The 57,315-nt window shown below is 44.9% G+C and overlaps 1 protein-coding gene across 5 annotated transcripts; it reads left to right on the forward strand.

The window, feature by feature from the left end:
- Positions 1-6,045: 6,045 nt before the first annotated feature.
- SLC4A11 (solute carrier family 4 member 11) lies at positions 6,046-52,998 on the forward strand. 5 transcript variants are annotated; one of them, XM_075261779.1, is made up of 20 exons: positions 6,046-6,092; positions 15,027-15,185; positions 19,299-19,345; positions 22,438-22,669; positions 25,014-25,095; positions 27,570-27,693; positions 27,862-28,065; positions 29,063-29,131; positions 32,360-32,444; positions 36,169-36,294; positions 38,118-38,231; positions 38,440-38,572; positions 41,638-41,711; positions 43,695-43,938; positions 44,137-44,243; positions 47,333-47,501; positions 48,677-48,850; positions 49,387-49,582; positions 49,978-50,147; positions 50,962-52,998. In XM_075261779.1, the coding sequence occupies exons 1-20, from the start codon at positions 6,059-6,061 to the stop codon at positions 51,023-51,025; spliced, it is 2,607 nt and encodes an 868-aa protein (XP_075117880.1). In that variant the 5' UTR covers positions 6,046-6,058; the 3' UTR covers positions 51,026-52,998. The 5 variants fall into 5 exon arrangements, with proteins under 5 accessions (XP_075117880.1, XP_075117888.1, XP_075117887.1 ...); XM_075261787.1 differs by having other exon boundaries at positions 29,063-29,101; XM_075261786.1 differs by having other exon boundaries at positions 19,302-19,345.
- Positions 52,999-57,315: the final 4,317 nt, after the last annotated feature.

The raw sequence follows: 57,315 nt of genomic DNA on the forward strand, positions 1-57,315 counted from the left end.
TGGAGCCTTCCGCCCCTCGTTGTCCTAGGAATATGACCACGTAGAACGAGTTCCTCAACGGTGACAGACTATTCCTTTTTTTTTGTGTTGGTCTTCACCATTGACTTGACCTCAACTGTGCCAAATTCACGTTCCTGATTATAGGGCCATTATATAAGCGAGTGTCCCCCGGGGCATGTACCTCTGTAGCCATGAGTCACGGTCTATAAGTAACCATGTTCCCGGAGCTTTAGGATGCCGGAGCATTAATTCTTCCTTCTGATTTTATAAATAGATTTCTATGATAAAACATGCGACTAATTAAAGCGGTGGGGTGGCTGACGAAATTCAGAAGGCGATGCTAAATAATAGCTTATGAGATGATCAGCTGGGAACGTTCCATAATCTGTCATTAGGAATAACAGCTTCATCTCTGCGTGTTGTAAATGCCGTAGATCACGTGGCGTGTTGTCGAGATCATGAACTGGGTGCTTGAGTTGTGTGTCAACTGGAAAAGCAGAACTTCCAAGTAACTTATCTACTTATGTAATCTGACAGAGGCGCCTGAGGGTGAGGGATCGTACTCGGATTGGAGAAATTCCAGATTGATACTTTACTGTTGCACTTTACACATCAGTGTGATTGAATTTGCGGTCGTATTTGTCTTTCGTTGTGTAGAACGCATCGAGAACTCCGTGAGGCTTGATCTAACATGGAGGCAAAGTCGTCTTTGCTGCTCATGATGATGATCTGCAACAAGGATCGCCTTGAAGATGGGCAGATGTTGTGTGCGACAATCCTGGTGTCCTCTTCTGACCTCGCCCACCGCACCTATCAGATGGTTAAGTGGTAAGGTGTTGGTACCCAGGACTCTCAAAAGATCTGGCTGGTTTTGGAAGGATCAGACAATGACCACTATATCACGGAGTACTATACATAGACCAGGCTGCACCAATGGATAGTCTTAGATGGTGTAATTGGTGGATACGTTTGAATCTAATGGGGAAATCCATTCTCTACTCTAGTAGAGTTTTGGAGAAGGAGAGGTCCAATGTTTAGGACCCTCCTCTATCAACCACAATGAGGAGCAACCTCAAAGAACATCTCTTGTTCTGGAGCTATGGATATGTCTATTCATTACACAGATGGTTCCTTGACCTCAGTGGGACCACTTCTCTTCCCCTGTGGTGCCCCTAGTACCCCCCCCCCCCACGCTAGCCAAGTGTTTTTAGTTTTCCATGGGCCAACTTTGTAGGTGGCCTGCTCTACTCATGTCTGTGCCAGCTTCCTTATCTGCTCTGTATTTGGACACCAGCTTGAGCAACTTCTTAAAGGTGACCCTAGCCACCAAGGAGCCCCTGATTTTCAGCCTTCCAGATACTACTGTTGGGGGTGATGAGTTTATCGTTGTGAACTTCTTTGCACAGTTTGATGCCCGTGGCTTTGTTGAACAGGACTGGACCAGACTTTCCCTTTGGACCATTTCTGCTTCTTGGCCTTACACCTGGACATGTTGACGAGATCCTTGGTGGACCTACCACCTTCTTCTTGTCGTCTTTAGGTGGCATGAACGTTCAAAGATGTTGGCTATAAAGTACTCGTGTAATATTCTATCATCCGATTTCTCTGGTGATCGAGGAATTGCACGACTGTAGCCTCCAGTGGCGCTGGCTTGTTGGGGACGTTGAGCAGCCATACGGAGACTGTCAGCATCTTGGTGTACACGAGTGAATATCCTCTGACTACATCTCCCTAATTAAACGCCTGCGGGACTTCATGTGTTTCCAGCTTGGAAGCATCCGGAGAATGTGCGTTTTGTTTTGTTTTTGGGGGGCACAGCCTCTGATCAGTAATCCAGGACTCAATGTGTGCTGGTGGCTTTATTACAAGCCTTCGAGCATATGAATTTAATAAATCTATCCCAGTCCAAGGTCCGCTTTGGCAGGAATGCCGCCAGCTCCTACAAATCATTCGCTCTTTCCTCTAGTCATTGCTTGGGCTGCATCTCCTTCAAGACAAGCCAGTGTTTTCTGGAGATGTGCTCCCGGACCATGACACTCTCTCACCAATGTTAAAAAGGGAAAAAAAATCCAAAAACATTTTTCTCCTTCGATTCCCAGTTTAAGATAAGTTTAATCTGCCATTTCTTGTTGTGGGGATATTATCACTCCTTAAAGGGATTCTACCACTAAACAACATTTTTTCATATCACGTCGGAATAACCTTAAGAAAGGCTATTTGTCTCCTACCTTGCTCAGTCGTCTCCGGCCGCTGTTCTGTGGAAATACTGTTTTTTACCAGTATGCAAATGAGTTCTCTCGCAGCAATGGGGGTGGATCCCAGCGCTCAGAGAACTGTCTCCATCTTTAGCTGCATCCTCCCCTTCTCTTGTCGTCTTCCGTCTGGGTCAACTCAGACACCTGCACAGTTGGCTCTACCAGTGAGACACAAGTAGAGCCATCTGCGCATGCCGGCCGACATGGGAGGCCGCTCTTGCTCTTGTACTTCAATACAGGAGCTCTGCTGGTGTCTCACTGGCAGAGCCAACTGCGCAGGCGTTGCAGTTTGACCCAGACGGAAGACAGAAGAGGCGGTTGCAGCTGAAGATGGAGGCGTCGCTGGAGACAGTTCTCTGGCAGCAATGGGGACGCCCCCATTGCCATTTGAGCGCTGGGGCCCGCCCCCATTTCTGCGAGAGAACTCATTTACATACCGGTAAAAACGGTATTGCTACGGAACGGCGGGCCGGAGGCGACTGAGCAAGGTAGGAGACGAATAGCCTTTCTTAAGGCTATTCCAACGTGTTAAATAGAAAAAAATGTTGGTTTAGTGGTAGAATCCCTTTAAGGAGCGATCACCCTCACAGGCATATGGAGACTTACAAAAGCCTTTTTCGCTCCACTGGGGATTTTCGCTCATCTTGGGAAACAGATTTGTATATTCCTTGTTGTTGGTGATAACCGGTATAATGGATTGCCACATTGAATTTTCTTATTGGCCCCCGTGTACAGGCCTCACTTTATGTCCCTAGTAGACGATCACGGAGGGAGGGGGCTTTTTTTTTTTTTTTGTCAGATTTGTTGAGTCAGAGAACTGGCTCCTCATCAGAACTGCCATTAACGGAGACTCGGATCTTCTTGGGTTTCTGATATTTAGCTGTAATTGTGCCCGGACTTTTGCTGATGTTTGAGGATTTGCGATTTCATTTCCATTCATTAGATATCTCATCTAATAACCCCGCCATATACCATCTCGTGTATATAGCATATTCATTCTCCTCGTCGTTGTCTGCAGTTGTAGTCTTTATGGCATTATAGAGTCGGAGTATGATGTCATAGCGTTCTACTGAATGTTAGGTGATGTCATCCCATGTGAAGGAGTAATTGTCTGTGATGTCATAGCTTACTAGTTATTGGCTAGAAGTTCAATGATGTAACTTTCTAGTTGTACCAATGATGCTGGTCTCTGATGATGTCATCACCTCCTTGTGAATGAGCACAGAGCACACAGAGTACACATCATTATGGCGTGTAATCCACGTCATAATCCGCCCCCTCACAATGGTGGTCTATGGAGACCGCCAGGCTACTTTTTTCCGTGAGCGGCATGAAAAAAGAAGCGAGGTTCCCTTTCTTCAGGCGTCTGCCTCGCGGCAGCAACCTCCGGTGTCAGCCCATTCATTTCAGCCTACTCCGGAGGGAGAAGCCGCGACAGTCGTGGCAGGCGGGTTTTGACCAGAGAGTGACGCAGCTCCCGCGTGACTCTTGGTGCCAAAATCCGCCATACCCAAATGAATGGGCCTAGTTCGAGGGTGGTGTCGCAAGGCGCACGCCGTGGCTGAATCAGTCGTGGAATCCGCCTGAAGAAAGGGCAGCTCGCTTCTTTTTTCCGGGAGCAGTGACAAACCGCTTGCGGAAAAAAGAAATGACGGGTTTCCATTGATTTCAATGGGGGGCTGCTGGATTTTGATGCGGATTCCTTTTATTGACTGAACAGGAGGGTGTCTATTGTGAATGTACAGTTGCGTGCTTGTGATGTCATAGTTTTGTAGGATTATGATGTCACTATCATCTGCCTGCGACTTCGTCCGCGTTGACGTTGAGCCGTGCAGATGTAGGCAACTGATGCCAGCCCTAGGCCACCCCCCCTCCCGCCGAACCGAGCGGCAGCACCCGCACCCACCACCGGGCCCCCCTCCCGTGGCAACACCCGTCCCCCCTCGGTCTCAACACCCAACTCCAACTTCCCCCCTCTCCCTGCCGAGCTTCCTTTCCCGTGGCGGCACACATACCTTCCTCAGGGTTTTCCCCCAACCCCCGCGGTGGCCCCCGTTCCGAACCCACCATAGGATAACTGGTAAGTGAACCGTTACTCGTGATGTCATATTTTACTACTTAATGGACAGCTGAGCACAGGTGATGTCATAGCTTTCTAGTACATGGTCAGGAGTCTGTCGATGAGGTCACAACTTTTTTTTTTTTTTTGTAGAGCTTCTAGGAAATGAACAGAACTAGTCGGCAAGCCAAGGCACCGAGCCGCGAATCCTCGCTTTTTCCACAACCTGACTCAGACTCTACTCCTTCATAAATGGCCGACGGCCAGGGTTAGTCAGAAGCGATAAAGATCCTATAATTCATTAGAAATCTACAGATTGGTTCCTTTGAAAGTAAAATATGCAAAAAACCTGAGACCTAAGTAATTACATAATATTAATAATTCTATGATATCATTAAAAATAGTGAATCATTTTATTTAGAAGTGGAGTCAAAATCTCACGGAGAACGATCTCTTAGTCAAATATAGATTTTTCACAAAACTTGGCTGTGATGTCGTAACTTCCTTCTAAATGGATAGATGGGCACAGGTGATGTCATCGCTTCAGGTACAGGTCTATGATGTCACAGTTCTTGGTAAGGTCTAGTTACGACCTCCTCCAGTACCCGGCTGGTTATTTGTAGCTCGAGTGGTGGCCATATTTTTTCCTACGACGCCTTTGCTTAGGTTTCCTAAGAGCCATTAAAGGGTTACTTTCTATTTTCGCCTATAACTCCGTGGGTTTGCTTATTTTGGCTTCCCAGCGAGCGGCTTGTGGTGAGGTTGTTGGACGTGAAGAGCGCTTTTGTGAAATCTTGCCTGGTGTTTCTCGGGGCCGGTCATTGGAGTGAGGCACGTGTCAGAACTGGCCGGTCTCTTGTTGTTGTCAGACCTCGTCGCCGCACTGGCACTTGTGTAGGTTCTGGGTTGTACCTTGAGTCAGCCATGGAGCGGAGATGGGAACCGGTGGCCCAAAGGGTTGTAAATCAGTACTTTTGGATACTATCCTTACAGATGAGGGAATATTCTTGGAATGATACGTTTCTATACTTGTCTTGTGTCTTGGCCACCAAGGATGCCAGATGTGCCCATGTACATTGGCGACTCCAGGTCAGTGTTCTCGATATGACGCTTTAGAATACTACGCCATTGTGTACTTGGTGTTGGTCTCTCCATTACGAGATATGACAATGGGACACCCTATTACCACACCCGTAAGTTGTGTATACGTGCCTTATTACTACCACATTGTGAAATCGGGTGACTGGTATGTCGTATGAGTTGGTGCTGGTGGTAGTGACTAGTATAAGCTCTCATGGTCCATGAGTTGGTGATGGATGTGGCGTTGGATGTTCTCTTCTATGTAGACCGGTTCTTGACAACTTTCACGAGCTAGTTACCCAATGGACGTAGATATTTCCCACCTCCTTCTCGCTGTCCAGGAGCAAATAATGGCCCCTTAGTCTGTTACAACTCTCATGTACGTGTTACTATAGTCTCATGAATCTACGGAAATGTCAAACGTTATGTTCGGTAGAGGTCTGTTCCTGAAACCACACCGCCTCATATGTTGTATTTCTCTGCTCACCATGCTGGGGTCGGGGGTCTATCTGAAGACGGTTGTCAGCGTCCACCTGTTATATATATATATATATATATATATATATATATATATATATATATATATATATATATATATATCTAGAGCTGAACTCTTGTTAATGCTTCGTTTCTCCTTATTTCCGCAGAGAGTCCTCCGGCAGCGATGTCCAGGAATGGATACTTCTTTGAAGAGACTGGTGAGTCTTTAGTCCATTGCAAATTCTACTTTAATCCTGTATTACTCTAGTCACATCAAGAGCTGCTGCCGCTGTTCTTTACTGGCAGACCCTGATCTAGCAGGAGGATTTACTGCTTTTCAGCCTGAAATGTATCACCAAAAATTTTTTTTTAAATCAAGTTTTTGTCTTAAATATATTTTAAAGGGATTCTATCATTAAAATCACATTTTTATTTATTTATTTTTTTGTCAATCACACATTGTAATAGCCTTAAGAAAGGCTATTCTTCTCCTACCTTTAGATGTCTTCTCTGCGCCGCCGTTCGGTAGAAATTCCGGTTTTCATCGGTATGCAAATGAGTTCTCTCGCAGCACTGGGGGCGGTCCCAGCACTCAAACAGCACAGGAGGCATCCCCAATGCTGTGAAAGAACTCTCCAGCACTGCCTCCATCTTCTTCAGGAATGGCCTATCTGCGTGTCTTCTTCCAGAGCTGGGTTTAAACTTCTACGCATGCGCAGTCGGCTCTGCCGTCGGGCCTCGAGCAGAGCCGGCTGCGCATGCCTGCCTGGTGTAAGTAGCCGTTTTTCTTGTGGCCGCTTACACAGTAAGCTGGGGTAAGCGGCCACAAAAAAATGGTCGCGTACAAGTACAGTCAGCTCTGCCAGAGTCCCAATGGCAGAGCCGAATGCGCATGCGTAGAAGTTTGAATCCAGCTCCAGAAGAAGAAGCGCAGAGAGGCCGTTCCTGAAGATGGAGGCAGCGCTGGAGAGTTCTCTTGCAGCATTGGGGCCTCTCTTTAATAGGCCTCAATGAGTCGGCTTCAGTCTATCGCTGTCTATGGCCATGAGATTGCGCTAAAACATATTGCCAAATGCTATTAACAGTGCAGAGGAGAAGCTCGGGAAAGATGGCCGCCCCCGTAATCATGTACAGAAAATAAAATATAACAAGAAAAACGACAATCAGAAAATAACAGAAGTGACCGATTTCACCACGTGGTTTAGAGAAAGTAAAATCTAGCAATCCATTTAAGTGAAAAATTGTATTCTACAAGCAGCTTTGGATGTGACTAGAGTATAGGTTTCTGTGCCGTTGCCTGGTAGTGTGCCTAGTCTGGATAAAGACGACTCTGTGTTTTGTGATTTTGTTTCGTTTCCCAGTTTTGTTAGACCTTGTGTAACTTTGGGCATGGGGCGACAATGAAGTCCTCCAGAAAAGAAAGGCTTATGGGAAGTATCTGAATTGCTCTTAGTCTTTTTTACTATTGCACTAATCCTACTAATCCTACTACTATTATAAATGGGAAAGTTTGTGGGTTTGGATGTTTGTGCATCTGGATGTTTGTTCCTCAATCACGCAAAAACGGCTGAACGGATTTGCATGAAATTTGCCACATACATAGATAGGAACCCCGATTAAAACATAGGCTACTTTTTATCCCGGTAAATGACATCACTACACGACCGCAGTGAAGGAATTTAGGTTCACACAACTCTAAAGGACCTGTGATGACATCATCACAGGTCCTTGAGCCATTCTAGGATAGGAACATGCTAGGCAGTGGGCGGAGCTACACACTATTTTTTGGGCGGAGCTATATAGGATGAAGCTGAACATTGTGAAAGCTGATGAAAATGGAGTCTCATGGAAGATCAGGAGACTACAGAACATGCAGAATGTGTGTGGGCAAGAGGACTATATCGGGTGTAGAGTTTCAGTGAGTATGACGGGGAATGTGTTGTTCTGCCTCTGATGGGGGGAGAACTTTGGCACATTTCAGCAACATCCATTCAGCCCTTTGTAACACAGAAGCTGCTCACACAGTCACATAACAAAACCCGTGTAATCACAATTGCCTGATGTAGCAGAGCTTACGCAGCGCTGTAGCACACCTCTGTAGGCTCTCCATATGCAAACATGTACATACAGCTGGGTGTTCTATGCATATGCAGCGATTGTAGCAGAGCCGAGACGCGGGAGCAGGCTGATCGAATTCTGGCATATTTCAGCAACATCCATTCAGCCCTTTGTAACACAGAAGCTGCTCACACACTGACATAAGAACACCCCTATAATCCAAATGGCCCGATGTAGCAGAGCTTAGGCAGCGCTGTAGCACAGCTGAGTACGCTCTCCATATGTAAACGCGTACATACAACTGAGTATGCTGCGCATATGCTGCCATGTAGCAGAGCCGAGACACGGGAGTAGGCGGATCATCCACAACAGCAATTGGCTAAATATAAGCGCCAACACCAACCCGCAGATGAAGTCGCGGGCAGATGCTAGTTCTAAATAAATGCAGTGACTTTCACCAGATCCATCAAATGAGCGGAGATGAAAGCCCACGACCGCCCATCTCATGAGGCGCATTATACACAAGGAAATTGGATTTGTGCGGCTCCATTAGATGTGTTTTCTTAGATGTAAGTGACCCTTCTAGGATTAAGTCAAGGCGTCACTAATATAGTAATCTACTAACAGCGCTCCATGTACAGAACACACAGAATAGTTGTGGCTGCAGATCCCGTAGCGGGACTTGTGTATCAATGTGGACCACAAACTGAACACTGATCTCCCGATTTACTTTCATTAACCTGCCCCAAATTTCTACCTAGGCGTGACGCAGAAAATCAATTGTTCGTAATGATCGGATTAATATGGCGAAGATTATAATCTGACAGTGACGTCATCGCTACTCTGTGGCCTGATGCCAATGTCCTGTCGTTCAGTCTTATAAGACAGCATCTTCCTTTGCATTCTGGGTATTTCCCTATAAATTCTTGCACCAGCGTCTCATCGCTCGGGAAGCCTCAGGCTATGTGCATAGCTTTTAAGACGCCGTCTCGATTTGAAGATTATTAAATGGAGCAAAGGGCATTTCCGTAATTAATTGCTGTGTAAGACTATTTAAGCTTTGGGTTGCACGTGGGTGCGGTTGCCTTAAAACTTGGCTCATGCCCTGCTGCAGACAAAAACAACAACAGCAGCCCTGCGCTATGTAGTACATGTGCTTGTACAAACAGGTGCGGCCACCTTGGTGTCTCCTCTCTATTCTTAGTAATAGACTTCTCCTGATTTATCCCCTGTATCTTCTCATGGTATGGTGGTTGTTAAAGGGCCAGGATGGGAAATATTTCATATAACTTTTTTTTTACACTTTCCTGCTGGTGTTGGGTCATATCCAGAGTACAAATGGTAGGCCCAAGCCTTACCACAGTAATCGTCCAACCAGAAGGCACCTACATTTATAAGGTCTTATGGTCTTTTTTTCCTAGGGAGTATGGGCCACCAGAATCAATATATCTGGTGGTCCCAAGTAACTCCAGTCGAGTCCTGGTCTCCTCACACCTGCTCATCTTGGTATAGTTGAACCCAGAAATTTCTCACTGGCTTCCCATACCCATAGGGTTGATGAGGTTGGGTTACTTATGTAAAGAGTCCTTTGCTCTCAGTTTCTATAAGAGGATGGGCAAGCCGAGTCTTCCATGGCCATTTAGCCACTCTATTATATATGTACCGTTGTTGAGTTGCTTCAAGAACACAGTTCTGCTTCAAATTGGACCTCCATAAGACATCAGGACCTCATCGTATTTCTTGATGTCATCAGCCAAGTCCCAAGCGGAGTCTCAGGCTGGTCTTTCAATCTCAACATGGACCCAACACTATAGCTGGCCATACACCTTGAAAACTGTTGCCCAACATCTCCTCCATAGATGGACATTTTTGGTTTGGCTGACGGTACATCAGAGGGGATCATCATCTGTCATAAGATGGTTGGATAGCTCTTCGGAAATTGTTGGCTTTGGATGATTTTTCCTTTTAGTGGGGGCCAATTTCAATGACCAATGGAGTAGGTGTGGGTCATAACCTCAAGATCGCCTATGTACAATGTGGCCCTTGGTCAGATATAGATTTTTGCCACCTCATTGCAGCAGTTCAACACTGGTAGCCACCAAGGCATCTGGCTCACTCCATTGCCACTATGGAGGTATCAGAATCCTACAGGTTACGTGTTGGATTGATCTAGTTTTCTGGGTGTATGGTTTTGGATGGGTGTATACCATTGGTTTCGACAGGCTTTTGTGGTGCACATGACAACTGAGCCAAACCTGGAAGAAAGTCTATTAGATTGTGAGTTAGTGGAGTTTTGCCATGTTACGATAGCGGCTCTAAGTACCTGACGATCCCTCTAATTTTGGTTATCCTCTTCGGACTGAGCCGAGAGTGCATCTTTATGGGGTAGCGGTAGAGATGGCCGCTGACTGAGCTATGGCGGACTACTCTCGGGAGTGTATTAGTCGGCTGATACTTCTGTTTGTGTTGTGTCTTGGTTTTGCAGACGCGGTGCAGAGCAGCCCTTTAGTATCATACATCATAAGCCCTAACCGAGCAGACGGCCACGAGAACAAACCCGAAATGAGATGTTGTGCTTTATTAATGGTCCTGACAAGCCGCACGGTTCTGGAGGCATGTTATCAGCATTACAGCTGTTTGTGCTCTTTCTATTCTCATTCCATAAATTCCTCAATAGCTTTTCCCAAGTGCAGCAATGTCCAGAGCGGTCGGGAACAATGTCTTCTGCAGGTGACAGCGCCGCAACCTTACTGCCTGCCGCCAGCTGCGCCCTGGAGAAAGCACACAGTCTGCTTATTATTTCTTTGTTCCATGGTAAACATTACATAACAAGCCAATGTACTCTCTATGGAAGAAGTCTCAGCACGAGAAATAAGAGCGTTTCTATGGTCGAACAAAACTTGTGCACAATGCCAGGCATCTGCACAAGTAGCATAAAGCCACCACCAGTTGGCTCTGGAGCACTGCTCCCTATGGAACTAATCTCAGCATAAGCAACTAAACACAAGACTTGTGCACAATGCCTCCGGAGAACAAAAGCACCATCCGTTGCCTCCGGAGAACAAATCTTCACACAAGAAACATGAGTTTATATGGCCAAACCGTAAACACAAAAGTGGTGCCCAATGCCAGGAGGCGGCTACATATGTAGCGTAAAGCCACCACCAGTTGATTCAGGAGCACTGTTTCCAATGGAACAAATCTCAGCACCAGTAAACACAATACTTGTAGAGACGCCTCCTATTGTGCTCGGTTTTTTTTTTCTTTGGCCATTGAAACTCATTTTTTTAGGCTCAGATTTGTTCCATGGGGACTAGTGCTCTGGAGACAACTGGTGGTGGCTTTACAGTACTTGAGCAGCCTCCTGGATCACGGCCAAACAAGTAAGAATTTTTCACAATGCCAGGGTGTAGTGTAAAGCCACCGCCAGTCATCTCCAGAGATTTGGAAAGAAGTCTTTGTACGTAGCTATGACAGTGATCTGTTTGATACACGGTGTTCTAAGAATTTTGGGTGGATGTCTGGCTATAAGTCTCGCCCCTGGAGGACAACCTGTTCCTCTTGAGGTCTAGCAATAAGAAAAAATAACCCATAGTGTCAGTCCCCTGTAATTATATTATCCTATCATTTATACAATATTAGGTTAATGCTTATTGGTTTCTGATAGAGTCTACCAGCTTACATACCAGTGTGCAGCCGGAGCGTGGGAAGATACCAGTGTCCTCAGGAAACACACTTGGCCAGGGTGACAACGTGCAAACTCAATAAGGATATTTCCTTGGTCAGTAATTGAACCCGTGATGTTGGTGGTTCACGGCACCACCATGCCACTACCGTGTGCGAGCTTTCCAACATTGTAAAAGAGATGTCTGGTAATTGCTCCTTTGCTTTTTTTCCCCATTTATGCTTGGCCTAGTGTGCATGTGTATGGGGAGGTCAGGATGAACAGCTGTCGGCCAAACAAGCCCTAGACTGTCCAAACAAAACCGGTAGCTGCCAAACATGTCCAACAGCAAATTACCTCCCTTGGAATAGAAGGATTATGCAAACAGAGCAGTCTGCCCCATCCATTTGTATGATTACTGTTTTATGTATGTGTAATTCTGCCGGGAGTAACTGTAAAATAGAAAACAAATAGGTGAGACTGGCCCAAGGGACCATAATATAGGAGGGGACACTAAACTTCAAATCCTGGTTATGATGCAGCTAAAAAGACTACTGAGAAATCTGAGCACATTGAGCTGACTACTGACTGACCTCCCATCTAGCCAGAAGTAGGTGGACTCTCCTTATACTCACTGCAGTCTGCTCTCTGTGCAGTTTACGGTCAGTGAAAGTTGTGTGTAAATTTGTAGAAACTGTGAGGAGAGTCCTTACTGTATTCCCATTTTTAGCCTGCTAGTTTCTATATGCGGTCTTGCCCTAGTAACAGTGAGTGAACAGCAAGGAGGAATATCCGGTTTGCAGTACCACAGTTGCCCAGCAGTGGCCGCTGCAGGAGAAATGTACAGCTGGACACAGGTGGTGATCACAGCTGATCATGCCAGGCCTATTATTAATAAAATAATACAATATTAAATTGCCTTAAAAATATATTTAAATTTATGTATTTTTCCGAGCAGAATTTGCCAGTGCTTTCGTTCGCTGAACTTACAGCTGGGAATTCCTCCTACGCTGTGACTTTTATTTCCTGAGCACCTTCAAAGCGCCGGCATCTGCCGTTTTTTAACCATGTTTTAGGCCATATTTGGCCCACTTGCTGTGCTATTTACATTAATTGCGCCCCGGCAGCTCCTTTGATGGCTGCGTTCATTAGACGCCGTAGTTTGCAAATAAGGGTCTCGTCGCTGAATATGATTTACAGTGAAGATCTCTCTTTAATGAATGTAAGCGGCAAGGCCACAGGATGATCACAAAATTTCATTATGGGGTCATTAATGAGGATGAGATTGAATGGGAGATAATGGGGATTCTGGAGGGAGATGACGGCAGCCTGAAAGAGGGGGCGGGGGAGCGAGATTAGGGAGGATCTGTCCATAAATAGGACAGGACAGATTCCTAGCGTTATTAATGCTTTAAGATTATAAAACCTTATATGGTTAATATTAATGTTGGGCAGAAAAATCTGATTAAAGGGGCGGTCACAACAGTTCTAAACTTATTGTATATATCAAAGGTACTCTATCTACTTCTAGTAAAGGTCCACTGACCTATGTCTGCCGTCAGGTGAAAGGTAAGACACTCCCCTAATCTCATACAGTAATAGTGCCCCCTATGTGTAACATACACTGTTGAAGCCTCCTCAGTTACCCCACATAGTATAATGCCAACCACATGCCTCCTTTGTGGTCTTCACATGCTTTAATACCTCCTTGGTGCCTCCATAAAGTATAATGTACCCATAGTGCTCTTACACAGTATAAGGTCTCCTTGGGTTGTCTCCACGCGGTATAATTCACCCTTAGTTTTTCAAATACAATATATTGCCCCCTTGCACTATAATGTCCCCTTGGAGGCCTCCCCAATGGTCCTGTTGGTGCCTACACCCATGTCCCCTTTAGTGCCCCACCCACACACACATATAAACTACCAACTCCACAAAGAATAATGCTTTCATAGTGGTCCCCTCACAGTATAATATCCCTTAGTGGTCCCCACACAGTATAATATCCCTTAGTGGTCCCCATACAGTATAATATCCCTTAGTGGTCCCCATACAGTATAATATCCCTTAGTGGTCCCCATACAGTATAATATCCCTTAGTGGTCCCCACACAGTATAATATCCCTTAGTGGTCCCCATACAGTATAATATCCCTTAGTGGTCCCCTCACACAGTATAATATCCCTTAGTGGTCCCCACACAGTATAATATCCCTTAGTGGTCCCCCCACACAGTATAATATCCCTTAGTGGTCCCCCCACACAGTATAATATCCCTTAGTGGTCCCCACACAGTATAATATCCCTTAGTGGTCCCCACACAGTATAATATCCCTTAGTGGTCCCCACACAGTATAATATCCCTTAGTGGTCCCCATACAGTATAATATCCCTTAGTGGTCCCAACACAGTAGAATATCCCTTAGTGGTCCCCACACAGTCTGGAACTGGTTAACTAACCGTCGGGGGTTAGGCCACACACACACACACACACACACACACACACACACACACACACACACACACACACACACGGGTTAAAGTTTCCCGTACAGTTGGTATTTCTCTTTTGGCCGCCGTCCACATCTAGATATGATATGAAGTGAAGAAACAATTGATTTACTAAGTGTCTTTGTGTACAAGGCGGGCGTTGCGTCACACCAGGACACTGCGGGTTTTGTCTGTGGTTCCTCCGTATATACCAGGTGGGCAGCACCAGTGACGGATCGCGCGCACACACGTACCCTTACATACTCGCACTCTTGTACCCTTGGGGGCATTTCACAATGGCCGCAGTGTTCTGTGAGGTATACCTGTTTTGTTTCACCGTCTCTTTGTATGTTTTGGCCATTAATGGCAGAGAACGTGGATTATTACCCGCTTCATTAAATCCGGTTTCCTGCTACGAACTAAACCTTTCGGTCCTGTAATGTGCTGCACATCTAAAATATTTAGTGAATTTATTATATTTTAATAACCTGTATTTGAATGTAGGATATTTTCATTATGAAATGAAATTGTGTCTATAAAATTACACCACATAATGTATAGTAATGATCTAGGAATGTGTGCTATATATTGTATCGTAATGTGTAACATTGTAACTTGGACTGTATGGAACCTATACATGTAGAGGTGGTAATTCTACCCCTTGTCATTGGAAAAACTAGACCGCACCACAAAGACAAGTCCCCAGACCTCCAAAATTATGCAAACTGAAGACCAGCCTCCAAAAAATGAGACCCTCTGAAATGAATTCAGACCCCAGACCAGAGTCCAAAAATTAATTTCTACTCCAAACCTGACCCTAGAATTCATACAACCTTTACAATGTCATTTAGACCCCCAGATCAGACGTGTGCCACTCAGGACTGGAAATCCTCATCTACCTCCTCCAGGATTCCTCTCATACGTCTTATCTTTATTTGCAGGTTACCTTAAGTGCGACACCGATGATGGCTGCGATAACAAAGAGGAAGAAGGCGGAGGAGGAGAGGAGCTGTTTGATACAGTCCATTCCTCCATTGTGTCGGGGGAGAGTATCCGCTTCTTTGTGAATGTCAATCTAGAAGGACCACAGAATACGACAGGTGGGTGCTCCTGTGTGCAGAACTCCTATTCTCTGTTATCAGCCATCGCACAACATTCCCTTTAAGCTACCCTCATACCAAAACTTAAAATCAAACCAAAAACCCTTCTACTTTTATACACCGTCCAGCCGTGTGTTAGATGGATTTACCAATCAGATTCAGTCCCTGGTAATGTCCTCAGGTTGTACCCACTGTACAGCTAAGGAAGGAATAACAGGTCTAATAATGCAAAGAACATCTAGAGCCTCGGTACTGGGAGCGGAGGCAGTGTATCCTTATCTCACTTATAATTCTGAAGCTGAAGATGGAAAAGGTACGGATTATTCCTGTATAATGAAAGTCATCAAAAACCTTGATGTACAGCCATGGCCGGGAATGTACAGTCACTGCTTATACACATTACATTACTTATCCTGTATTATACTCCAGAGCTGCGCTCACTATTCTGCTGGTACAGTCACTGTGTACATACATTACATTACTTATCCTGTATTATACTCCAGAGCTGCACTCAGTATTCTGCTGGTACAGTCACTGTATACATACATTACATTACTTATCCTGTATTATACTCCAGAGCTGCGCTCACTATTCTGCTGGTACAGTCACTGTGTACATACATTACATTACTTATCCTGTATTATACTCCAGAGCTGCGCTCACTATTCTGCTGATACAGTCACTGTGTACATACATTACATTACTTATCCTGTATTATACTCCAGAGCTGCGCTCACTATTCTGCTGGTACAGTCACTGTGTACATACATTACATTACTTATCCTGTATTATACTCCAGAGCTGCGCTCACTATTCTGCTGGTACAGTCACTGTGTACATACATTACATTACTTATCCTGTATTATACTCCAGAGCTGCGCTCACTATTCTGCTGGCACAGTCACTGTGTACATACATTACATTACTTATCCTGTATTATACTCCAGAGCTGTGCTCACTATTCTGCTGGTGCAGTCACTGTGTACATACATTACTGATCCTGAGTTATATCCTGCATTGTGGTAAATATCAGAGCCATTTGTATAGTGCCCCCCCCCCCCCATAGTCCCTCCGGCTCACACAGCGCCCCCTATCTCTCCCTCCTCTTATTGCCTTCCTCAGTGATTCCTCCTTCCAGACGCAGCTTGTTGGTGTTTTCTTGTGTTTACCGCTGGCACTTCTCACCAGTATAAATAATGCAGTATTTTCTCTGTGATCCGGGGCAGTGCCAGATGGAAGGCGCGCGTGCAGGCACAGACTTAGATATTGTCTCCCTGCCTGCTCGTATCTCAAGTATTCAGCCCCTTCATCAAATCCTAGCTCCACCATGTGCCAGGGCAGCGGGCGAGCGCTGCAGAATGGCACGGTACAGCTCATTAATTTTATAGGAAAGTGTCTGAATGTGTGCCCGCAGACCCCCGCTCGTCTGCAACCAAGTGGTGCCAAGAAGACATCTTAAAGGGTCCCCAAGTGCTGGAAGAAGAGTGCCAAATGTAAATGTCCTTGGCCCATAACTAGTCGCTGGCGGTCTGTGGTTACTGCAGCACAAGAAGCTGCAGAATAGACCTGGACTACTAGTGACTACTGCTATAAGCTATGTGTGGTTATTCCTCTTCCTCTACACAGGAGGGCGCCCTCCTAAAGAGGGTGGAAGCATTCCCAGGCTAGCAGATGTTTGGCTGGTCCAGTTGGTTCCTGCGCACTACTGTGCTACCTCTGGGGCTGACAACATAACTGATTTAAAGGGTATATTCTCAAATGTGTGCCCAGCACCCCCACTGATCAGCTGAGATCCGCATAGTAGGGGTAGTTGGAAGCTAATGACTCTGTACACAGTTCATTTGAATGGAAGCTGAGCAGCAGTACCAGGCATGGCCACTACACAGTGCATGGGGCTGTTTGCTTCTGGCTCCATACACCCTGTGGATTTGTCAGCCACAGCAGCTGATCGGTGGGAGTTCTGGGTATTGGATCCCCAATAATCTGACTTGGATAGGTCAAAAGGATAGTCTGTCCATATTAATATATAGGGAGCCCTTTAAGGTAGCCATACACCTTGCATAGCTGTTGGATGAACACTAGCTAAGCAGACAACTATTCCTCCTTATATGCTCCCCCACTCCCCTTCCCAGTGACTCCTTCACTGTCCTAGACCACCAGATATAGTAAGAAACGGCTACTTTACTTCCTGCAACCAGCAGAGATAGCAAAAGTGACTACTTCACTGCCCCTGGCCACCAGGGATAGAAAAAGTGACCACTTCACTGCCCTAGGCCACCAGGGATAGAAAAAGTGACCACTTCACTGCCCTAGGCCACCTGGGATAGCAAAAGTGACTCCTTCACTGTCCTAGACCACCAGATATAGTAAGAAACGGCTACTTTACTTCCTGCAACCAGCAGAGATAGCAAAAGTGACCACTTCACTTCCCTAGGCCACCAGGGATAGCAATCACTGCTACTTCGATGCCCTTGACCACCAGGGATACTAATGTCTATTTCTCTACTGTAGACCACCAGGGATGGTGAAGTAACTACTTTTGCTACCATGGACCACCATGAAATAAATAAATAAAATTATCCCCATAACTGCCTTTGGCCACCAAGGAATTGACCTCTAACCCTTTCATTTTCCTAGACCACCAGAATGTAAATGAACTCAGTTTCTGTCCTAAACCACCAGGGAATTATAACTAACCCCTTTCTCTTCCCTATACCACTTGCGAATGTAATACTAACTCCATCCTCCCACCCCTAGACCACCAGGGAGTTTATCATGTGAGATTTGGTGGTTTATGTTACTCCTTGTCCTGTTGTATATCCCGTCCATGAGGCCTGCAGTATTAATGGAGATTGCCGGGGGTACTTATGTTGCCCTTCGCTGTTCTGTTCGTTCCCACTTTGAAACTGGGACATCTCGATGGTCCCCCATAGTTTGCCCTGTTGTAGTAGATTAGATATCCCCCCCCCCCTCATTACATCATGGCGGATACATGTCCCCTTATAGTCCATACAAGATACATGTCCCTTTATAGTCCATACACAATAGCGGCCTCCTGTCAGTATATACATGTATACGGCATGTTGAGTATATATTGGGGGTCAGTAGGTAGAGCTGCAGTGCTCTGGCTGTAGGTATATACTGTATATACATATACTGGGGACAGAGGAGTCTGATAAATCCCAGGGCGACCATTGAGTAGCGGCAGGAGGTCTGGAGCTGTCCGGAGCACACAATGGGGTCTCGCTTCCTCACATGAATGCCGCCTCTTGTTTGTGACAGATCTACACAATGCCCCGAGCGGCCTCACCTCTCATAACTTTGAAGCCCGCACGAGGGTCTCGCTCACTATGGCTTCCTGTCTGATAACACCAATTCTCTGGGCCCGGCGGTGGCGGCTGCGGCGGCACGCTGGCTGTCCTATAGCCTTCCTATTAATGGCTGCATGGAGGACGAGTACTGAAATAGAGATGAAAGGACACATGCAAGTCTCCAGATAAGAATGGAAGTCACTGAGGCATCGGGTATATCTGGTCCTGGGAAAGCTGGATCACAACCTGGCTGGAGTAAATCTCTCTATTTAGCACCCATACAGTATGGAGATATGACTTGATACTAGGCAGATTTTATCAGGAGTCTCTGAGAGACTGAGGGCAGCCATATTGGTCATCACCCTATCGTATGTATCCTGGTATATCTGGGGTTTACCTCTGTCGGGTACAGTCCCGGCCCCCTTTTACCCTATCTCATGGGATTCCATAATATTGTAGTAAGGGTGTGCAGTCTGTGCTGTCTCATAAGGTGCGACACCTGCTGTGGCCACTGGGGGCACTACACATGTATAGAAATACTCCCTGCCAATGGGAGACAGTCAGCAAGCTGCCATTGACAGATCTATGGGCCTGAAGGTCTCGCACATGTTGGGAAATCATGAATTAATATGTTTTTGAGACAAGGGGTTAATGCTATTTTGACCATAGTCAGGATCTATCAGTATCAGTTTGTCCTACTTGTTGACGGTTTCCCGGTAGCAGCCCATTCTATTTTCACATGTGAGATGGTTTTCAGGTGGATAGCAGTTCATCGTTCTAACTTACCTTTGTTTTGCTCCAGCAGAAAACGAGAGCCATGGCTGTGTATTGCTGCACACATCCAGGAAAGTAAGTGAACCCTCATGAAGTCTTATCATTTTTGTCATTGTCTGAATATGTGAATTATGTAGATAAGGCCACCACGTCTTCCAACTAGGTTTGAGCCAATCTTGGCTTTTCAGGATTGATTTTGAAATCCGATTTCCGATCATTTTTCATTCGAACCCGATCCCGATCCCAATGCAAGTCAATGGGATTTTTTTTACTAATCAGAGATCAGATTTTAAAAACAATCCTATTCACTATACAGCATGGAATCTAACAATTGAACGCTTTAATTGTTAGAATCCACGCTGTGTAGTGAATTTATTTAATCATTTAGTAGCCAGGGGATTTTTTTTTAATCCTCTGGCTACTTAGTTCCCCCTGGTGTCCACTTACCTGCAGAGATGGCTGCTCCGGTGCCCGGTGTTCTCGTTCTTCTTCACCTCGCTGCCCCAGGTTAGGAGAGTGTGGGCGGGTTTAAGAGAATGAGGGTGGATACTGGGAGGGGAGATGTCATGTCTCCCCGCCCTGTACCCGCCCACACTCTCCTAAGCCAACCTGGGAGGCAGGGGGCAGCGAGGCATAGAAGAACGAGAACACCGGACACCGGTGCAGCCATCTCTGCAGGTAAGTAGCTACTAGAGATGTTAGCTAGTCTCCCATTAGTATGAATGGACGCAGTCAGCGCGCATGGGGTTAAGGCTGTGTGCCGGCTGCTTCCGTTCATTCCTATGGAACCGCAGCGGAGCCTTCACACTGAGTATACATTCCGCTCGGAATGAGCGGAGCGTATACTCAGTGTGAAGGCTAACATTGTTACCTTCACTTCAGAAGCGGATAGCTATACAACAGGGCGATTTGGAACACTAGTCCCCTGGTCTATAAGGACCTGTGTATGGTGTGGTGTCCCAAATCGCCTTGACAGATTTGATATTGATGGCTTATCCATAGGGTAGGTCATCCCTATGTGATCTGTGTGGGTCAGACTCTTGCAGTATCCATCTGAGGTTCCTTGGGCCCATGGATGATTCTGCGGCCCACCCTCCAACAATCTCTATAAGATCGACCACATAACCCTTCCGTTGGATTTGCTACTCTGCTGGTTCAGGCCGACTCTGGACTTCCGACCCCCGCACCCAAGGGGTTTACCTGACAGAGTCCTTTTGTTGTCCTGGGCATCTACAGGAGGCCACATCAATCTCCTAGGGGCACGTTCCTGGCCCGGTATTAGACACATTCCTGGATGAAGCCGAGCCCCCCCATTGTTGACATGTTGATGTTACGGAGCCGGAGATTGGCGCACCACAATGACTGTAGCTGTTTAGTTCTGTCTTGTTACCGTCCCTGGTAGACATGATCTTCAGAATGTGGAATTCATCTTAATTAAACCCATCTCTTTATAGCCCCCGCGGCTTGACTCAATCCCTCGTATAAATATCGGAGCCCGCTAAAAGACGCTTCTCCTTTTATTAAATTACCCGGCGTTTCAGATGGAGCGGCACTTTATTTCACAGACCAGTCGGAGGCGAGAGGATGCCAGCCTTGTTATTCTTACTCCGAGCATCCAGCAAGATGAAGCCAAGACCACGTCCTTGAAATGCTGTGATGGATATTAGCCATAAGCAGCCTTCACCCCCATAATCCTTGTCTCTATGGTGACAGGACACATGTTCCTGTCCAATGCAATTCAGCTTATCTTATCAAAAATTTTAGTTTTTTTTTTTTATTTCTCCCCCCTTCTCCACGGGCTCATTACTATTATCGGCATTATACGATATTCCTACAATGGACACCACTTGTCCTGATGTCATTGTTGTTGACCTTTACTCTGCCCGTCATGGGGTGTATTTTTTATTTATTTTTTTGCCCTGGACCCCAAATATGTTGCAGTTTTTATGTCAAATTTACCGCCAGGGTGAACCTTACCCCATCGAGGGGCAATGAGGGTGAGGACAGCCCATCCTTTTATTCTCTGGGCGGCTTCCTCCTCTCTTCCCAGTCTGAGCACACTCATGCTCAGCCGAGTTGAGTGTTTGCCTTTGACGAAGGGGTTGTTGAGATTAGGCAAAGAGCATTTGGACCACAGATATGTTTGGTCAAGCTTAAAGGGATCCTATCATTATTATTATTATTATTATTTTCTGTCTGCCACATCAGAATAGCCTTAAAGGCTATTCTTCTCCTACCTTTAGTTGTCTTCTCCGCGCCGCCGTTCGGTATATAATCCGGTTTTCTTCGGTATGCAAATAAGATCTCTCGCAGCACTGGGGGCGGACCCCAGTGCTCAAACAGCACTAGGGGCGTCCCCAATGCTGTGTAAGAAATCTCCAGCGCTGCCTTCATCTTCTTCAGGAACGGGTCTTCTTCCGGCAGTGACTTCAAACTTCTAGGCCTCAGGCCTAGTGCAAAGCCGACTGCACATGCCCGTCGGCCACAAGAAAATGGCCGCTTACACAGTATTGTAAGTGGACATTCTCTTGTGGCCAGCAGGCATACACAGTCAGCTGCCCAAGGCCTAGAAGTTTGAAGCCTCCGCCGGAAGAAGATCCGTTCCTGAAGAAGATGAAGGCAGCGCTGGAGATTTCTTACACAGTATTGGGGGCGCCCCCAGTGCTGTTTGACTGCTGGGGACCGCCCCCAGTGCTGCGAGAGAACTACTTTGCATACTGACGAAAACCGGACTATATACCAAACGGCGGCGCGGAGAAGACCTCTAAACGTAGGAGAAGAATAGCCTTTTTTAAGGCTATTCCGATGTATTAGGGAGAAAAAAATGATTATTAATGATAGGATCCCTTTAAATGGTTGGCAGCTAAGCTTGTTTGGGTGACCACTATTCCTCCTGACTCTTCTCACCAGATGTCTTCAGTTATATGGCTGCCCTAATGCCTTGTGGTGAAGATGATGATGATGATGATGATGATGGTAGAGTTGGGTTGGGCGTATACTGTAGACCGATGACTGATGGCCAGGCAGGTTTCGAGGTCTCCAGTGTAGACAGTGACTACTTTACATCTCTTTGTACGTTACTACTCTTGTTTTCTGCCACTTTTCCCCTGTGTCAGCACGTTCCGCCCTACAGGTGACGATCTCTCCATTGTGTTTATTTTCCCCAGTACCTAAAATTAAAGAACTTTGAAGAAGAGGTGAGAGCTCATCGGGACCTGGACGGCTTCCTTGCCAAAGCCAGCATTATCCTGGACGAGACGGCGACCTCTCTGGACGACGTCCTGCGGGAAATGCTCAAGCACTTTGTGGAAGATCCAGAGAACGCTGAGCCCAGCTGCAACTTCGACAAAATCATGAGCACTTTATTCACGGACTCCGGCGCTCCCAGGGAAGGGAATGGTAAGGAGGAGTCTGACTATAGTCATCTCATATAGGTTCATGTAATACTGCCCCCAAGTCATGACAGCAGAGGAGAAACCTCTGTGTGTGCAAAATATATATGTGGGGCGCCGGCCGGCGAGCTATCTCCAAAGGGCATTGTGAGCTACCCCTATGGCGGTGCACTGGCACCCCGTGGGGCACACTGTGGCGATGCGCTGCCCCCCCCCCCGTGGGGCACCCTGTGGTGATTCGCTGCCCCTCGTGGGGCACACTGTGGCGATGCGCTGCCCCCTTTGGGACACCCTGTCGCTTCAGTTTTATCCATGAATTTATAAATATTTCTGCAAGCCGGATTCAGATGTAGCTGCATAATTTTTGCAGAAAATCTGCCCAATTTGAATACAGGTTTACGGTTGATGCAGACTGTGCTGACAGGTTGTAATACAGACTTGTAGACTATGTATAAAATCAGAGGCAGAGTACGGGCACAGCAGCGGAGATCTGTACTAGCAGAACATTCTAGAAAAGCGAAGTGTATTGCCCATCACCCATGTGTCCTGGCTTGCAGTGGCCCCCCCAGTGTCTGCTGTGTGTTGCAAAATATTACAGTATAGAATCCGCTTCTTGTGCAGTTTGCAATCTGATGGAGGGGATTCCTAGTGATAAGTGTGCCCGTTCCTGGTGCTTGCTCATTGTATGGGCACCACGAGGCGCTGTCACTGCGGCCGATGGGGCCATAGGATCAAATACCAATTAGCCTCTTGTTTTCCTCCTTCATGAATATTTGGGAGGTGACTCACGGCCTCTGGAGGCCCAGAATCTAATTCCTTCCAGCTCGGGCTGAGGTGAAGCAGCTGCTGCAGTTTGTCTGACTAGGCAAGAACCTTATTGACATAGGAAATGAAGCACGTGCCTGGGCGGTATGCATGCCGGGAGTGCGGGCCTGTGCCATGTGTACGGGGGCCGCGCACTACACCTGGGGCTTCCCCGCTGCTCAGTCTGCCCTCTCGTATTGGATTTGTTTTATTAGTTTTGTGTTATTTTTTTCATACTATTTCTTGTGGATTATTTCTCTCCCTGACCTATAGCAGGATATACTGTATATAGTTAGTTATATTCATTGATATTATTCTGGTATGGGGAGACTTCAGACACCACAGAGCTGTAGACATGTTCTAGTACTACACGGGGGGACTATATAATACACATGTCATCGGGATAGAGTATGTATATGTTCTATACTGTCTATCTCTTTATCCATCTCCTATATATAGTTATAGGTATATTCATTGATATTACTCTGGTATGGGTAGACCTCGGACACCACAGAGCTGTAGACATGTTCTAGTACTACACGGGGGGACTATATAATACACGTCATCGGGATAGAATATATATTTATGTATGTGTTCTGTACTGTCTATCTATTTATCCATCTCCTATATATAGTTATAGGTATATTCATTGATATTATTCTGGTGTGGGGAGACCTCGGACACCACAGAGCTGTAGACATGTTCTAGTACTACACGGGGGGACTACATAATACACGTCATCGGGATAGAATATATATATATATATATATATATATATATATATATATATATATATATATATATATATATGTATGTATGTGTTCTATACTGTCTATCTATTTATCCATCTCCTATATATAGTTATTGGTATATTCATTGATATTATTCTGGTATGGGGAGACCTCGGACACCACAGAACTGTAGACATGTTCTAGTACTACACGGGGGACTACATAATACACATGTCATTGGGATAGAATATACTGTCTATCTATTTATCCATCTCCTATATATCTAGCCTCTTGCACAATCCCCGCACCCCTATGGACATTCTGCAGAGATGTCTTTTCTTCTCCTGTTCCTTCCTCTTCTCCCTTCTGTCACCCCTGGTCGGGCGGTCTCGTATACCCCGGCTCGGTGTGAGATGATGACATGGTTACTTTCTGGCACGGTCTCGTATCATTATCATCTTATAAATACACACTGCCGAAATAAAAATATCCCCCGCACCGAGCCCAGAGCGGGAGGGCCGTGAAGGGGCTGCTGCTGTATATTTCAGTCCATCTTATTGCCCCCTGCAGTCACTTTGCTCGCAGCTGCGGAGACCCCTTCGTCTCTTCTGACACTTCTTCGCTCCACAGCTGAGAAGTTGTGTCCTGAGTGAGCAGTGCAAATACTTGCAGAAATCCCGGCCAAAAACCTTACATAATAAAGTCCTGTCGTGTGTACAATGTAGCATTCATCCTGCGGGCCTGTCGTATGGGGCCGGGAGGGCTGGTGCTTGTAGTTCTGGATCATGTATCTCTCTCTCTTTTTATTTCTTACAGTACATCTGCTCTCTGACACCATACAAGGGGTGACGGCCACGACCACAGGCGTTCAGTACCAGCAGTCCTGGCTCTGTATAATGTGAGTAGGATCCAGGACGTGTGTTCAGCGATCTACAGAAGAGGGGCCCAACGTGGCGGCACCTCCGACCATCGGCTCTGTTATGGATGAAGGCTGCAGCCATTTATAGTCGCACTTTACTTACCTGTCCACGCCCTCCATACATCTGAGACCCCATATATAACCCTCCAATTTACACTATACCACCAGGGAATACTATATCAACCCCGTCAAATAACTTGGACCCTCTATATAACCCTCCTGTTTACACTAGACCACCAGGCAATAATATAATAATCCCCTCCATAAATCTTAGACTCCATATATAACTCTCCAGTTTATACTAGTCCACCAGGGACAAATATTAACCCCTTCATCACCCATATACAACCCTCCTGTTTACACTAGGCCACCAGGGAATAATCTATTAATCCGCTCCATACATTTGAGACCCCATATATAACACTCTAAATTTTTCACTACACCATAAGAGAATACTATTTTAACCCTTTCATACATCCTAGACCCCATATCTAAAACTCCAGTTCATACTAGTCCACCAAGGATCTAAAATATTAACCCCTTAATATAGCTTAGATACTTATCCTTTATATAGTAGGCCACCAGGAGATGATGATGATGATACACAGCTTTAGTGTATCGTAAACCCCTCATTTACTCTAGGCCAGCAGGGAAAATGTATTAACCCCTAATATACCCTAAACTATTGGGAAAGAACCCTTAAATCCACTCTTAAATAAGATGTTATGCCTCTCAAATATCCTAGACCTTCACGTATGTCCTTTTTGTGTACACTAGACCACCAGGGAATAATAAATTAACACCCTGAATATAGTATAGAGCCTTTTCTATAAACCCCCTTATTACTAGGCCATGAGGGAATTGTATATTAACCCTAGACCCTTAAGTATAACCCCCTTATTTACACTAGGCCACCAGGGAACATATATAGACCCCATAATATAAAATAAAGCAAATAACATATTAAGTCTTCCCCTAGGCCACCAGGTAATAACCTCTTCTGCTACCTGAGACCACCAAGTAATAAAACATGAGCCCCCAAGAAGGGAGCCACTACCTTAGACCACCAAAATTAGTGGCCTTAACCCCTTCCCTCCTGTTAGTATAAAATATTTTATCCTCATTTTCTACCCCTAAGGGCATCCTATGGTCTAAACAATGACAGAGGATTTGTGTGCCGCAGGATTGTGGGAAGTAAAATCTTCCTGTTTATTATTGTACGTGTAAGATCTGATACAACCAGGGCCTAATATTTACTTACAAGATGGGGACACCAGGATATACCGTGACAGTGCACCGCGGCCAGGGGCGTTATACACTGACGTAGTGGTGAACCGTCATAGACATAGCAGATACTCCAGCGATCAGGTGTTCTCTCTGAGATAAGTGGTGCCCCAGGACTGTCCACGCTGCTCATCTCTCCCATCCTAAAGGAGTGAAATATACACATTCCACGGCCATGTTGTTTCCTTATCTGTCCGGATGTGAGCGATATTTCAGTCTATGTCAGGCAGTTGGATGTTTTTGGAGCACATGTGTATGTCCTGGTATCCCGGATCCTGCAGCGGCCTTCTGTACGCCAGCCAAATTGTTAACTGTACGAGCCGAGTCATTTAACTATCAGAGTCCATCAGAAAGCCATTCACAAGTGAGACGCCCCATGTGGATCTGCTTACACGCTAATTGTTTAAGTCTGCGGGGAACAATGCGCTCATTCAGACGTCCCGCACGCATCCGTCTGACACTCACACACACCGTGCATACACAGGACATGCATATAAACTGTATACATATACAGTATGTGCTAACCTATATACATACATAGCTGTATACTCCTAGACAGTATGTGCACACATCTGCGTATGGCTATGTATGCACATGTATTTTGTGCAAACATCTATACAAAGCTGCACGCACGTGTATACTGTATACACATCTATACATAGCTGCACGCACATGTATACTGTACACACATCTATACATAGCTGCATGCACGTGTATACTGTATACACATCTATACATAGCTGCACGCACATGTATACTGTACACACATCTATACATAGCTGCATGCACGTGTATACTGTATACACATCTATACATAGCTGCACGCACGTGTATACTGTACACACATCTATACATAGCTGCACGCACATGTATACTGTACACACATCTATACATAGCTGCATGCACGTGTATACTGTATACACATCTATACATAGCTGCACGCACATGTATACTGTATACACATCTATACATAGCTGCATGCACGTGTATACTGTATACACATCTATACATGGCTGCACACACGTGTATACTGTACACACATCTATACACTCCCATATATATATATATATATATATATATATATATATTATATATATGTATATTTCTCCATCTGTTCCATGATGCTTTGCAGTATTGTTAATGTGCGGTTCTTCTCTTTTCCCGGGCAGTTGCACTATAAAGTCACTTCAGAGACGACATGTTTGCATCAGCCGACTGGAGAGGCCGCAGAATTGGGGAGAGAACTCGTGCGAAGTGCGGTTCGTCATTCTTGTTCTGGCGCCCCCCAAAATGGTGAGTTCAATGTCCACACTAAGCAAGCGGGAGCAGATACCAGGGCCCTGTGAGCAGCGGTGACCCTGCACCAATCTACATAAGCTGAATTGACACTTCTCACGCAGTTCTAGTCTTGGCTTTACAACTCTCCCCTTCACTTGCTGTTGCTTTCTTTTCCCTCCTTAGAAAAGTACCAAAACTGCTACAGAAGTTGGAAGGACGTTTGCAACTATGTTTTCAGACATTGCCTTCAGACAGAAACTTCTAGAGACCAAAACAGAGGAGGAGTTTAAGGAGGCGTTGGTTCACCAGAGGCACCTCCTGACAGTAGTCAACAGGCATGCTTCAGTGAGCGATGGCCACAAAGTTCACAGCCACAAACCTCTAAAGGTAAGTGTCTACCTCTAGTGTTAGCTTCTTAGTTTTCTATGCTCTGGCAAAAAGACAACACTGCCCCATTTAAGCCCAAGTGCAGCACCTTCTACCCCCGAGGCCTTCCTTCCCTGCAGTGCAGCACCTTCTACCCCCGAGGCTTTCCCTTCCCCTTGCAGTGCAGCACCTTCTACCCCCGAGGCCTTCCCTTCCCCTTGCAGTGCAGCACCTTCTACCCCCGAGGCCTTCCCTTCCCCTTGCAGAGCAGCGCCTTCTACCCCTGAGGCCTTTCCTCCCCCTTGCAGTGCACCACCTTCTACCCCCGAGACCTTCCCTTCCCCTTGCAGTGCAGCACCTTCTACCCCCGAGGCCTTCCATCCCTGCAGTGCAGCACCTTCTACCCCCGAGGCCTTTCCTTCCCCTTGCAGTGCAGCACCTTCTACCCCCGAGGCCTTCCATCCCTGCAGTGCAGCACCTTCTACCCCCGAGGCCTTCCCTTCCCCTTGCAGTGCAGCACCTTCTACCCCCGAGGCTTTCCCTTCCCCTTGCAGTGCAGCACCTTCTACCCCCGAGGCCTTCCCTTCCCCTTGCAGTGCACCACCTTCTACCCCCGAGGCCTTCCCTTCCCCTTGCAGTGCAGCGCCTTCTAACCCCTGAGGCCTTCCATACTCCTTGCAGTGCAGCGCCTTCTAATCCCTAGACCTTGCCTCCTTGCAGAGCTACTCCCCTGAGAGTGACCTGAGCATGTTCATCACCTTACAACAATATAGGTGGTGGATATAACTTTTAGGACAACCAATGCAAACACACAGTGACTACACAATGGCATATAGCTTTTGAATTTTTAAAATTTCTATGCAAAAAAGTTCTGCTTTAATACTATAGTTTTATGTTGTGGTTCTCTAAGTTGTAACATTGCAGTTATGTCAACGTTGGCCTTTTGCTTTCTTTGCACTTTTTGGTTATTGCTGGTTCATATGTCTTCTCTTTCTATTCTTTGCCTTTTTCCCTGGAGGATTTGCTACTGGTTCCAAGAGCTGGGCCTTCCAGGCAGGTCTGCCACAACTCCTTCTTCTGTCTTCTGGTCTGTGTCTCAGAGCCACGAGCCAGCCTGTCTATATTAGTCACCGGGGACTGGCTAGTAGTTTGTCTCAGAGGTGGCATATTATGGGCCTGTCTTATTTCTTCACTGACCCTCTGTCTCATGCTAAAATAAGACATGAGGGTCAGTGAGGGAAAGTTAGCATTGTACAAGATTATAACTAATATAATACTGCCCCTATGTACAAGAATATAACTACTATAATACTGCCCCTATGTACAAGAATATAACTACTATAATACTGCTCCTATGTACAAGAATATAACTACTATAATACTGCTCCTATGTACAAGAATATAACTACTATAATACTGCTCCTATATACAAGAATATAACAACTATAATACTGCTCCTATGTACAAGAATATAACTACTATAATACTACTCCTATGTACAAGAATATAACTACTATAATACTACCTCCTATGTACAAGAATATAACTACTATAATACTACTCCTATGTACAAGAATATAACTACTATAATACTACTCCTATGTACAAGAATATAACTACTATAATACTACTCCTATGTACAAGAATATAACTACTATAATACTGCTCCTATGTACAAGAATATAACTACTATAATACTACTCCTATGTACAAGAATATAACTACTATAATACTACTCCTATGTACAAGAATATAACTACTATAATACTACTCCTATGTACAAGAATATAACTACTATAATACTGCTCCTATGTACAAGAATATAACTACTATAATACTACTCCTATGTACAAGAATATAACTACTATAATACTACCTCCTATGTACAAGAATATAACAACTATAATACTGCTCCTATGTACAAGAATATAACTACTATAATACTACTCCTATGTACAAGAATATAACTACTATAATACTGCTCCTATGTACAAGAATATAACTACTATAATACTACTCCTATGTACAAGAATATAACTACTATAATACTACTCCTATGTACAAGAATATAACTACTATAATACTGCTCCTATGTACAAGAATATAACTACTATAATACTGCTCCCATGTACAAGAATATAACTACTATAATACTACCTCCTATGTACAAGAATATAACTACTATAATACTACTCCTATGTACAAGAATATAACTACTATAATACTACTCCTATGTACTAGAATATAACTACTATAATACTACTCCTATGTACAAGAATATAACTACTATAATACTACTCCTATGTACAAGAATATAACTACTATAATATTACTCCTATGTACAAGAATATAACTACTATAATACTACTCCTATGTACAAGAATATAACTACTATAATACTACTCCTATGTACAAGAATATAACTACTATAATACTACTCCTATGTACAAGAATATAACTACTATAATACTACTCCTATGTACAAGAATATAACTACTATAATACTACACCTATGTACAAGAATATAACTACTATAATACTACCTCCTATGTACAAGAATATAACCACTATAATACTGTTCCTATGTACAAGAATATAACTACTATAATACTGCTCCTATGTACAAGAATATAACTACTATAATACTGCCTCCTATGTACAAGAATATAACTACTATAATACTGCCTCCTATGTACAAGAATATAACTACTATAATACTACCTCCTATGTACAAGAATATAACTACTATAATACTACCTCCTATGTACAAGAATATAACTACTATAATACTGCTCCTATGTACAAGAATATAACTACTATAATACTGCCTCCTATGTACAAGAACATAAATTCTGCACCTCTGTTTCCGGTGTGATTAGTACATTACTACCCCCTTTGGTTGGGACTGTGGCCCTTACAGATATTATTGTGTACCCTCTCTGCTACAAGCACCAGACGGGCCCCGGCACTACCTGTGGACAGGCCTTATATGCTGCACCCTGTTATTTGCTTGCCTTGGCCTCTTGTGCTTCCCTCTATCTCTGTATTCTGTGATGCCTCCTGCCGTACCACGCCGCTCCTTACACCGCCTTCACCCACCAGGCTGCCAGCATATACATAACCCTCTCCCTGATGCCCTGCGGGGAGCCATTATCGCCTCTGTGTTGCTACTTGCCTATAGTATTCAGGTTATGACTCCTGCGGTAGACTTGTGACGCTTGTCTATCTGCACATAAATTGTTACTGCTTGGGTAAGGGTAACCATCGCTTGATCGGCGATCACAGTGATTCTTACTCATCTTTCCTAGAGTCCTGTATAGCTTTGTAGCTTGACATGGTTGCCATTAAGCTTTGTGTGGGTCTTCCAGGTCACTGCACTGCGGTTCAGTCCTAAACATCCCCTTTAACTCATTTCATTCCATGCCTCATTGCTTGATCCTTGCACTTCTCCTCCTGCATCCTGGCACGCTCCATACTGCAGCCCAAGGTCTAATGGTTCCTTTGGAGCAGCTCCGCTACCAGAAAATTACCTGAACGAGTGGCCACAGCCAAAGGGACGGTTCGGTATATTCTAGGTTTACGAACCCTTAAAGGGAGTGTCGCCAGAACCCAGCATATTAATCTACCCCACAAATAGATAAGGTAGGGGTTACCTGACTCAAACAGTCTTTGCCCCTTGTAAATCGCTGCCTCTTTTGCCAAGATATCACCGTTTTGTCGATATGCAAATGAGCTGTTTGGAACACCAAGGGCGCCGCCATTGCTCCAACGGGCTCATTTGCATGTTGACAAAAACAGCGATATCTCTGTAACGGAGGCAGCGATTTCCAAACTGGAAACACTGTTTGAGTCAGGTGACCCTAGCCTATTTATCTACCAGGTTTGGTAGATATGCTGGGTGGTGGTGACACTCCCTTTAAAGGGGTTGTCCATTTTGAATCCTCCATTTTCAGTTACTTGGGATGATTTGGCGACTGGCAAATTATACGAGTTTCCTTTGTTATGTCCCCGCCCCAAATTCTCTAATAGGCCATAAGCCATGGGGCTACGTCTAGCAGACATCACTCCTACTAATGTATGGTTTTATCCAATACTGGCCACTTTCCACCATGTCCTTACGATCACTTCTTAAGACTGGACAACCCCTAAGTCTCGACTTTCTGACCAGTAGAATTGGTTACCTCTGACCGGTGGTCATCTTATCCAGTCTTCTCCTTTACACTCATTATGTCATCGTGCCGCCACCACCATGATGGGCTTTCACCAGTGACGTCATCTCGATAAGACCCTTACACTTATTCTTTCCTTTTTACAGCTACAAGAATTTCTCAATGTGGGAAAGGGAGTTTTTGATGATATTGCACGTCGGCTGCCCGTCTACCCTCTGGATTTCACGGATGGTAAGGTGTTTTATTTTGCATTTAGAATTTGATCCTATCCATTGTTTTGCGTAGGTTACTCAATTGACTTCTGTAAGGGGTCTACAAGGTGGCGCTGAAGAAGTCAGGAACCTTGCAGAAGAAAAAAGTGGTCAGTTTGGAGGTGCCTGGTACAGTAGGGATCAGCTTGGTGGTGTCTAGTAGGAGAGTGCTTTGTTCTCCTTAGAGGTGAGTAGGAAGCTGGAGACACAAAGGTTCCTAGGGGAAGAGATCCTGGACCACTTTGTAGGTGACCAAGCAGAAAGAGCCACGAGGAAGAGTGCACTGGTTACCTTGGTGGTGCCTAGTGAGAGAGTGCTTCGACCACCTTAGCGGTGATTAGGAGAGTTTAGATACCCTGGAGGTAAGAGGAAGTGATGCCAGACCGCCTTGAAGGTTCCTAGAGAGAGGGGACTCCAAATGCTTTGTAGATGCTTAGACTACAGTGGTGACCTTGGTGTTGCCTAGCAGATGAGTGCCATGGATATTCTAGGCAGGATGCCACACTACCTCAGAGGTGCCTAGCAGAGTCCCTGAATACTCTTCTGAGATGCTTCGAGTAAGAGAGCCCTGGCCACCTAGCGGGAGAGAGCCCTGGCCACCTAGCGGGAGAGAGCCCTGGCCACCTAGCGGGAGAGAGCCCTGGCCACCTAGCGGGAGAGAGCCCCGGCCACACCTAGCGGGAGAGAGCCCCGGCCACACCTAGCGGGAGAGAGCCCCGGCCACACCTAGCGGGAGAGAGCCCCGGCCACACCTAGCGGGAGAGAGCCCCGGCCACACCTAGCGGGAGAGAGCCCCGGCCACACCTAGCGGGAGAGAGCCCCGGCCACACCTAGCGGGAGAGAGCCCCGGCCACACCTAGCGGGAGAGAGCCCCGGCCACACCTAGCGGGAGAGAGCCCCGGCCACACCTAGCGGGAGAGAGCCCCGGCCACACCTAGCGGGAGAGAGCCCCGGCCACACCTAGCGGGAGAGAGCCCCGGCCACCTAGCGGGAGAGAGCCCCGGCCACCTTGACGGTGCCTAGGGAAAGGAAGTCCCGACCATCTTTCCATATGCCCACAATACGTCTGATGTACTCAGGACAGCTGCTGGGAGTTGGAGTCTGGCTCCTTCAAAAAGTTACCTCTCTTTTTCTTTCCCCCCCCCCCCCATTCCTTTCCAAAAACACCCCCTTTTTTTCTCTCTCTTGCCGCTACTTATTTAATATAAGACCTGCAGATAAAAATTAAACAAAGCATCATCTTTTCCCCCGGCAGTAATGATATGACCTAGTTCCAGCTATAAGCGGCTCTGTTCTAGGGTACGGCTTGTTCTGTATGAAATGGGTCAAGAAGCTGTCGCTACAGTCAGATAACAGCGGTAATAGGCTCCCGCGACGCTTCCTCTCTACCTGCCTCCATGTAATACCTAATGGCGTAGTTTATCCCTCTGGCTTCTCAAACCCTTCATATGCACTTACAGTATTATATTCCTATAATACTCCCCACTGAGAGACGAGCACATTCAGCTCCGCATGTCATTAAATGACTGATGTGACCTCCTAAGAGGACGCTACGCTCGGTTTCATGTCACTATTTTATATGATCCAGTTGGTTGACTGCAATACACTTCCTTGGTTGTGATTTTTCGCCTATAAAGATGGCCTCACGCATCGTTTACACCCTTCATCGAGCACATTGAGTTACTATCCACTGTATGGGGAGAAAAGGTAAGTGAACCGTGACATCTTCAAGGACTAGTGAGATGAGATCGGAAGTGTAGGTATCACATGTGCGTTGTCCGTTGAATAAAGGCACACACCGCCTGGTTACTGACAAATCTGTTGGACCTCAGAAGGCTTGTTATAAGGTCACATGGGGATGGAAATGGCTTCAAAAGCTAAAGACCTGGAGTACATCAATCCATAGGAGACAAATCATTGAAAACTGGAGAAAATTCTGAACACCAGGAAAGGGCATCCTGATGATACTACTCCGAGACCGGACCAAGAAAAATAATAGAAAAGCGAAGGGCCTCGTTGCAACCTAAGGGACTAGACGTCTCGTAATTGTTGACGTTACCAGAGGTATATCACAACAGTTTACAAGCAAAATTTTAAGAGCAGCTCAAAAACTCGGGTTCACTTATATTTTCTCCTTGCACTTCGGATGTTCACTTTATGTGCTCAATAAATGATGTGAAATTATGTAAATATACCGTATATTTCGGACTATAAGACGCACTTTTTTTCCTCCCAATATGGGAGGAAAATGTGTGTGCGTCTTATAGTCCGAATGCAGCGTCTGTGTCCTGTCTATGAGAATCAAAAGGAGAGCGGTGCTGTGCCTGCCTGCTCTGCCCCTCCTTCCTTGTCTGTGTCGCGTGTTTGCAGGAGCGAGATATGAGAGGCAGGGAAGTAAGAGCGGGCCAGACAGGTGAAGGAAGCGTGGTTTCAAGCTTGCCGAGAAAACCACGCCTCTTTCACCCGTCTGGCCCGCCCCTCCTTCACTGCCTCTCAGATCTGGCTCCTGCAATGATGCCACACAGACAGGGAAGGAGGGGCGGGCCAAACGGGAGGAGGAGGCGTGGTTTTCTCTGCAAGCTAGAAACCACGCCTCCTTCACCCGTCTGGCCCGCCCCTACTTCCCTGCCTGTGTGGCATCATTGCAGGAGCCAGATCTGAGAGGCAGCGAAGGAGGGACGAGCCAGACGGGTGAAAGAGGCGTGGTTTCAAGTTTGCTTAGAAAACCACACCTCCTTCACACCACTGCAGGGTGTCTCTTTCCATCCATGGATGAGATTAGATAGATAGATAGAATAGATAGATAGAATAGATAGATAGAATAGATAGAATAGATAGATAGAATAGATAGATAGAATAGATAGATAGAATAGATAGATTGAATAGATAGATTGAATAGATAGATTGAATAGATAGATAGATTGAATAGATAGACAGACAGACAGACAGACAGACAGACAGACAGAGATAGATAGATAGATAGATTAGATAGATATGTTCAAATCACCCCCATATCCCTAGAATACATGTAAAACAAAAACATTACTGTGAAACACATACACATTTGGTATCCCTGTGTCCGAAAGCCCTCGGTTCTATTTACATTGGTGAAATATTATATTATTAGGTTATTAAATATTTCATCAATTTTTTTTTCCTTAAAATTTTTTTTTCCCTATTTTCCTCCTCTAAAACCTTAGTGCGTCTTATAGTCCGAAAAATACGGTATATTGTGCTTTGGCTATAATTTTTTTTTTTGCCCCTGGCCTCCCGCCTGTCCTACCCCTGGCCTGTCCTACCCCCGGCCTCCCGCCTGTCCTACCCCCCCGGCCTCCCGCCTGTCCTACCCCTGCCCTCCCGCCTGTCCTACCCCTTGCCTCCCGCCTGTCCTACCCCTTGCCTCCCGCCTGTCCTACTTCTTGCCTCCCGCCTGTCCTACCCCCGGCCTCCCGCCTGTCCCACCCCCGGCCTCCCGCCTGTCCTACCCCCGGCCTCCCGCCTGTCCGCAGTGATCCTCTGCCTATTTCAGTTCAGTTGTAGTATTTCTTCCATTTATCAGTGCTCTATAATGAAAGCCTTTGGGCTCCGCGACAAATGACCACCTTCCTGGTCTCGTATCTCCCATAATCATCCCATCTAATAAGCGTCCCCGAGAACGGACCCAGCAGTAATTCCAGGCTTTGTCGCTCTGCTCTCTTCCACAGGTATTATCGGAAATAACAAGGCCATCGGAAAGTACATTACAACTATGATTTTCTTGTACTTTGCATGCCTCCTGCCCTCAATCGCCTTTGGCTCATTGAATGATGAAAGCACTGGCGGGGTGATTGGTAAGATTTTCTTTGAAGATCATTTGTTTTGCAACTATCAACTTGGAAGAGATTAAACAGGTGGGTAGCATCGGTGCTACTTACTTCTCTACTGCTGAGATGAGTGGACGTGTAGACATTGCCTCCTTTGTGGTGACTGTGTACAGGTGTAGACCAGTTGCTTGCCTGGATTTCGAGTGTGCTCCTTGCTAGATGACTCTTGATGACCTTCCATTGACTTGTTGATTTCCACCATGGTGCACCCATTGAGCAGACCCTAATATTTTTCGCAGCCTTTTGAGACTTGAGGTGTAAGAGTTTCCTTGTAGACGATATGTCTCTGAATCCAGGCAAGTGGAGGAGCCTCCAGGGCTCTTGTAGATCACAGCCAGTGTCTACTTGGTCACGATTCTCAAGGTTGTTGAGTAAGTTTCGCAGCTGCTTATTCCCCAACCGTGCCGCTTCCTTCATCACTAAGGAAGACGACCATACCCTGTTCCTTACTGATTGAGGAAGAATGGCACAGATATCTGGTCTTAAAGGGGATTTTTCACCACCTCCACCAGCTCCAATTCTTTGCATCCTTTAATAGGCAACACTCCACTGATTCCGGCACAATTGGAATTTTATCTCTAGCCCCTGCCGTTCCGGAGCAATCATTTGTTAGTTTTAGCACTCCGGTAGGCGGTCTCCTGGCAGGTGGGCGGTCCTAGACATCTGCTGCAGCATAGGACCGCCCACTTCTTAGTAGACTGTGCTGAAAGTAACACAAATCGTTGCTCAGGAACGGTGGGGGCTAGAGAAAAAGTTCCAACTGTGCCGAAAACGGTGGAGCAGCGCCTATTGAAGGAAGTAAAGAGGGGGAGATGGTGAGAGGTTCTAAGGAAAGAAGTAGGGGGTAGGTAGTGTATCCTAGTATGAACTGGTTAAATTTGCATTTGACATTGAGTAGCTTGGCATATATAAGTTACATCACATCTTATGCTCCAGTCACATCTAGAGCTGCACTTGGAATTGTGCTGGTTTCTTGTTGGTTCGAAGTCCATTGTCATTTGCATTTCATGACTGCCCCCTGCTGGTTTTGTACAGTAGTCTTCCACAGTTTAGTTCGGTACATTACAACCCTTCAGATGGTTATCTATGGAACATGCATGCTGTTTGGGGTAAGATTTCCTGGCCAATACAATTGCATAGGGCATAGGCCATCTGATGCAGCTTGGGTTGTGACTAGAGTATAAGATGTTGCGAGATTTGATATCAACACGGGGTAAGGAAAGCAGTTTATCAGCTATAGACTGTAAATAGTCAGCGCAGAGTAGTCAGGAGGTCGGGGGTCAGACATGATATATTGTATATATATTGATGTGTACAATGGGCAGTGCATGTTACCGGGTATTGATCCTTCGCTCCGCTAGACAATTGTATCTCAATCGGCAGTCTGACTGGTATACAGACACATCAGCGCCCCTAGTGGTGGCAGCGGACGATCGCAGCCATTTACAGCCTGTCTATTGGTTTGACTGTGTCATTGGTGTTATACGTTGTAAGTCTCGGAGCGGGTTCACACATTCCAGGAGTGGATTGAAAACCAAATCCATACCTTTGCTCCTGATGATCCACACCAGATTTTGGCTACAAAAACTGCATCTGAAAACCTGACTGTGTGAACCCACCCTTACTCTACATGCACATGGGAAAGAATCTGATGCCTATTTTTTGCCATGTGGATTTCTTTGCTCGTGTTTTAAGCTTTTCTTATGATCTCTATGATGTGGAAATGTTATGGCTTTTACCGTGAGCGCCTTCTACAATGAACTCAACCCCATTTCCCACTGTCGTTACAGACGTGCAGAAGACGATTGTTGGTCAGTGTATTGGAGGTGTCATATACGCGCTCTTTTCTGGGCAGCCTCTAGTGGTTTTACTGACGACGGCCCCCTTGGCTTTGTATATCAATGGTAGGTATTAGGACGTAGGCCCCATTGTCAGGTCTACACTTCACTTTAATCATTTGGTCCCCAAACCAGTAGAGTATTACCCTACACCAAACTCCTAAAATGTGTTTATCGATACAAGGGAGGAGATATCAACCTCCTCTATTATAGCTATCGCCCCAGTCCATGTACCTGTGAGTGGAGTATAACCCCTATCATCCTCCTCCTGCAGTTATCCGCGGCATCTGTGACGACTACAACCTGGACTTTAAAGCTTTCTACGCCTGGACGGGGCTGTGGAATAGCTGCTTTCTGGTCCTGTACTCGCTCTTCAATTGTAGCCTGCTCATGAAGCTGTTCAAGAGGTGAGCCCCATCATTATTATGTGTATAGGACCTTCCATAGGTAAGAGGTGAGCCCCATCATTATTATGTGTATAGGACCTTCCGTAGGTAAGAGGTGAGCCCCATCATTATTATGTGTATAGGACCTTCTGCAGGTAAGAGGTGAGTGCCATCATTATTATGTGTATAGGACCTTCCGTAGGTAAGAGGTGAGCCCCATCATTATTATGTGTATAGGACCTTCTGTAGGTAAGAGGTGAGCCCCATCATTATTATGTGTATAGGACCTTCTGTAGGTAAGAGGTGAGTCCCATCATTATTATGTGTATAGGACCTTCCGTAGGTAAGAGGTGAGCCCCATCATTATTATGTTCATAGGACCTTCCATAGGTAAGAGGTGAGCCCCATCATTATTATGTGTATAGGACCTTCCATAGGTAAGAGGTGAGCCCCATCATTATTATGTGTATAGGACCTTCTGCAGGTAAGAGGTGAGTGCCATCATTATTATGTGTATAGGACCTTCCGTAGGTAAGAGGTGAGCCCCATCATTATTATGTGTATAGGACCTTCTGTAGGTAAGAGGTGAGCCCCATCATTATTATGTGTATAGGACCTTCTGTAGGTAAGAGGTGAGTCCCATCATTATTATGTGTATAGGACCTTCCGTAGGTAAGAGGTGAGCCCCATCATTATTATGTTCATAGGACCTTCCATAGGTAAGAGGTGAGCCCCATCATTATTATGTGTATAGGACCTTCCATAGGTAAGAGGTGAGCCCCATCATTATTATGTGTATAGGACCTTCCGTAGGTAAGAGGTGAGCCCCATCATTATTATGTGTATAGGACCTTCCATAGGTAAGAGGTGAGCCCCATCATTATTATGTTCATGGGTCCATCCATAGGTAAGAGGTGAGCCCCATCATTATTATGTGTATAGGTCCATCCGTAGGTAAGAGGTGAGCCCCATCATTATTATGTTCATGGGTCCATCCATAGGTAAGAGGTGAGCCCCATCATTATTATGTGTATAGGACCTTCCGTAGATAAGAGGTGAGCCCCATCATTATTATGTGTATAGGACCTTCCGTAGGTAAGAGGTGAGCCCCATCATTATTATGTTCATGGGTCCATCCATAGGTAAGAGGTGAGCCCCATCATTATTATGTGTATAGGACCTTCCATAGGTAAGAGGTGAGCCCCATCATTATTATGTGTATAGGACCTTCCATAGGTAAGAGGTGAGCCCCATCATTATTATGTGTATAGGACCTTCCGTAGGTAAGAGGTGAGCCCCATCATTATTATGTGTATAGGACCTTCCGTAGGTAAGAGGTGAGCCCCATCATTATTATGTGTATAGGACCTTCCGTAGGTAAGAGGTGAGCCCCATCATTATTATGTGTATAGGACCTTCCATGGGTAAGAGGTGAGCCCCATCATTATTATGTTCATGGGTCCATCCATAGGTAAGAGGTGAGCCCCATCATTATTATGTTCATGGGTCCATCCATAGGTAAGAGGTGAGCCCCATCATTATTATGTTCATGGGTCCATCCATAGGTAAGAGGTGAGCCCCATCATTATTATGTGTATAGCACCTTCCATAGAGAGGAGAGAGAGTGTATTCAAAAGGACTTAGACACACTGGAACAATGTGCTGAGGCGAACAAAATGGGATTTAACAGGGACAAATGCAAAGTTCTACATCTGGGTAACAGAAATGTAAAAAACATATATAGTATGGGAGGAATAGAACTAAGTGATAGCATAGGGGAAAAGGACTTGGGCATAATAGTAGATCACAAATTCAACATGAGCCAACAGTGCGGTGCTGCTGCAAAAAAGGCTAATAAAATTCTGGGATGTATTAAGACAAGCATTGAATCTAGATGAAGAGAGGCCATTATTCCGCTGTACTCTTCCCTGGTCAGACCACACCTGGAATACTGTGTACAGTTCTGGGCGCCTCAATTCAAGAAAGACATCGATATATTGGAGCAAGTCCAGAGAAGAGCAACCAAAATGGTGGAAGGTCTGCAAACCATGTCCTATGAGGAGCGGCTAAAAGAACTGGGATTGTTTAGTTTGCAGAAGAGAAGGCTGAGGGGAGATTTAATAGCAGTCTACAAATATCTGAAAGGTAGTCACAGTGCAGAGGGATCTCCCCTATTCTCATTAGCACAAGGAAGTACAAGAAGCAATGGGATGAAACTAAAGGGAAAGAGATACAGATTAGACATTAGGAAAAACTTTCTGACAGTGAGGGGAGTGAGAGAGTGGAATAGGCTGCCACGGGAGGTGGTGGGCGCTCCATCAATGGAAATATTCAAGCGGAATCTGGATAAACATATAGCTGGGATGATTTAGGAAAACCTGCACTCACAGGGGGTTGGACCCGATGGCCCTTGAGGTCCCTTCCAACTCTACCATAAGAATAAGAGGTGAGCCCCATCATTATTATGTGTATAGGACCTTCCATGGGTAAGAGGTGAGCCCCATCATTATGTTCTTAGGACCTTCCATGGGTAAGAGGTGAGCCCCATCATTATTGTGTGTATAGGACCTTCCGTAGGTAAGAGGTGAGCCCCATCATTATTATGTGTATAGGACCTTCCATAGGTAAGAGGTGAGCCCCATCATTATTATGTGTATAGGACCTTCCGTAGGTAAGAGGTGAGCCCCATCATTATTATGTGTATAGGACCTTCCGTAGATAAGAGGTGAGCCCCATCATTATTATGTGTATAGGACCTTCCATAGGTAAGAGGTGAGCCCCATCATTATTATGTGTATAGGACCTTCCATAGGTAAGAGGTGAGCCCCATCATTATTATGTGTATAGGACCTTCCATGGGTAAGAGGTGAGCCCCATCATTATTGTGTGTATAGGACCTTCCATGGGTAAGAGGTGAGCCCCATCATTATTGTGTGTATAGGACCTTCCGTAGGTAAGAGGTGAGCCCCATCATTATTGTGTGTACCCTATTATATATATAAAGTTAGTGCCCCCTGACCATGCAGTATGTCCGGTATGTCCAGTCTGTCGTGTCCCATGTGAATGGTTGTTTTTGCCTTCCTCAGGTCCACAGAAGAAATCATCGCACTTTTTATATCCATAACCTTTGTGCTGGACGCCCTGAAAGGGATCATCAAAAGTAAGTCGTGGGACAGTCAGTATTTATAACGCCGCCATATCTGTGGGGATCAGTGTGGTGACGGGCTGAGCTATTCTCAGGCACCCGGGCTTCATCGCCCTGTAAATAACAGGATAAAAGCCGCTTATAGGGGGTCTTGGGAAATAACGGCATGTGTTTCTGACTTATACGAGATGCTGACAGATTGTAGGGTCATATGTCTCCGAGCCCGAGCCAGACATGGTGAGCGAGCGGAAAACTTTTATAGACCTTTACCAGGGTCTGCACAGATCAGCTTTTGAGGGTGCATTTGGTCCCCACGCTATACAGGGCACTGAGCCAGAAGCAGATAGCGCCATGCCCTGTATAGTGGCCAGGCACTGGTACTACAGCTAAACTCCAATTTTTACTATAGTAAAGCCAGCCCCTATGTCACAGGGAACTACCTATGCAAACAGGAGAGGAGAGGGCAGTGTGACCTGGGGGACGGGGGCGGCTACTGATCACGTGACTTGGGGTCAGAATAAGCATGAAGAAAATACTGGAGGAAAGAAGGTAAATTTAAAGGGGTTGTGCTATCAATGACCTTTGAATATCTGATCCCTGGGGGTCCAACTGCAGGGTTCCCCCATACACTTCATTCACTGCCATAGGACTGTCAAAACTGTAATCACAACCCCTTTAACTTCCCGGACAAAGCCTTTAAGCTCTGTTCTGTATATCGCTTTTCCCTGTGGTTTGTGCTCTATTGCTCCCTGTTGTCAGTCTTTTTGGGTTTGAGAAGGACACCCTGTAATCACCCCCGATGGAGTGCCGAACAGGAGCTTGAGAAAGTTGACTCCTCCTCCTCCTATGATCACATGCGTGCAGTACTGAGAACCGCCATGGTCTTGTTCTCTGTTATCAGCCATATGGGGGTTCCTGACCATATGTCCATAGTATGTGGATTGGGCCCGTCCTGGGGTGAGCAGAGCCCCATTGTGCTATGTTCGGGGGATGGAGGCTCTCTGTACACTCCTGGGTCTATTTTTCTGTGTCTAGTACATTACATGGCGGTTTCTTTGTGACGCTTTACAGAGAGGTCCTCCTGAAATAACACGGCAGGTCACATGTTTCCACATTACTTAGCACATCACTGCCTCATTGCGCTGCTGGTTGGGGGAGGGGGGGGGGCGACAGCTGCAGGAAGCTGCAAACATCTGGATCCATTCAGCAGCAGAGGTCACCGTACATAAAACAGACACCTGTTCTGCTGCGGCCGCCATCCTCACTCTCACCAGTCCCCATCAGATGCTGCACTCATCACATAGAGGAAAAAACACAAGGAAACGCGCCGCTCCGAACCCATTGTCTGTTCCAGATGTAGACCCTCACATCGCCCACCTATGTCATCGTCCGCCTCTCCATGCACACCTCTGACCTATGTCTACCATCCTTTAGTCTCTGCTTCCCAAAGCACAGTCACCTCATGGTCTCATCGCTAGTAGCTGTCACCTGAAGCGTCAACATGGTCTCCATCAAATATTACCGCCACTCATCACATAGAGGAAAGACTCAAGGAAACGCGTCGCTCCGAGTTCATTGTCTAGTACAGGATCACACCGTTCACCTGTGTCCTAGTTATTCCTAGGTTAGATCATCGCTCCTGTACGGTGACCAAACTATTATCCCATTATCTACGCATTTCACGCCCTCCTGCCATAGTCCAGCGACATCCTAGTACATTTTCATTTTCGGCTTCTGCTCTGTTTGACGTCTTAGTCCCTCCTTCCAATAGAGAAATCAACCAAAATCATCAACGCGTTTCAGTCTCTGCCCTGGATAGTGGTCATCAGTCTGTCAACGCATTTCAGGCCCCCCTCCTTAGTCACAGGGTCGCCCAGACTTTACAGAAACGCACAGCCCTGCTCTATCCGCCTCAGTGCAATGCTTGATCTATGGCATTTAAAGGGACGTGACAATAAATGTAATTTTTTTTTTTTTATTTTTTTTTTTGCCTTACAGTTTTCAATAAGTATTACCTGAATGCCCCCGGCTCGTATGGACATGACCCCAAGGGGTCTAATGACTCCTTCCTCAATGTCACCTTGCCTCCCGACACCTTATTCAACTCCACCCTGAACAGCTCCATCCTGCCCGGCGGAGACCACCATCATATACAACATGGGAAGGAGTCCGCCGTGCTCAGCCTCATGCTCATGTTCGGGACTTTGTGGCTCGGGCACACGCTCTACCAGTTCAAGAAGAGGTAAGTGACTTCAAGGAGCCTCAACAACGCCTCTGATTGGGCTTTGGCAGTCATGATGTCTTTGTGTCCCATGTGACCTCGGCCCAATCGCAGGCCTGAGCGTTGATCCCACTTGTGATACTCACTATATATTGGAGTCTTTTAACCCTTGCCGCAGATGTCTGAGATGCCCAGTAACCCTGTCTGTCTATATTACAGCCCCTACCTGCACTCAAGAGTCCGGGAGATGCTGTCTGACTGTGCGCTGCCTATATCTGTCCTGACCTTCTCCGTAGTGGGGTCCTACTTCTTCCAGGATATAAGCAGTAAGTTGGCCGGTCAATCCTTCTTCCTATGTTGACATAACAGTAGCTGGCCCTGGGGTTGGCGGCCGAGCTCTGATCTCCCAGCGACGGCGGATTAATGTCCTAATTAAAGGGGATTAAATAGCTCTTACCGCCAGATTTCATCTTCAAATAACCCGACACCCCGGGGCTGCTGAATGTGCCCCGAACACGGTATATTCAGGAATGGGAAAGATCAGCAATCCTGGAAATACCGCACAAGAGTCACCGCAAATGTCTACACCAAGATGCAGAGACTCCCCAATATTATCATCAAGTCATTGTCACCCTCCACAAACAGTAATCCTGGAAGAATATGAGGCAGTATTATAGTAGTTATATTCTTGTACATAGGAGGTAGTATTATAGTAATTATATTCTTGTACATAGGAGTAGTATTATAGTAGTTATATTCTTGTACATAGGAGTAGTATTATAGTAGTTATATTCTTGTACATAGGAGGTAGTATTATAGTAATTATATTCTTGTACATAGGAGTAGTATTATAGTAGTTATATTCTTGTACATAGGAGGTAGTATTATAGTAATTATATTCTTGTACATAGGAGTAGTATTATAGTAGTTATATTCTTGTACATAGGAGGTAGTATTATAGTAGTTATATTCTTGTACATAGGAGCAGTATTATAGTAGTTATATTCTTGTACATAGGAGCAGTATTATAGTAGTTATATTCTTGTCCATAGGAGGCAGTATTATAGTAGTTATAGTCTTGTACATAGGGGTAGTATTATAGTAGTTATAATCTTGTACATAGGAGCAGTATTATAGTAGTTATATTCTTGTACATAGGAGTAGTATTACAGTAATTATATTCTTGTACATAGGAGGTAGTATTATAGTAGTTATATTCTTGTACATAGGAGCAGTATTATAGTAGTTATATTCTTGTACATAGGAGTAGTATTATAGTAGTTATATTCTTGTACATAGGAGCAGTATTATAGTAGTTATATTCTTGTACATAGGAGTAGTATTATAGTAGTTATATTCTTGTACATAGGAGTAGTATTATAGTAGTTATATTCTTGTACATAGGGGGCAGTATTATAGTAGTTATATTCTTGTACATAGGAGCAGTATTATAGTAGTTATATTATTGTACATAGGAGTAGTATTATAGTAGTTATATTCTTGTACATAGGAGTAGTATTATAGTAGTTATATTCTTGTACATAGGAGCAGTATTATAGTAGTTATATTATTGTACATAGGAGCAGTATTATAGTAGTTATATTCTTGTACATAGGAGTAGTATTATAGTAGTTATATTCTTGTACATAGGAGTAGTATTATAGTAGTTATATTCTTGTACATAGGAGTAGTATTATAGTAGTTATATTATTGTACATAGGAGGTAGTATTATAGTAGTTATATTCTTGTACATAGGAGGTAGTATTATAGTAGTTATATTCTTGTACATAGGAGGTAGTATTATAGTAGTTATATTATTGTACCTAGGAGTAGTATTATAGTAGTTATATTCTTGTACATAGGAGTAGTATTATAGTAGTTATATTATTGTACATAGGAGGTAGTATTATAGTAGTTATATTCTTGTACATAGGAGTAGTATTATAGTAGTTATATTCTTGTACATAGGAGTGGTATTATAGTAGTTATATTCTTGTACATAGGAGTAGTATTATAGTAGTTATATTCTTGTACATAGGAGTAGTATTATAGTAGTTATATTCTTGTACATAGGAGGTAGTATTATAGTAGTTATATTCTTGTACATAGGAGGTAGTATTATAGTAGTTATATTATTGTACCTAGGAGTAGTATTATAGTAGTTATATTCTTGTACATAGGAGTAGTATTATAGTAGTTATATTATTGTACATAGGAGGTAGTATTATAGTAGTTATATTCTTGTACATAGGAGTAGTATTATAGTAGTTATATTCTTGTACATAGGAGTGGTATTATAGTAGTTATATTCTTGTACATAGGAGTAGTATTATAGTAGTTATATTCTTGTACATAGGAGTAGTATTATAGTAGTTATATTCTTGTACATAGGAGTAGTATTATAGTAGTTATATTCTTGTATTTGGGGATTAGCATTTTAGTATGTGCTCAGCTTTCCCAGATTCCTGAATGGCAGACAAGCTGTATGCATTGTTCTTTTGTAAATGGGGCTCCATTCTTTCCACATAGACGAGTAATCCTGTTTTGTAGCATTTGTGGTAGGTCATTTCGTGCCGTGACTTTCTTGGTCCTACGCCGGTGTAAATTCTTATCACTCGTCGCCTGCGGACGCACATCTGTAAAATCCCGAGCGCCCACCTTTTATTTTGTACCATTTGGTGAGAAACCTTTCGTCGAAAGCGAATCCTTAACATCGTCCCCCGAATCCTTTTAATTGTTCTAACCAAATAACAGGAAGGGGAATCAATCTCTCCATCTCCAGATGTTTGGAACGCACGGTGCGGCTCTTCACTTTCCACATTCGGCCTTGCTTGGCCATCTCTATACACAATGGGGGTGATAGGAACTGATTCAGATCACTTTGGCAAAAAGGAGAGACCTTTCCACCCCAGGAAAGACCCAGGTAGAAGAGCCAAGAATTTACTGTGTCCTCTGGTGACGTTTGCGTTTCAGTGGAAAGGAATAGGTCATCTCTGCTCTTATTCCCAACTTCTCCATCTCTGACATCGGGGTTCCTCTTGTGTTTCTTCCTAATGTGTTTTATAACTCTGCTTGGTCAGGACGTTGGAGAAGACACTTTATAACACGCTGTACCTCTATTTTATATGAAGTCCTAAATTCAGCCAGCAGTGTAAAGCATGGGGGTTGTGATTCTGGTTGCTTTGGTTTGGTTACCTCCCATGGGTGACTTCATTATCCACTACACCACCATGGAGTGTGGTGACATGTTAAGGGTTAACAGCTGTGTTTTTTGGGGGGGTTCAATAGTCTAGTACTACCCAAACTTCTCCAGGCCAGAGGAGAAATCACATAGACAAATCCTTTGCTGTATAAACCATTGTAGTCGTGACACTCAAGTGACCTAATTTACTCCGTTTTCTGTTTCCTTCGCAGTTTCCCAGTTTAATTACATTAAGACAGAGAGTCTGTTTGTTCTGGCGCCTATCGGGTCGCTCTCCATGGGATCCATCACCAGCGCCATGGGCTTAGGGTTCCTCCTGTCCATGTTGTTCTTCATAGAACAGAACATTGTGGCGTCTCTGACCAATGCACCTGAGAACAGGTAAGTCTAGGTGGGGTTCTCCTCTACCGGACCCCCGGGGGTTATTTTATGTTCGCATTAGAGTTACCCCCTTAGGTGTTTAGGCTCCACTTTTTTAAAAATTTTTAAGAGTGAACATATTCCGCACAACATTAATATATTATATAATTTATGGTATTACAGTTTATTGTAGTGTATTATAATATACTATATTGTACTCTAATATCCCAAATTGTACAGTAATGCGATGTACTATACTATAATACAGTAATACAATATCTAAAAACAATATACTATACCATACTGTACTATACTATAATATAATATACTATACCATACTGTACTGTGCTATAATACGCTATATAAAATAATATATTGTACTATAATGCAATAAACTAATACAGTAATACACAATTTACTACAATGTACTATAATACAGTATACTATAATATACCATACTGTACTATAATATACCATACTGTAATATATCATACTGTACTATACTATAATATACCATACTGTGCTGTAATATAATATACCATACTATACTATAATATACCATACTGTAATATATCATACTGTACTATACTATAATATACCATACTGTGCTGTAATATAATATACCATACTATACTATAATATACTATACTAAACTGTACTATACTATAATATACTATACCGTACTGTACTATAATATACCATACTGTGCTATAATATACCATACTGTACTAGACTATAATATGGTATACTAGAACATAATACTCTACAAAATACTATTATACATACTGTACTATAATACATTTTTTGTATTGTATATTGTAATATAGTATAGTACGTGATGGTGTATTATATTGTATTAAGTACAGTATGGTATAGTATATTGTGTGTTGTACAGTATATTATAGTGTATTGATTATTGTATGTTGTGTAATCATACAGTATAGTATATTGTAGTGTATTGTATATTGTATTATAGTATAATACAGTATGGTATATAGTGTGTTGTACAATATATTATAGTGTAGTGTATTGGTTATTGTATTATAGTACAGTATGGTATAATGTAGTGTAGTATGCTGTATGTTGTATATTGTACTACATGGTGTATTATATACTATAGTATATTTTATGATATAGACACGGATATCAGGCTCTGTAGCATGGGTCGGTCATTGTGTTTGTCTCCTGTTGTTTAGGCTGGTGAAGGGTACGGCGTATCACTGGGATCTTCTCTTGGTGGCGCTCATTAACACCGGACTGTCCATTTTCGGTATGCCCTGGATCCACGCAGCCTTCCCACACTCACCAATGCATGTACGAGCGCTGGCCTATGTGGAAGAAAGAGTGGAGCACGGTCATATCTATGAGACGTAAGTATCCGGCCTGCACACAAAAAATAATGCGTCACACCAGATGAGTACAGACCTTACTGCATCACCCTACATAATGGGGCAGGTTTATCATCAGATTGTTTCTAGGTCTCCTATTCTGATCTGCTTCATTGCATTATATATCTTTATAGCTTCATCTTCTGATACAGAGCTCCAAATCCCATGCACAGACATAGCTCAGGACTCTAACGTAAAATTCTGACTACCTGTAACCACCTCTAGGGGGAGCTTAAGAGCTAACTGAATACTGTATCCAGTGCATGGGACTGTGAGCTCCCTCTAGTGGTGGCTGCAGGAATGGTATGCTTTGCAGTGGGTTTGTTGCTCTGTATCAGTGAAGCCGAGGCTTTCCAGGCTTATTAATTGATGGCTTCTCCTTAGGAGAGGGTAGAAGATGAGTAGGGGTCTGACACCTGGGACTGTGCTGTATTCTTTGTCTGCCTTTTGGTTTCAGTATTTTCCCGGACCTCTACCCATCAGCTGACCTTACATATCTCTCCCCGTGTATTCCACAGGATTGTCAGTGTGAAGGAGACGCGTCTGACGTCGCTGGTGGCGAACATACTGGTGGGCCTCTCCCTCTTCCTCCTGCCTTTTCCACTTCAGTGGATCCCCAAGCCCGTCCTCTATGGCCTTTTCCTGTACATCGCCCTGACCTCCATAGACGGCAGCCAGCTCTTTGAACGGGTGGCTCTGCTGTTGAAAGAGCAGGTAGGTGGATGGTTGTGGCGGGGGGCGCGCGGATGTGCCGCAGGTATCGCAGCACTTAGGGCTTCCCCAGGAAATGGACGTATTGTGTGTATCGCTGACCTGCACCGCACATCAAACACTCCATTGTGTTGTACTTAGGCCCTTGCATACGGCTCAGTGTATATCACAGCGCCGCGCGCTTCCTTTCTGTGTTATGGGATCTGACCTGGACCTATGGTAAACAATTGGTGGGGTCCTAGCCATATATCCGTATACACCGCAGCCTGAATGTTATATGACTGCACTATTCAGTACAAGTACCGTATACTATGTATAATACAGCACACAAGACCCCGGCAGTAGCGGATCTATTCCCCGGCAGTGTGTCACTTTGTGTACTGTTCTCCATCTTATAGACGGCGTACCCTCCCACCCATTACATCAGACGCGTTCCCCAGAGGAAGATTCACTACTTCACGGGGCTCCAGGTCCTGCAGCTTGTTATCCTGTGTGGATTCGGCATGTCGCCTCTCCCTTACATGAAGATGATCTTCCCTCTCATCATGATAGGAATGATTCCCATCAGGTAAGTCGCACCGCTTCACCCGTCACCCTGCGGCCCTCAGTCACCTATGGATCAGGTTGTGCGCAGAGGGACTTGTCTGAAAGTAGTCCTTAAAGGGGTTGTCCAACTTAAGCTTCAAGGCAGGGGGGGAGGAAAACCTGCTCCTTGGATCATATGGTAGACCCTGCCCCTGAAACCCCCCATTCTGTTTGCTAAATCGATGGGGGGCCGACACCTGGTCCGATCAGCTATATGGCGTCACCTCTGATACGCATTACAAGGCCAGAAGCAGAAAGCCGTGTCTGCCACCTAGTGGCCAGGCAGCGTCATTACAGCTCGGCCCCCACTGGCTCTGGACAGCTGATCAGTCCGGGTGTTTATGGTCTATGCGTAGAATCCCAGCCCCCACTGAACTCTGAATTTATCCCAGATTGTCCATGAGGAAGGCCCATTCCCTACACTCAATAAGGTGACTGGTGGGGGTCCCAGTAATGTAAGAGCAGATATCCTTAGTACCCCATTAAATCAGACTCTCACCAGAGATCGCCACGTGCGCAACCTCTGTGGTATTCTGATGGGTTGATGACATGGGACCCTCGTTCTTGTGATGGTTGGTGTCCCAGTCACTTACACCGTGGGCAGCTGACTAGTAGGACAACCCTTCTAAAGTATGGCCGTCCTTACTCCTGGCGAAGTCATCTCCAGGTTTTCTTTGCAACTTTTTACTTTCACCCTACCCCCAATTCAGTCTATACCCACCCCTATATCCACGCAGTCGCGTCACTTGCACCCGTATCCAGACCCCACCTCTAATACTCCTTGTATTCACCCACAGATACAACTTACTACCCAAGATCATCGAGTCCAAATACCTGGACGCCATGGACGCTGAACACTAGAAAGACTCTCAGGCAAATCGGGAAAACGTGTTCACGTTCTTCAACGACGGAGGAATTGTAGGGGTTAATATTTTTCAAGAAGGGGGGGGAGGGGGGGGTTCGGATTTTATTTTCCTCGTTGCAACTTTTTGGATTTGTACAATGACGTTTTGACCAAAGTGGAATCGGGTGGACACGGAGCTCGATGACAGTAACTGGAATACCCCAAAGATGGTGGAGCCCTGCTCGGCTCTCTCACCTCTGGACCTGGACTGTTGATTTTTTTTGTTGTTTTTCGTCTATTTTACGCCTCCCAACCAAATGTGTATTTCCCAGGATGTACGGCGCTGAGCGGGCCAATGTTCTCTACGATTGTCTATTTTTCTCCGAACCTTGCAATACTTTTTAAAGTGACGTCTTTGGCTCGGCACCCGCGTACTTGGGGACTGGACTCCGGGAGTGCGAGGTCTCGTCTTTACCTCCTTCTTCTTTTCTAAGTCAGGATGAGAAATCAAAGACTTTTTAACTCTCGCCTCGCTGCGCACAGCAATGGCGATGTCTACAGATCAACCAAAAGTGTTCATTGTGTGTTTTTTTTGTTGTTCTCCTTCGTAGCGCCCGCTCGCCCCTCTCCCAGAATGTAAGCTAATATTTTTTTAGTCCCTTTCGGGACTTTATTTTTTTACCATGTCGTTGAAGTAAAAGACGTATTTGAGCTGTCAAATTTGCACAACCGCGACTTGGCATTATGCACAAATTCACTCAGATACCAGCACCTTGTTATTTTTTTGGCGACTCTTGCCTTTTTGTTCTTTTTTGGTGTGTATTATATGAGTGTGTGTATCTTGACTAACCTCCATGCCTACGTGCTCCACCGTGCGTGGACAATGCATGTTTTATGTATAATGTTTATACATCGCTAGTGGAAGGTGTCACGCTAGAGTTTTTGGGGGTTTTTTCTTTCTATGACCTCCTTCTGGAAGTCACAACGGCAAGCAGGGACGAAACATGGACGACCACGCTGGGCTAACCTAAGTGACGGGATTCTGCGGCAATTGTTTAGGGGCTCATCTACCAGGGCATCCGTTTTTATCAGAATGCAAAAAAGTTGCTCAACTTCCTTCCTGAAGATCTCAACCACTGGTGGATCCCGGTGTCTGTAACGCTTGATCTGCTCTGAATGTAGAGGTCGAGGACCTTGGACCATACCATCTCACCAAAGATAGGTTGGCACTGATGTTTTTGTCCGCTTGGATGCCGAACATAGTTATTTCCTGCAAAATGCAGGGTCTATATTGCCTTTCGCAACCCCCCGATCCCCCTCCCTATGGCAGAATCTGACAAAGGTCCTGCCAACCCTCCCCAATGGGACGTCTCTAGATTCTGGTCTATCTGATGTGAATTTTGCATGATGACCTCACCGTATGGCTGACGTTCAAATCAGGTGACGTTTTACCAGAAAGGATTATTTTGTACATACGTCTATGTTGTTTTAAGGTCTATATTACGATGTTTTTTTTTGTTCTGTTCCTCAGTTTGCAGTGATGTTTCCTTCTGAATTTATAGCTTTATTGTTATTTTTTCTTGCATTGTATGTAACCCGGTTACTTAAGACGGCGATTCGTGTTTTTTGGGCGACGAAACAATCCTTTTCCCCCTCCCTGATGTTGAGCATGCTGTGGTTATATATGGATACTAAGTATCACGAGAAGCTCTCGGCTGCACAGATCTGACGGAACGCAACGTCTACGTAGATCAACCTTGACTATTAGGATGTGACGTCTTTGCCATCCACCCGTCAGACCCGTGTACGTCTTCACAGTACGGTGCGTGCTCAGTCTCAGAGGGGGACCTATAGATACTACAGAAGTGCTGCTTTAAGTCTACCGTTTGCTACAAGCGGGTCAAATGATTATTATTTTCTCTTTTTTTGTAAATATTTGAGATGTCTGGAATCAAAGAGAACGGAGCAGCGAAGAAAATTCTATTAATAAACCGAGATTTAAACAAGATCTGCCTCCTGTCGTGGATATAGGGCTTTGGTTTTAGGTCTTCGCTCGAATTTGGTTAAAGGGGAGTTAACGTGTTGGACCCGACCCCTGGTCATGTGATTGGGACCAGCCCCTGACCCTTGGCTTGCTCAGGTTTCACAGACATGGGCGGCTGTGGTTCCAATCATGTGACCCGTGGACGGAACCAGGCCGGGACTCCCAGCATGAAGAAACCACTGGCGGAGTTACCCATAACATGTTGTTGCCCTTTGCCCTCTACATTGTGGACGTGGTACCTGATGAACGCCGGGCATTGCCCATCTACTACTAAAACAACCTAATATACAAAAAAACATCCTATATGATCTGTTCGGTGCATTGCCAAGTACAAGACAGAATTGAGAATTTCCCCTGCAAAAATCAGGATGGTAATGAGAAGTCTTGGGGGAGCCGCCATGTTTTGTAATATTCTGATGAGCAGCCACCACCGTTCTTCGAGGTTATTGAGATTAGGCAGATCCCAGCGGGAATTGTGCAAATGATTGTGTGACAAAAACAAAGCAAAATGTTACCGTCTACCGCCATCTAGTGTCCACAAGTGGTAATGACACTGGAAAAACAAACCGTGACGTCCTATCGAATATGGTAAAGTCAGTCACACGAAAGAAAGTCCTTCATTTATTGGAGTGGCCGAGGTTACTGGATCAGTCCTCAATCTAGGGGGATTAGAGGTTATGTGTATCCCAAATATGACCGCTGTCAGGCATACAGTGATAAATAAAGGGTTTCTCCAGTCCTACAACATTAATGTGCATCAATCTGTATCCAGATCCTGGCATTTGGTGCTTCCTGATATTACAGTCTGGGACATTTACTTGGCTAGGACTGAGCTGCTCTGAAGGACAATACTGGGCGCGGCCATTACCAAAGTCACCTGACCGTGCCTGGTAGACAGTGAAGGACAGGTGGCGCTCTCTCCGGAGTGTATTCAATCAGATGATCGCCAGATTTCCAGGAGTGAGGACCCCCCCCCCTCCGATACTTATGTCCTGTCCAATGGATGGCTTGTGTAACGGACAGTGAGTTGCGGACCAACATGGGAGTTAAAACCATCCCCCGACCATTGGTTGGCCACTGCTCCCCTGAGTAATGATTCAGTAGAGCCGTGGGCTGGTGACCAATAGTGACACAAGTGCTCATTGGTTGGTGTCAGAGCCCAGGCGTACGGTTGTTGAGATTATACAGGAATCAGGGGCCCAGCAATATGGTGAGGGACATGGGGCAATTATACTATATGGGGGCATTTAGGGGATATTATAATGTGGGGGAAACTACCCTCTTTGTTATATTTTCCCCCCTCCCTGATACACAGAACCTTCTCTCTTCATATGTCCCTGGTGTCCCCAAACAAATTTGGCCTAGGGGCACTCCGAAGAGAATTATACCAGTGACACTATAAACCGGGTGGGGATCTGGACTTTGCTGTAGTTAGGCCACCAGGTCTCTAGCTCGCGGACTTGTCCCGCCATTAGTGACAGCTGACCAGGCAGGTCAGGGACTAGGGGACAGGTCAGGACTGACAGCACAGGTGCAGAGGAATGGTGTTATAGCTCAGGGGACAGGAACTGAGATCAGGAACATAAACCGGGGTCAGGTACACAAAAAAAAATCAATCGGTAACAAATAAGACCCTAGAGAACGAGGCTGGGGGTTCAGGTGGATTATGTAGTCTATATCTGCAGACTGACAGAAATAGGCAAGGGAGCGTGTCCTGGAGCATGCGCTGGCCCTTTAAGTAGCAAGAAGGTAGTGTGCGTCCTACAGTCAGACCCTGCAGTACAGGGCGCTATAGAGGAGCAGGGAAGGGGCCGCATGGCAGATCTAGTACACCAGGAGGCGCTACAGCCTGTTCATGTAGAGCAGGGACAGGGAACCTTTGGCTCGCCAGCTGCTGTCAAACTACAACTCCCAACATGCTCCATTCACACCCATGGGAGTTCCAAGAACAGCAGAGCAAGTATGCATGCTGGGAGTTGTAGTTTTGCAACAGCTGGAGAGCCGTACGTTCCCTACCCCTGATGTAGAGGAATGAAGACTGACGTGATCTTCTGATGCCCCGAGCACATACAACCTGCAGTAGCACTCGGCACCTCTAGAGGGGGTCTGATTGGCTTAGGGGAAATGATTGACAGACCCCTCCTCACTAAGCTATATGACTATATGCCAGGCACAGTATACCGACCCTTCTACCAATAACTACAGTGTTGGGCAAAAGTTTTAGGCAGGAGTGGAAAAGATCCTGGAAAGTAAGAATGGTTTCAGAAATCGAAGGGTTAATGGTTTATTTTTATCAGTTAACAAAATGAAGTGAATGAAAAAAAGCTAAATATAAATCCCATCAGTATTTGGTGTGACCTTTGGCCTTCATCGCTTCTTCTCTGTACATGGAGACAGTTTTTGGCAGAACTCGGCAGGGAGGTTGTTCCCGCCATCTTGGAGAACTAAGTCCAGGTCTTCTGTGGATGTAGGCTGGTCCAATCCTTCTGTCTCTTCATATCATCCCAGACAGACTGGATAATGCTGAGATCAGGGCTATATCTGTATCGGCCATATCATCACTCCCAGGACCCCTCCTCCAAAGGACAAGGGTCACACCAAATATTGATTGGGTTTAGAATTTTCTTTGTTCACTTTTTGTTAATTGACAAACATAAACTATTAACCCTTCTATTTTTAGAAGAATTCTTACTTTGTTGCATTTTTTTCCCCCACCTACCCCGCCTAAAATCTTTGCACAACACTGTACATGCACCTGTAAGAATTTCTACTTGTAGGACCATGTTAAAAAGATAAAAGCTCATTGTGTATTTCATAGGTTTCATGTACATTTTCTTCCTTCCTGTGAAGGCCTCTTACGATGTCCTCAATTTCCACCGTATCTGTGGTGTCATACACCGCGATGTTTGCAGTATAATAACCAAACCTTAAGGAAGGATTCCGGGTATTAAGGGGCATAATGTTCTCCTCATCATCCAGACTCATAAATACTTTCATTATATGCTGAATATTTCACGATCCCCGCCATAAACTTAGCAATGGCCTTACCCGTCTGGTTCATTGCAGCAGCTGTACGAGGCCGCTGTCCTGACTCATCTCCCTATGGGACGATATTGGGGAGCCCAGTGCAGTCATCTCTCCGCTAAGTGGATGTGGCAGCTCCTGAGAAGATCGTATAAATTATGAAAAGAAAGATAGAGGCTCAGAGAAGCGCGGGGACACATATCCGCATGTACAGAGGATTCATGCACCTTACAACTCACTGCCATATGCTGGTGGCAGGATCAAAATTAGCAGAGGCAAAAGGAAATCCATTAAGTTCACACATAATCCAGCTAGCAGGGCTTAAAGGGGAACTCCGGTCATAGCTCATAATAATACCAGTCATATTAAGCATTGCTAAGTTTAATGAAACACCGTGAGAGAATACAGCTACTATAATACTGCCTCGTACTAGAATATAACTACTATAATACTGCCCCTATGTACAAGAATATAACTATTATAATACTGCTCCTATGTACAAGAATATAACTACTATAATACTACTCCTACGTACAAGAATATAACTACTATAATACTACCTCCTATGTACAAGACTATAACTACTATAATACTACTCCTATGTACAAGAATATAACTACTATAATACTGCTCCTATGTACAAGAATATAACTACTATAATACTGCTCCTATGTACAAGAATATAACTACTATAATACTGCTCCTGTGTACAAGAATATAACTACTATAATACTGCTCCTGTGTACAAGAATATAACTACTATAATACTGCCCCTATGTACAAGAATATAACTACTATAATACTACTCCTATGTACAAGAATATAACTACTATAATACTACTCCTATGTACAAGAATATAACTACTATAATACTGCTCCTATGTACAAGAATATAAATACTATAATACTACTCCTATGTACAAGAATATAACTACTATAATACTACCACCTATGTACAAGAACATAACTACTATAATACTGCCCCCTATGTACAAGAATATAACTACTATAATACTACTCCTATGTACAAGAATATAACTACTATAATACTGCCCCCTATGTACAAAAATATAACTACTATAATACTGCCGCCTATGTATAAGATTATAACTACTATAATACTACCTCCTACGTACAAGAATATAACTACTATAATACTACCTCCTATGTACAAGAATATAACTACTACAGTGTTGGCCAAAAGTATTGGCACCCCTGCAATTCTGTCAGATAATACTC

Source organism: Leptodactylus fuscus, chromosome 1, assembly GCF_031893055.1.
Source record: "Leptodactylus fuscus isolate aLepFus1 chromosome 1, aLepFus1.hap2, whole genome shotgun sequence".
Lineage (NCBI taxonomy): Eukaryota > Metazoa > Chordata > Amphibia > Anura > Leptodactylidae > Leptodactylus > Leptodactylus fuscus.

Excerpts from the sequence above, each read along its gene's own strand:
- SLC4A11 (XM_075261779.1), top strand. The coding sequence starts at position 6,059 with ATGTCCAGGAATGGATACTTCTTTGAAGAGACTG. Across the intron at positions 48,851-49,386 it reads CACGGTCATATCTATGAGAC|GATTGTCAGTGTGAAGGAGA; the intron begins GTAAGTATCCGG and ends TGTATTCCACAG. Across the intron at positions 49,583-49,977 it reads CTCTGCTGTTGAAAGAGCAG|ACGGCGTACCCTCCCACCCA; the intron begins GTAGGTGGATGG and ends TCCATCTTATAG.